Source organism: Petaurus breviceps, unplaced genomic scaffold, assembly GCF_028583685.1.
Source record: "Petaurus breviceps papuanus isolate PSGF00001 unplaced genomic scaffold, PetGlider_PUasm1.0 154, whole genome shotgun sequence".
Classification (NCBI taxonomy): domain Eukaryota; kingdom Metazoa; phylum Chordata; class Mammalia; order Diprotodontia; family Petauridae; genus Petaurus; species Petaurus breviceps.
The window spans coordinates 969,254-1,041,342 of NW_027185715.1; the positions used below are offsets into that span (position 1 = coordinate 969,254).

The 72,089-nt window shown below is 37.7% G+C and overlaps 1 protein-coding gene across 1 annotated transcript; it reads right to left on the bottom strand.

Annotated features, from left to right (window-relative positions):
• Positions 1–10,157: 10,157 nt before the first annotated feature.
• PTGES3 (prostaglandin E synthase 3) lies at positions 10,158–32,227 on the bottom strand. The gene is made up of 8 exons (XM_069079851.1): positions 31,908–32,227; positions 15,426–15,539; positions 15,216–15,285; positions 14,557–14,655; positions 14,263–14,352; positions 12,996–13,058; positions 11,912–11,936; positions 10,158–11,384 (listed from the first exon to the last, which is right to left on the bottom strand). Coding segments are annotated over exons 1-8 (483 nt in total). The 5' UTR covers positions 31,910–32,227; the 3' UTR covers positions 10,158–11,364.
• Positions 32,228–72,089: the final 39,862 nt, after the last annotated feature.

Consider the following 72,089-nt stretch of genomic DNA (forward strand, 5'->3'; position numbering starts at 1 on the left):
ACAACTTTGAGCAACCAAGTCATTCTATTATAAAATATTCAAATTAACCTCAAAGATCCTATGAAGGAAGATGTGTTTTTTTTTAAATCCAGAAAGGCATATTGCTGTGGAGTAGGAAAAGATGAGTTGGTTGATTTAGAAAAACATGGAAAGACTTAGATTAAATAAGGAAGATGCTTTCCACCTTCTGAGAAATGATAGGAGGAAATAAGTACAGTATGGTCTTACATATGTGTATGAGTAAACATGTATGTACAAGTTTATAGATCTCTATGAATATGTATATATATCCATGCTTAATTGTAGCCTTCTTTAGGGTGAAGAAGGAGGAAGGAGGGAAAAAAAAAAGTAAGAAGAGGACAACAGAGAACAAAGGAAAATTAACAATGAAGGAAAAGCTGGACAGTTTTGAAAACAATGTGTAGTATTTATTATATAGGTTTTCTTGAAATGTAAATTCATTGCTTTATATTGAATCCTCCCTTATGGTCACCTACTGTATACATGGCAATGTTTTTTTTTTCTTTTTACATTTTGTATTTAAATGTAAAATAAAAAGATTAACCAAAAACAAACAAAAAAACCCCCACAAACCTGCCTCATACTCTTTCCCCCTAAACTGCTCCTGACTCCCTTCTCCACCCCACCTCCCCCATTAGCATCCTAGTAGAAACCATCATCACATTTGGTTGGTTATTGTAATAGCCTCCTAATTGATGTTGCCTGTCGTGTCTTACAACTTTCTCAAAACTGCCAAAAAATAATGCTACTGAAACATTAAGTCTCAAACGCTTGATTGTTTAAAAATCTTTAGTTGGTTCCCCATTGCATATAGAATAAAACACACTCTTTAGCATAGAATTTAAAGCCTTCCATTTGTTTCTTACCCTTCCTTCTCTTCTCACTTTCTCCAATATCTTTTGGAGTCTGGTTTCTGACCAGTTCATCATTCAACCGATTTACCAGGGATCTATCAATTGCCAGATTCATGTTCTTTCTAAGTGTTCATCTTCCTCTACCTCTCTATGGCAATTTTACACCCTCTCCTTTTGTCAATCAGCCAATGAGCATTTATTAAGCACCTACTACAAGCCAAACACTAGAGATACAAAGAAAGCCAAAAGATAGCCCCTGCACTTGAGGAGCTAACAATCTAATGAGGGAGACAACAAGCAAACACAAACATACATACAAATAGGTTATATATAGGATAAATGAGGAATGAGAGGGAAGGCATTAGAATTAAAAGGAATTGGCAAAGCCTTTCTGTAGAAGGTGAGATTTTGGGGCGGCTAGGTGGTGCAGTGAATAGAGCACTGGCCCTGGAGTCAGGAGGACCTAAGTTCAAATCTGGCCTCATTCACTTGACACACTAGCCGTGTGACCTTGGGCAAGTCACTTAATCCCAATTGCCCTCCAAAAAGCAAAAAAAAAAATTTTATCTGGAACTTAAAGGAAAACAGGGAAGCCAGAAGGTGGAGATGAGCAGAGCATTCCAGGCATGGGAGACAGCCAGAGAAAATTCCCAGAGCTGAGAGATGGAGAGCCTGGTTTTTGGAACATCAAAGTCAGTGTCACTGGATCAGAGTGTGGTGGGAGTGTAAGGTATAAGAAGCCTGGAAAAGTGAGGGGAGACTAGGTTATAAAGGGCTTTGAAATCAAACAGGATTTTGTATTTGATGCTGGATATGATAGGGAGCCACTGGAGTTTATTGAGTATGGGGGTGACATGGTCCAACCTTTGCTTTAGGAAAATCACTTTGGTGACTTAATGGGGAATGGTTTATAGTGGGGAGATATTTGAGGCAGGCTATTACAATGGTCCAAGTGTGAGACTTCACCAAGATGGTGACAGTATTGGAGGAGAGAAGGGGATGTACTGGAGAGATGTTGTAAAGGGGGAGACTGGCAACATATTAGATACGGGGAGAGAAAAATAGTTAGGAATAAATATAATTAGGAAAAAATAGTTTTGATCATTGGGGAATGGGAGGATGGTGGTGTCCTTGACAGTAATAGGGGAAGCTTGGAGAGGGGAAGGGTTTAGGCGGAAAAAATAATGAGTTTACTTTTGAACAAGTTAAGATTAAGATTTCTGTTGGATATTTAGTTTGAGATGACTGAAAGGCAATTTAAGATATGAGACTAGAGGTCAGAAGAAAACTTAGGGATAGGCCAGTTGATTTATTAGCTGTGTGACCCTGGGCTAGTCACTTAGTCCTGTTTGCCTCTGTTCCTCATCTGTAAAATGAGCTGGAGAAGGAATGGCAAACGACACCAATATCTTTGCCAAGAAAACCCCCAATGGAGTCATGGAGAGTCAGACACGACTGAACAAGTAGATTTGAAAATCATAGGCATAGAGATAGTAATTGAATCCTGGGAGATGATAATTAAGTGAAGTAGAATAAAGGGGGCAGAGGTACCTGACTAAGCCTGGTGGCACACCCATGATTGTGTGACCTAGATGAGGACCAGCAAAGGAAACTTGAGGAGTGGTCAGGTAGGCAGGAGGCATCCCAAAAACTTCAAGAGAAAAAAATATCAAGAAGAGGGTAATCAACAGTATCAAAGGCTACCGAGAAGTCTAGAAAAATGAGATTTGAGAAAAGGTTTTGGCAATTAGGAGATCCTTGGTATCTTTGGACAGAAGAGTTTTCAGTTAAATGTTGAAGTTGGATGTTCTCCTTTCTCTGGGGTTTTGTGGAATCGATCTGAGTTTCTTCTACCTGTTTGACCAATCCTTTTAAATCTTTTCATTAGACATGCTCCTAAGGAGCAGACTGTGGTTTGGTTTTGTTTGGCTTTTTTTGCCTTTCTTTGCATGCCCAGCACTTAGCACAGTGCCTGGCACATAGCTAGTAATTAATGTTTATTGATTGACCTTTCCTGAATCATCATTCATGCTGTACCCCCTATCTGGGGGTACCCCAAGGCTCTATTCTGGGCTACCACTTCTATTCTTTTACTTGACGATTTCAATGTACACTTCTCTTCTAAACTGCCCAGTGGACATTTTTACTTAAATGTTCTAGGGCCATCTCAAACTCAGTATGTCCAAAAAAGAACATATTTTCCTCCAAACCCATGCCTATTCTGAACTTCCCTATTGATCTTGTCTGTCCTTTGTTTTTGAAGAGGACCAATGACATCACAGTGTAATGTCTTGACTTCTTTGTGAATTGGATTGCGGCAGAGCTGCACAAAGTCATTAGCCTTGCCTTGCACTCTCTTCCAGAGTCACTGAAACCCAGTATCGAGGCAAAAGTCAGGACAACTGATGCAGTGAATGACCTTGGCATCTTTGATATATGACCAAGTTCTCAGTACTCTCTATTACTTTAAAAAGGGCACCACCATTCTGCCAGTCACCCTGGCTTACAATCTAGGTGTCAGCCTTCACTCTTCATCAGTAGAAACATCATTTCTATGTCTACAACATCTCTCATAGACACCCCATCCTATCATCCTATCCACTCAAATAGTACCAGTTCAGGCATCTTCCTAATTGGTCTCCCCACTTCAAGTCTCCTCCCATTCCAATCTATCGTCTATGCCTCTGCCAAAGTGAGTTTCTTTAAATGCAGGTATGATCATATCACTCCCTTTCTCAATGAACACCAGTAGCTCCCACTGCCTCGAGGATCAAATACAAACTCTTCTCTTTGGCATTTAAAATTCCTTGCAACTTGGCCCTTTCCAGCTTTATTACCCATTACCCCCTCCACACCATCTATGGTCTAGTCATACCATTCCATTTGTTACAATACTCCATCTGTCCCTGGCTTCTGTGATTTTGTAACAGAACCATGCTTGGAAGGTTTGTTCTTCTCTGCCTATAGTAAAATCATTAGTTTCCTTTAAGACTCAGTTTAAGTACCTTTTTCAGCATAAGAGTGTTCCTGTTTACTCTAGGTGCTAGTACTTAAGTCACCTTATCTATGTATATATTGTCTTTCTCAATCTTTTTTCCAGCCTTTCACCTTGTGGCATGAAAGAATTGGAAATTGAGGGGATGTCCGTCAATTGGGGCAGAGCTGAACAAGTTGTGGCATATGAATGTAATGGAATAATATTAGAAATGATGAGCAGGTAGACTTCAGAAAAACCTTGACTTATGTAAACTGATGCTGAGTGAGGGGAGCAGAATCAGGAGAACATTGTGCACATAACAACCACATTGTGCAATGACTAACTTTGATAGACTTAGCTCTTCTCAGCAATGCAAGGATCTAAGATAATTCCAAAGGACGCATGATGGAAAATGCCATCCACAGCCAAAAAATTTTGGAATCCGAATGCAGATGAAAGCGTAACATTCGTTTTTTTCTTTTTTCTTCTTTCTCATGGTTGCTCTCATTGGTCCTAATTCTTCTTTTATATCATGACTAATGTGAAAATGTTTAATATGAATGTGTAAGTAGAGCTTGTATCAAATGGCATTCTGTCTTGAGAGAGAGGAAAAGGAGGGGGTGAAAATTTAAAACTCAAAATCTTATGGAAGTGAATGTTGAAAACTAAAAGCAATTCATTAAAAAAAATGTGGAATCTGATATTTCAAAATTTTTTTTTAAGCAATCAGGGTTAAGTAACTTGCTCAAGGTTACACGGCCAGTTATTTCTGGGTGTGGTGCTGAGTGTCGGAGCCCGGGATTCGATCTCCAGGTCGTCCCAACACTGGAGCCGGTGCTCTTACTCGCTGTGCTACCTGGCCGCCCCTGATATTTCAATTTTTCACAGAATCACTGTCAGTTAAATGATTATTAGTTAGCTATAATTTGAATTAAACAGCAATTTGAAAAAATTTTTAAAAATGATTCCTGATTATTCCCTAAAAAACAAAAGTCTGGGTTAGGGGTGTGGTGGACAGACCTATAATCCTTGGCTAATGGGGGAGTTCTGAGCTACCACAAAGACTAAACTCAATAGGGGTGCCTGCATTAAATCCAGCACCAATATGGGGATTCCTCTGGAGAGGGCAATCAGGATGGGCTCAGTCAGAAAAATGAAACTGGTTAAAGCTTCTGTGCTGACCAATATTAGGATTTTCCCCATGACTAGCCAGTGCTCTTCTAGTCTGGATAAGAAAGACCAGTCTATAGTAAATATTTGTTTTGGTTCATTTTTATTAATAACTAGAAAGACAGTAACTTCTTGGGTTTTTCCTGGGTCTCAGTGTACCTATCCATATATGCAAAAATAATCATACATATAGCAACTCATTTACACACTGTACTTTGCAAAGCACTTTCCTCAAGACCAACACTGAGAAGCAATTAGCACTGATATATACATCAAGGCCATGGCATAGAAGCTGAGAGAGATTCAGTAGAATGACCAACATGACAAGAGTATCAACTCTAAGACTTAGGACAATGTCTTCTAATTCCAAGGCTGGTGTGCTTTGCAGCACACCAGAGGACCTTGGGGTGGGGAGCACCTGCAATTTTCTAAAATATTTTGATATAGTTTCCTTTGTAACTTTAGACATTTCATCTTATGAATTTAAAAATATGACTGAGGTGTCCATAGGCTTCACCAGCCTACGACACAAAAAATCCTAAGGGAACCCATGACACACAGAAAACAACCCCCAAGAACTCCACCAGGCACTAGGTTGGTAACCTAATCTTACAAAGTTTTATGTACTCCATTTCCCCATTATAGGTGGCTAGAACCTACAGTTCCATAAAACCAGGAATGTCAACCGACTATGTAGACACTGGGAACATTAAAAAGTTTGAAAAAGCCATTTTCTCCTAATGCTCTTGGCAGACACTCTTAACAATTAAAGATAATAAATGGCCCTAGGTCAAAGACTCTTAAATATCAGAAAGGGGCTACTTAGTAAGTTAACGTTTATAGAGATGAATATATCCTAGGGATGTGTTAAGTGCTTTTAAGTACTCTCATATGATACTCACAAGCCTGAGAGGTAGGTGTTACTATCCCCATTTTACAGATGAAGAAACTGAGGTCAAATTTGAACTCATGCAGGTCTTCCTGATTCTAGTCCCAGGGCTCTTTTTCCTGCTTAAAAGTAGTGTTCATGGGGGTGGCTAGGTGGTGCAGTGAATAGAGAACCGGCCCTGGAGTCAGGAGGACCTGAGCTCAAATTCAGCCTCAGACATTAGCTGTGTGACCTTAGGCAAGTCACTTAACCCCAAATGCCTTGCCTTCTCCCCTCCCCCCCCAAAATAACCTAAGGAGATCTGAATCCCTACAGATTTCTCAATGTGAGAGGAAAATAGTAAATGGCTACTGAAACTCACTAGAGAATTTTTCTTCCCAACTACAAGAAAAACAAACTGAAGTTAGGAAATGTGACTACCCGGGGCCATAATTCATTGTTGGTGGATCTGTGAGCCAATCCAACCATTTGAGAGCCACCTGTTAAATTGCCTATTCCTTAGACTCATCACTATCAGAGATATTCTCAGGATTAGAGAAAAAAGGAAAATAACTTTTTATGTTCATATTCATAGTAGCTCTCTATATAGTGGTGGCAAAGAAGTGGAAATTGTGGGGATGCCCGTCATTTGAGGAATGGCTAAAATAGTGGTGTATGCTTGTGATCGAATATTACTCTGCTATAAGAAATGATGAAATTTGGTTTTAGGAACATGGAAAGATTTGCATGAAATAATAGAGGGAAACGAGCTGAACCAAGACAACATTATATAGTTAATAGTATTGTTTTAAGAACGACTCTGAGCAACCAAGACATTTTGTTATAAATACCCAAATTAACTGCAAAGGTCCTATGAGAGAAGATGCTGTTTGTATACAGAGAAAGAACTGACCAAAAAAGTTAAATGACAACTTTGTTGTATATTTAAAAGGAATAGCAAGTTGTACATAATAAATCTCCAGTTTCAGGTGCAATCTTTTTTCTCTTCCATTTTGTTTTGGAAATGCTTGTTTAATTTAAGAAAAAAAAATGTGACTACCTTCTTTTCCTGAGTCCCATGATGTGTCCTCAACAAGATGTCATTTTAATTCACTATTAAAAGCCTACCATGGGGCAGAGATAAATGAGACACATCTCTGCTCTCAGTGCTTATGATCTAGCAGGGGTATGGCACATATGTACAAGGCAAAACAGAATGCAATAAAAGTACTACCTCTTGAGAAGTGCAAGGAAAGAAAAACCATTTCCAAATAAGGGAATTGGGTAGCTTCATGAAAAGAAAAGCATTCGGACTAAGCCTTTAAGCATGGTTTCAAAAAGCAGGGGTGGACGAGGACAGGCCAGTTACAGAAACGGTAAGAGCAAAGGCAGAAGTGGTGAAGTACAAAACTTGGCGATCTAGTTAAGGTACGTGGATTGCATGGGGAGGAGGCTAGTAATGATAAGGATGAAAATGTAATCATGACAAGTTGGGGAGGACCCTGAACAGCAGGAAAGTTTGAATTTTATTCAGCAGGCAGTAGAGCCAATACACAATTTTGTACAGAGGAATAACATGATTTGGTCTTTGCTGAAGCATGATTTATCTGGCCTTTAGAGTAAAAAAGGCAGAGATAACAGTGGAGGCAGGGAGAGGTTAAGAAAGTGTCAATTAGAAGAAAATACAAGGCCAGCTGAACAGCAGTGAGGGCAGTACCCTCACTGGTTATGCAACATAAATTGAGAGTGAATGAAATCGGCTCATTTCAAGGCTTTTCCTAGCAGAGCTCAGCAGTCTAGATAAAAGGGCAGGAGGATCCAAAGGTACCCAGCACTGACTACAAGCATGGCAGAAACAATACTGAAAGAATCCAGGTGTTTGCATGGAGAATGTCTGGATTGGTCAGCTGCAATAACGATTCACATTTATAGTCTTAAAGTTAACAAAATGTGTAATATTGTCTTATTTTGATCTGCAGGAAACTGACGCTCAGAGTAATTAGTGCTTCTGACCTGCACAGACTCTTTTGTCCAAAATGAGTACTGCTACACTGCTTCTCAATTTGGAATTTAGCATCAAGTATGGTCATGAAGGTACATGGCAATAGCTGGTAGAGATACTATAGGTGATAAGGAACTGAGGTGAGGATGTCAAGAGGTTCATCAAAATAAATCATAATTCCTTTGTCTCATAAAGAGTACGTGTTAAAGTAAGATGAGCTGAAAGGAGCCATATTCTATTTTGGTTGCTTAAACCTTCGATTACTCCATGATATTCAGTTGTGTTCTGAATAGATGAAGTCAATACATATAAAGCAAGGTGTTCACAGCACTAAGCTCCAATTCTGTAACATTTGGTTACACGTCCTATAATTCTTACCCAAAGCCAATATTCAACCATCTCAGTTAAGAACTCATGACTGCTTGGCTATCATGCTCAGTTTGAAGGAATACCAAGCTATCATACAATTTTCTTATTTATTTTTACAGAAGTGTATAGGGCTTTCTCCCCAACAGAAAGGCTTCTGATACAGCCTCTTTTACTGGGCAACTCTTTAGGGTTGGGAAAAACATTTGATTTTAAGGCAAGCTTCATAGGATCATATAAATTGACCCAGAAGAAACTGTTTAGTGGAATCCCCTCATTTTACAAAACTGAGGTTCAGAGGTTTTATGACTTGCCAAGGGTCACACAGGCAGTGACAGGTAGGATTTGTACTTGGGTCCTAATCCAAAGTATTTTTTTCATTGTACCTGCTGCCTCTAAGGTAAACAAAGGAAAATGAAGGGATTCTTGCTATGATCATGAAAAGTCACCCATGAAATCCTATTAAAAAATCCTACTAGAGTTGTGTAACTGCCTCATTCCCCATCATGCATAAGCTAAGCTTAAAGTTAGAACAGCATTCTTAAGAAGACTTATCTAAAAAGCCTCAAAGGAAGAAGATTCTTTTAGGGAGATGCTGTATCTTGTTTTGCCTAATGACAAAAGTAGGCACAGCTTTCTATTAATTAAATTTAAAATTTCAAGGTAGATTTGGTGAGGGTAATTGCCAAAGGTAACAAAAAAAAATATCTTTGGGGTCCAAGAAAAACCCATTTGGAATAACCTAAAACCACCTCCAACTCAAGAACTGGCTTGGGAATTTACCTTTCAGTCAACAGGCACTTATTAAATCAACAAATGTTTATTAAGCATTTACTATGTGCCAGGCACTTTCAGCTTCCTTTAAATACCATTAAATGAATACTCTAAAAATTTCTCAAAGGGGGTTCATGATACAGGTATCAGACACCACATAACAGTTATCATACTAGACTGAGCAACAAAGAATTGCTGAATTTTTCAATGAATGCTCTAAAACCCTGGGGAGTAAATGATGAAATGAACTCATTCTATAGCTTTGTAAAGTTTGCAAAGAATTTTCCTTACAACAAGCATACGAGGTAGCCATCTAGACTATTATTTGCTCCATTTTTCACATAAGGAAAATAGCCTCAGAGAGGGTAAGTCACTCAGCCAAGGTATACTGCTATCAAGTGTCCAAGGCAGGATTGAAACCTTGGGGTCTGCTGACTTCAAGCCCTTTCCATTATACCTTGCTTTTATGAAGAAAACTGGGGGATGGTGAATACACAGAGATCATCTGACAAGCTGTTACCTCCAAACAGGAATCAAAAATACTTAGAAAATTCCAATCCTTTGTCCATCTCCAACTCCCCAAACTAGATGTTCAAAAATTAGTATGAGTCCAAGAAACACTTTTAAGACAAAAATCTCACTCCAAAAAAAAAAGAAAAAAAAAAAAGGAAAAGGGGGGGGGGGCGCTAAACTGCAAAACATCTTTCAAAAATGTAGAAGTTCATTCAATGTCCAGGAAGGCTAAATAACTAAATTAGAGACCAGTCAGTCTATTTAACTATAGTTCCAGGCTCTGAGAGAGCACATTTATAATCAATAGTGACAAAAAACAAGACAAAACAAAACAAAAACACAAAAAAACAACAAAACCAAAAAACAAAGACAAAAGAAAAACACTATCAAAATGGGTTTATGCAATACTGAGCTAATGAAGATAATAGAAGGAAGGTCACGCATTTCCTCTTAAGTTTTCCTTTCCTAGTTCTAGTGTTTTGCAGAGAGCTCTTTTGAAAACACTGAATACACACCAAAGTGAAGGGTGAAATAGGATGCATTTCAATGGCATGACAGAGGTGCAGAGAAGCTGAGGGGTACAAAAACTGCTCAAATGCAGAAGCCCAAAGATTTAGAGGAGGACAACACATTCAGTTTTATTTCAGTCAGATCACAACACTTTCGTTTTCAGCTGCTGTAAAGTGCATCTACAAGTTCTAGTACAGATCCACTTCTTAAAAGGTTTCCCGGGAACATTATAACAAGCCTCCCTCATTTAAGAGGAAGTAGTTCTACTATATTCTTCCTCAAGTAAAAATAAAAATTCCATTCCAGTAAATAGTAAGAATACATGAAATTACAGTAAACCAGACACTTAAAAGGACAGCCAAGAAGTCTTCAACTGTTTATTAGAAAGAATGCAGACATAAAAAAAAATCCCCACTGTTCTGAACACAAATTGAATTTTTCAGCCTTGTTATAAGCCGAGTCCCCCAAAAAAAAGCAAAAAAAAAAAATCCAATAGTGTATTAAACATTTTGTCACTCGTTTTCCATACTGACAGTGCAAATACAAATTTGGTCTAAATGTACAGATTGACAAGCAACAATGTATAGCTGTTCTTCCTCCTCCATACTAAGAGATGTAAAAGCTTAAGGGTCAAACAATACCAAATGTACAGGCTTCATAACCATTTAAATTAGGGCTTCACTAGTTTTAGCTAAGATACATTTGGAACACTAACTAGTGATCATTTAAATACAACAATGTGAAGTGAATAATTTTTTTTTAAATAAAACATTAGTGGAACAATCTTGAAGACACTCTGGAGGTACAGCAATGTTGTCAGCTTAAGTTGTGAGCCAATTAAACTTGCTTCAGCAGTTTGATTCTGTGTACTAAAATCTGAACATTTCAATATTCTCTTTAGTCTACCCTGGTGAATCAGGGGAAAGTGATTTTAAACAACATAAAATAAGCTGTGTTTTCTTACCATGTCAGTATCTGCATTACAAAGCAGTAAAGAGACTCAGTGAACCTTTTTTTAAAACTGCAATGACTGTGGTCCATTGCTTATACCTCAATTGCTTCTTGGAAGTCTGAAAAAATGTTCATGCATAAGGTTATTGCCTCAGCTGACTTAAAACTGACCCATATAATAGTACACATCAACCCTTAGTGAAGCCTTTTTAAAACAAAACAGATTGAAAATGGATTAAAGGAGGCAAATACAGTATCTGCCTTTAGAGCTACCAATGCAGGAATTATCTCAATTATGAAAATTTTGCAATGAAGTTAATCTTTCTTTCCCAAAACCCTGAAGACAACACTTTCTTCTTTACTCCAGATCTGGCATCTCTGAAAGAAAAGTTAGTGGAAACCATAATGTAAACTTTCTTAACATGCATTTCACTTAAACACAGAAGAGATCCACTCTGGCTCACCTTTTAACCAGCTTGTCTGTGTTGCCCCCAATCACTCCAAGAATCATTCAAACTTATGCTTTAGTTACTTAAATTTGGCATTACACAAGGATTCAAATCATTCTCTCTTCTGAGAATTTAGATTTTCTCCTACACTATTAATAGTTTATTTAATCTGATCTAAAACACTAAACAACTTAATATAGCTTAATGCCTCAAGACATTATCAACATTCAGGAAAGCATGGTAGACACAAGAAAGAACTGGTCAAAACTTCTCCAGCTCAGTTTAACAAAATTAAATGGGCTATTTACTGAATTACCCCTCAGGGGTGATAAGGAATCTGGGCAACTGAAAGAAGTAAATAGCAGAAAGTCTGCTCAAGTGGAAAGAGTCTGAATCTAAAGATCAGTGCCTAAAACACTTATATAAATAACTTATTTCAAATTTTAAAAAGCTTACTTTCATCATCACTGTCTGGTGAATCCTAAAAAAATGAAAGAAAACAAGGTTATAAAATGTATCTGAACATCCTTTTGCTTAATAAAAATTTCCATAAAGTAGAACCAGTGTACTTTTTCCTTAGTTCATGGATATCACAAGAATTAACACTTAGCAAGTTAGACACAAATGCTTTAAGTCTTGTGGTAAAGCTGATCAGATATTTTACATTAATTATTACTGGATCATATGACCTTCTTGCCTACATCCTAGCATAAGCATATGCACTTTCCTATGACTTATGCCTCCTGGGCTTAGCTTTGCTAACTGGTGGTACTACCCAACTTTGAATGTCTTGCCCTTCAAGAAAAGGAAATCTGTTATTGAAAAAAGGGTACTTGAGTAAGAAGTCCAAAAGTCCTAGACTTTATTTTGCCATAAAAAAATTACTCGACTACTGTGGGCAAGGTCACCCTAAGTTTCTTCATTTTTTAAAATTAAGGAATTATATATAGTTCTAATATTCTATGAAAAGGGATTTTTTTTCATCCCATAAATCAGGCCTGCAAAGTATCTAGCCTCTACATTTTTCTTGGGCTGTGCAAAATCCTTTAACAGGCCTTCCATGTTGTGCAGGGCTACCATAAAAGATAATGGTTGATTGACCTTTTTTTTCTAGTTCCACTTCAACAATCCTTCAGTATGTATGAGTTAGCACAATTGCTAAACTGAATTAAAATTAGAAATTATTAAAAAAAAAAAAAACAACAACCACCTGCCAAAGCAACAGCGCACTGCTGGAGTTATTTGCTAATGGACTTGTGATTCTCTTTACAAGGGTGTCATAAAGATCTAGTCTGATCTTGTATTTATTTATATGGTAACTTAGTTTATAAAATGCTTTTCTCTCAATGTAGATGGTTAAAACTTCTCCATGTTATAGATTAGGAAAATGAATCTGAGGGAGAATTAAATGATTTGCTTATGGTCACAAAGTTAGTGAGTGGTAGAGCCAGAATTAATACTCTGACTCCAAGTTCATCACTGTTAACACATGCTGCAAAAATTACCAGGCCAAATTAAAGGCCAATTAAAAACTACTTACATCATCTGCTCCATCTACTTCTGGTAAATCTACATCCTCATCACCTCCCATGTTGTTCATCATCTGTTTGAAGAATATTAACATTTAAGTCTTATTAACTAATAAAAAAAGAAAATCCATTAGTAAAATTCACTATCAATTTTCATAAACTATATCTGTCACATTTTGTCCTTAGTAAAATACCGACAAGTTATCAAACACTGTGTATTTCTATAAATGCTTTGCAAACACAGTGCAATACTAAATATAGCTTCGTCACAATTTTTTCCCTTAAATTTTACAGAATTTAGGACTGAAAGCCATCTTTGAGGTCTAACCTAATCTCTTAAGCACAACAGAGAACCACTCTACAACATCTTTAATAAATAGTCATCCAAGGAACCTTTGCTAGAATTTCTGGTGACAGATAATTTACTACTTCAAGGAGTTCATTCTTTTGTACATCTGATTGACTTCTGGAACAATATAAAAAAAATTATTTCCTTGTCTACATAGCACCTCTTCCTAACATCTGAAGCTAACTGCCCTGTAGCCTCACAATTTTCTGACAGTAAAATACAGTTTCTTCTACTGTTCCACAGTCTTTGAAGAAAGAATGAATTCATAATCTCAAATTTCACTATTTTTATTTATGCTTGATTTCCTTCCTTTATTCCTAACCTAAAACTACATTTAAAAAAGAACCCTAAATCTGATTAGTTTTGCTGAAGTTTAACTTGGGAGTGGGGGCTTATTGAGAAATGTAGGTGATTTTAAAATTTTATTGATATCTATTATTTTTATAAGAAAAGCATAACAAACTTTACTGAGAGAAATTTGCTTGACACAAAGACCATCAATAAAAAAAAATATGTATTGGTTAACATCAATCTAGCTCATATTGTAGATAACCATAAAGAGAAAAACAATCAAAACGCAGTCATCAACTTTCCCTTCAGAATTCTCTTTCTTTTGAGATGAACTGTAAAACAGTCCTGATCCCCAAACTCTAAATTACTAAGCTCCAATAATATGAGAATAACCTTCAGGACATATAACTTCCTCAAACTCAGGGAATGCTTAATAATTGGCATACTCTACAAGATTAAACGATAATTCCTAAGTTTCCACTTTTTACTGTGGGGATTCCAAGTCTGTTTAGTATGTGCTGATTCTGAAAATGTGCAGTTTGAACTATAGATGAATCCAAGGATTTCTATTACATTAGTTGAAGCAAACTAGACACGCACAAAATTTAAGATTAAAAGCTTAAACAAGTAAATTCTACCTCAGAGAAGCGATCAAAATTGGACATGTCTTCATCAGAATCATCTTCCCAATCTTTCCAATTGTTGAAGTCCACACTAAGCCAATTGAGCTGTGGAATAAACACACAATTACCCTTTGATTAAGTTCATTTGTACCATCATTAGAATTCCTAAAGCATGCACATTTTTGGATTTGATAATGAATTTACAGCCATTGCTACACACTCATAAAAAAAATTATACGAGCAGATTTTTAATACTGCTAGCATGTTATGCAGATTTTAATATATATGCCTTAGCAATCAGGACCCTACCTTTGCCCTTTCTTTTGTTAACCTTGGCCATGACTGTCCAGATTCCCCTTTCCGTAAACAACATAAGATCGATCTGTCTGTTCTTTTATGCTTGGAGTCCTAAAAGATAAAGAACCATCTCTATTTTATATCTGTAGGCATGAGTCTAAAAGGAAAAAAGTATTACATAATGCTATTTCAAATGGTCTGACACTCCCCATGTATAAGCTTTGTTGCTTTTCTTTTCCTAGGTTCCCTCCAGAGAGAAAGATGGACATAATGCAGTTATAAACGTTTTACTCAAGTCAAATCACAGAAAGTGCTTTTGAGTTACTAGTTGCATTCAGTTCCATTTTTCCTTCCATAGACAAGGCCGAGTGAGGATACCTGCAAAATGTACCTGTCTCTCCTTTCAGGGGAAGATCTCAAATAAAAAATGAACTATAATGTTCCTGCGGGAGACTGAACTTTGAGTCCTGCGTCAAGGAAAGTTCAGGTGGAGGACACAGTTACAGAAGGAGCGCTTCTACAGTTGCAGAGTCCAGAAGAAAGAAAAACCCAACGTATGGGAAAAAAAGAGTGGAGAGTAACAGGGAATACTAGGCAAAACTACCACCCATTTAATGGCATACATTTTGTTTTGAAAAGGGAGTAAAGGATATGTTTACTAGAATACTTACATTTGGATCAATATACTGAAAAAGGTCAATTTCATTTAAATGTTTAAAATTATCACTTCCTCCAAGACAACTGTAGAGAAAGAATTAAAGACTGTTTATATAGGTGAAATTTTTAAAAAAAGATCTAAGATACAAAAATATAAATGTTAAGACAAAAATAATTTAGCAAATGGAATAATTTTTGTTACATCATATGGCATAGCAATTTACCTGAAAGTAAGTTTGGACTTTTCGAAATTTACATTAACATCTTTACTGTCTTCAACACAAAATTCAATAAAGACATAGTCCCTTCGATCGTACCACTTTGCGGAAGCAGGCTGCCTAGAAAGAGAGAATTTAGAGTAATTAAACTACAATAAACTTTATCTTTGCAACAAAAGCTACATAGTCACCTAAGATTTAAGAAAAATTACCTCCCACTGCATTAAATCTGTTGAATTTTAGATCATTCTTATAACTGACTGTCAATATAGGGATGTAACAAACTTTTACACACAGCTCAACATAAAATTTATAGACTAAATTTATAAAACCAAGGAACTGATTCAATATGAAAATATTTTTATTCTATTTTTAGGTCCACATTCTTTTTATATTATCTTCCCTATTTATCCTCCACCAAAAATGCAAAAAAACCCAAACCTATTAAAAACAGGTAAATAACAAATTCCTGCACTAGCTATGTCAAAAGAAAAAAAAAAAAAGACAATGTGCTCGACGTCAACATTCATAAGGTTCATAGCATGAGTCCTCTCAAATTGTAGTTGGTCAGTGTTGACCTTAGTTTTTAAGTTTTTCAAAGTTTTACAATATTCTTGCTATTGTATAAAACTTTTCTCCTGACTTCACTTTTCATCGCTTCATACAATCTTTCAGGTTTCTCTCTTTCATCATTCTTTATATATTTATCTGTCATAATTTATCTATTAGTCAATTGATGGGCAGTTCCCTGTTTTTGACTCTGTCACTACATAAAGAGCTTCCATAAATATATTAGTACTCCAGGCCCTTTTCCTCTTTGATTTCTTTGGAGAAAAATCCTAGTCGCACTATTACTGTTAAGGAGTATACACAGTTCAATAATTTTTGGGACACGAAAACATTATGAAAGACTGTGGCTAGTATTAGAAGCTAACAGACTATAAAAATACTGAAAGATTCGGTATCTGCCTACAGTGGCAGGAAAATGATTATAATTGAAGATGAATAATCTTGCTCTTTTTCCACTTACCCCACTCCAGCCTTCAGGGCTCTAAATAGATGCTATTTTTATGCAAAGCTATACATAAAGTAATTCTGCATTTTTACTAAAGTGACAAAGCAACTTTAGATCTACCAAAGGTACTAAAACACTGCATATATTTCAATTTTCCATGCTTAGAAATATTATGAAATATTTTAGGAAGTCATCCGGCCTAGAACAAAAGGCCTATATTCCAAACAAATAAGATCAGATATGAAGAGTCAGAATCATTTCATCAAGACAACCTATGGAGGGGTGGCCAGGTGGCTCAGTGAGTAAGAGCACCGGCTCCAGTGTTGGGATGACCTGGATCAAATCCGGGCTCAGATACTCAGCACCACACCCAGAAATAACTGGCCGTGTAACCCTGATCAAGTTACTTAACCCCAATTGCTTTAAAAAAAAAAAAAGACAACCTATGGATAACTAGACATTATCCCTGTCCTTACTCAAGGGCAGAGGAATTAACACCTAACATGACCTGAGAATTATTTGTAAATGGGAAAGTTTACGTCATTACAAACACTGTTCAATTTCCTAAAGGCAACCTAGCTTACTCTATTTAATTCTGGGCTCAGCTCATTGTTCAGTACATCTATCATAGTGGATGATGGAGTTTATGGATATGTTCAGTTGTATATCAGAAACTGGATGTTTTTCATATATTTGATTTTCCTGGTTGTATATTTAGCCTGAAAGTTGAGTATGGATTTCATTTAGGAGGTGAAACACCATCTACAAAAAGAAAAATCTATAAGGTAAAGAGATCCCCCTTCCCATATGGGCTCTGTCCTGGACACTGGACATGACTGGGAGCAACTTTCTCTTTTTAATGTTATCTCTATCTACACCTTTCAAGCAATCATATGATTTTCACATGCACACATAAGAATTACTGGAGGATTCTTTTAAAAATGTGTCATTTTGTTCAACCGAATCAAATGCGATCTTACATTCTCTTTATCCTTCTGATGTCTATTCGTGAAAGTCTATTTTCCTTAAAAGATTTACCAAGGATGCCCTTTGTGTATGTAAATGATTCTGAAAAAATGGAAAGTAGTTATATGGGTCAGACACTTTTTTGACTCATGAGGTTATGCATACTTTCCACCTTTCCCCCTTTTGTCAAGTACTTTGAGAACCAATTTCTCACAATTGTCATCTCAAATCTAGTTAAGCTGCTCATTATATCTGTTTTCTTTAGTACCATTTCTTCATCTAATACATAATGGGACTATGAGAATTCTAATGTGATTCTCTACTTATCACTGAAGACAATACTATAAATCTTCACAGATCTTGTCCCAATTTTCATCCTTTAGTGTTCCAGTTTCATGATGCTCCTAGTTCAGTCAGTTCTCACCAAGTTTGCTTCTCTTTCCACCGTTTCTTATTGATTTGTACCCTGCCCTCCTCCCTCCAAAAGAAAAAAAAAACTTTTAGTCCATTCATGGTAACTAGTAACTATCATCTAAAACAGTTAGACTATAGTTATAGTCTGTGTTCATTTCTGCTCTTTTAGCCTTTTCCTAGTTTTTTTTGGGCATCAAAAGCTAGTTTGGATAGGTTAGAGTTGCATTACATTGTATAGCATATTTTCTCATTTTAATGTTTTAAATTTTGATCTCAAGTTAGCAATTTGACTGTCCAAACACAGTGAAGTTTGATATAGATTATCAAGAATCATCAATGTATTTTTTGTTACACATCCTTCACCTTATCTAGTACCACACTTAAAAAAAATATTCATAATAATACAAGTGTGAAGTTTCTGTACTAGTCTACCTATCTTTAGCAGCACCTCTCATTTCTTATTTCCGAAACACATTGTCAAACTTTTTCCATTTTCTTCTTGGCTCATCTTTGCAATGAAATAATCAAAGTATTAAGATGGTGATTTAATTTGAAGTTTATTATTATTATTATTAATTTAAATAAAAATTATTAAATTTAATTTGAATATAAAATTATTGAGTTATTCATACAACTCCTTATTTTTTGATGTTATATTTGCAAACATCTAACAGAAGTCCTGCAAAGAGATATGTCCCACAAATTGGTTTCTTGTCTTAATGCATGATCAACTATTCAACTTTATTGCTACTCAATTATCTTTACTTATACCAAAAATGTCAAAATTAATATGGTTCAATTCCTCCAAAATGTGTACTTGATCACTGGATACGGACCTTACATTTAACATAGCTATAGTCAACTTAATGTCTTTCCAGGTAGTCTAAATCTAAATACATCCTGCCCCTTTATGCCACAACTATAGAAGCACAACTGGGTCACCCACACAGGTGTATATAGGATATAGTAGTTTATAGCAATTACTGGTGTTTCTTATGACCTCATTTGATAAGCACTCTGAACTAGGAAATGTATCACATACTATCTTTAAAACACCAGTGTCTTGTATGTTGCTCTGCAAAAAACGGATGCTTAGTAAATGTTTAGTTGAATTCAACAGGCCTCAAGGTTATATCCAATAACAATCAACTTTAAGTAGAATATCAATTTTTTTTCTTCATCATTTCTTCCCCTCAGCTTAGGTAAAGTTGTTTTGGACTACTATCAGAGAAAAGGAAGAATGAAGGGGTTAAATGATGAATCGATAGTGACACTGAAGTGATCATAAGGAAGAGCCTGATATTGGTGGCTATTTTGGAAAGGAAAAAGAAAACCTAGTAGAAATAAAACAAATTAACGAGTCCAGATCTGGATTTTAGTTGAGGTGTTGCCATGGACAAATATAATCCTGAGCAAAATGGAAACAGCAATAGATTTAAGACTCAGACAACTTGGGATTGAATATGAACTGAACTCTCTTTGAGGGGTTCATTTTTTTCCTTTTAAAAATCAAACACTTGATCATATGCTGTTTATATATAGATAGGAAGGGGTGGCTAGGTGGCACAGTGAATAGAGAGCAGGCCCTGAAGTCAGGAGGACCTGAGTTCAAATCAGACCTCAGACACTTGACACACTAGCATGTGACTTTGGGCAAGTCACTTAAGCCCAATTGCCCTCCAAAGTAACAACAAAAAAAACCCCTCAAAAATATATACAGATAGGAAACAATCTCTTGGCATTTACTATAAGGGGATTTAAACCTCTAGATCTAAAGGCTCAACTTCCTAAATACTTGGAAAATATGTAATCATGGAAAACCCCATGATATTTGATGGAAAAGCTGTCTGTCCTAATAAGATAGCTAACACATGTAACTTTTGTTTTCATGTAATGTAAAATTCCTCTCTAAAGTTTTGATTAGAAATTTCCCTCCCCCAATTGGTCCTATTAAAAAAAAACATGGAATCAATAGGAACCCCCCTATTCCAAGAGATAGTAATGTTATCAGGCACTTCTCATTTCATGGAGCATGGAAGTTCTAGAACTAGCAAAGCAAATTTAAAATGGAACATATTTCCCTATAGGGAAAAAATTCAAAGAGCCATAATTATACTGTGGGAAAATAATTTAAATAGGAGCCAGGCAAGTAACATAGAAAGGCTTTGTAAACACTTCATTTCCCCAACTCTTTGATTTCACTATCACCACCTTATTTCTTTCTATTCCTAATTTTACCCTCATAATTAGGATTTACTCAAATTCAGTTTTTTTTAGAAACCTGGAAAACATTTAGACAAAAGAAAAATGCATGATACAAATGACTGAGGTGACTTATCAATACTAACAAATCACGACCTTATTTCAGACTAAAAATTCTTTAAGCTTGAGTTGAGGTTTTCAGTATAGCAGTCTTTTATTAACTTTTCCATTCAAAATTCTAGAAAAAAATGTTGATTAGTAATTAGAGGTGTGTTAGAATCAGCTCAAACTGCCGGACCACCAAATTTTTAACGTGAGCATTTAGACCTTGGAAATCAATGAAGATTGTTTTTAAAAACTATTATATCCTGAATTTCAGAGACCATCTATTAGCAAACTCCTAGTTATTAGTTTGTCTAAGACACAAATGCTACTTTATACTTGATAATCTTATCATTTTAAATGATAGTTCTAACTACCCTTTCTAATATATTTCCCTATGTCAAGAATTTTAAGGATGATGTACATTAATAGATTAGAATGTAAGAAGCAGGCTAGTGACAACTGACAAAATGTTTACTTCAGTAGACTTGAAACTGGAGAGGTAGTGTAGGGGAAAATATGGTAGGCAATCAATTTTTCTGGCATTTACCGTATGGAAGGTACAGAACTATGCAATCTGAATTTAAAGATGACACCTCTAAGCTGCTTAAGCTGCTTGGCCCACTATGTGGGTAGTGGATATAGAGTACTGAGTCAGGAGTAAGGAAGGTATCTCTTCCTGATACAAATCTGGCCTCAGATACTATGTCATCCTGGGTGAGTCACTGATCCAATTTGCCTCAGTTTTCTCATTTATAAAATGAGCTGGAGAAAGTAGTTTAGGGCCAACAAAAGATGGACATTTAAGTAGTATTTTAAAATGTTTCATCTAGGTAGGATGCATGAGCATATTATCCCTATTTTCATTGAAGTCAAATACATTTTAAGGTCAAAGACTTGTCCAAGGGCACATTACCTCTCATCTGTTTTTGACCCTTAATGTTATCCTTTAAGTGGGGTGTGTGTGCGCATGCAAACGTACACTTTTACAATGGAAGTTTCTACCCAACAGGAATTTTTACTAATAAAGGCCAAACTATTAAGATTAGGTTGCTTTTAGGAAATAAGGATAAAATTATTATTATACTTATTTATAAGATGGGTTTCTGAAATATCACTTTCCCATTACAGAGGACCATAGTAGCTATTTCATGGTCTTTTGTAGGCATTAATCACACTATTTGGCCCAACATTTCCTATTCTTTTTTCCTTTTTACACAAAGTGCTAAATCATGTAACTTTTTAAAAGGAAAATACTTTTTGCATTAGTTAGCAACTTTTGACCATACCTTTGGCTATTTACACTTTTAAAAATGGACATAAATCCAGAGTAAATTAATGTTACTCTTATCCTCTTTTTTACTTTTGGGGAAGTAAACCTTTTTTTTTACTTCTGTAGAAGATGATATATGAGAATTTTGAGCATTTAAAGAGGTGATGTTTACCCTTATAAAGTCTATTAAAAGATGCTGCAATAATGAGCTAAGAAAAGGTCTTAAATTTATACCTGAAATACATCATAAACATTACTCTTTAAAGCATCTCAAAAGATCAGTATGTAAACATTTTGTAATACAAAAACAAAGTTAACTCAATGAGAAGCTGAGACATAATTTGAACAAGCCACACCAATTTACTATGTATTTCTTCATAAAACCAACTGTTTAAAACGACAATTTCTAGCAGCAGTAGTTACAGAACTGGTTGAAAAAAATCAATTTCTCAAAGAAATTATATACTAATAAAGACTTTCTTCATGGTAAAGTCAATTTTAACTCACTAAGGTTTCATTTTTTATCAATTATTCTAGAAAAATTAGGGAATAAACCTATTTTTTTTCTTTACCATATAGGAAGAAAAACACATTTTGGAAAGCTTTTTAAAAACAAAGTTTCCAACTATATAACTGTCTAAAGAGCAGAAACAGCACAATCCTCAAATACCACAATAACTGATTTCATGGCTTTGATGGGTTATGGAAGGATTACTGTCTTCACGAGGGGAAAAACTCTTTAATACTTCAAGGATTTTTGCAATAGTATTTATACTGCTACCACCTTCCAGAACTTTATTCAAGTTACTCTGAGTTAAAAACAAAACAAAACAACCCATTACCCCATGGCTAATTCTGTAACAATGAGTTTGGGAGTTTTTTAAAGTTTGGCTAAAGTGGTTCTCAGACCTTTGCTTGTTAGTCAAGGCAGCTAAGAATATTTAATGTAGGGGTGGCTAGGTGGCACAGTGGATAAAGCACCTGCCCTGAAGTCAAGAGGACCTGAGTTCAAATTCAGACCTCTGACCAGGCACTTGACACTAGCTGTGTGACCCTGGGCAAGTCACTTGACCCTAACTGCCTCACCAAAAACAAAACAAAACAAAAACCTTTAATGCGTTAATCCACCTTCCTGTTTTCATTAACTCCTTTTTATAACTCAGATCTTGCTCAAGGTCAACATTCTGAAGATCATTCTAAATTATTATTGAATATTATTATTATTGAATTATTATTATTATAATAAATTATTATTATTGAAGTCCAGGAGTCAGAAAGATAAAGGATCCAGAGCAGGGAGAACCTTATTTTCTAACTGGAAGCAGAGAAACCCAGTAATCACTCAACAAGGGCATAAGAGTAACACTAACTTGGTCTAGATTTATGTCCATTTTTAGAAGCGTAAACAGCTAAAGTTAGGGTCAAAAGTCCATATTTGATACAAAAAGTACTTTTATTTACAAAAGTCCATGATTAAAACTTCATTTAAAAAGAAAAAAAAAAAACCAACACTGAGATTTGGGCTCAAAGAGTATGATCAATGTCTGAATCAATGAATCAAAGGGTCATGAGAAATAACTCCTCTGGATGCAATAAATATCTGGATTTTGGATGCAATGGATAAATGAACACTACCATGGTCCCCCTTTAAGGGGTAAGTGATTAATATTTTAAAATCCCATCCTTTCAATACAGGGGAGTAAAAACTCTTTTCACTTTTTGTCAACTTTAACTTGATTGTCATATAGATTCCTAATAATGTTGAAACAAAAATCTTTGTATAAACAGTATTTACAATCTTCACAACCTTTATTTCTAGTAATACTGCATGCTAGAAATGTTTAAATACTGAATTATGTACCTTGTATATAGTAGGCATTCAACTGTGGAAAGAATTTGAGATAATTACAATACTAAAGAATGGGCACTTACCCAAATATATTTTACAGAATGCAATTTCAGTAGGTGATCTGAAAAGCATGGATAATATGACACTCACACAGAATGAATATGGATAAGCTTCAGAAGGGAAATAATTGACTAAGATCAAAGATTCACTGTGACACAAGCATAATAGTGCTTGACCTTCTGTAAATCTTGAGTTAAAATTTACTTTAGGGCTTGTATAGCCAAAATATATCAAATAACATTTTCCATTTATGTTGAATCAATTAGTAAATGTGAACATTTTTCTTTGGAAATATGGAGGTTAGGACTCAAATCTAGATTCATTTGGTTGGAAAAGATTAAAACTTATAAAGAAAAATACCAGTTAATTTTTCTCCAAGGTGACTAATAACATAGCAATCATTCCTAAACCTAGTTTTGAGACACTCCAAAAATTTAAATAACATTAAAAATTACAGGATAGTACTTAGATTTTGAACCCATTAGAGTATAAATACACAAGAGCTGAGAATCAGTAATATGCAGTTAACTAAGGACTTTTGAATTGTTCCTGTTTATCATTACCTCCTCCTTTATGACAATAATCTTTTTTTTTTAAAGGAATTTGTAATTTTATCAGTGTAGCGACCTCCAAAGTGAGGAACTACTATACTAATACTGATCAGTACCTGTTTAGCAACTTAAGTCTTAGAAGAAGTTGCCTGAAGAGGTTATGTGACTTGCCTAAAGTCACCCAGGCAGTCTAAGTCGGGGGCTTTTGGACACAGGTATTTTGACTAGTTCTTTATCTACTACCCTGCATACCCCTCTCACATTACTTTTAACAACTCACTACTTCATTTGATCCTCCAAAACTCTGCAACACAAGCAGGGCAGATATTTTTAACCTATGTAGACCTCAAATTTTTAGGGCAAGTCACTTATCCCTCTTTTTACAGACTAAGCCATACACTTGGTTCTAAAAATGAAAACATCTGGATTCTAGTTAAGACATAGGATCACTCTTAAGTCTTAAGCTTCCCTAAAGTCTTTCTCTTATCTCCACCCCACAGTCACTAAAAGGAACCACCAAATAACTTCAGTTTGTGGTAAATAATACTACTACAGGAATGGTGTGAAGAATAAAGAATAATTCAGAGAGGAAAACGAACCATCTAGCTGAGCTTACGCACAGTTCTCCCTCAACCTGTCAACAACATTCAAAGAAAAACCAAAATAAAACTTTATTAATCTATAAGGACTAGAACACATCGCACACACAAAAAAGATTTCTTGGTGAGGGAATTCCAAGAGATACCTTTAGCATTTGTACAGATACACTATTTTCTGAGCATCAGAAGCATTATAGCTAATTCCCTGAAACTATAGTCCCTCTTTGAGTATCACCACTAAGATATTTAAAAACTAATCAAGACAAAATGTACATTTTCCCTTCCAACCAATTCAAAACATACTAACCACCTGCTTTGTTCAAGATGCTCATGATACAAAAGAAAACATGCGTTGCCCTCGTAAGGAGAGCAGAAGAGAAAACAGGCACACAAATTAGTAATAATTAGTAGAATAGTGAGTGGGACGTATGAGACATTAAGGTGTTCCAGAGAAATTTAAAGAAAGCACCGAGGTAAAAGCCATGGCTTCATGTAAGCTGTCAGGCCTTGGAGAGGATTTCACATGAAATCAAGTCAGAGACTCAGATTTAGAGCCGGAAGGAAGCTTAGGGGCCATTAATGTCAACTCCCTCATTTTATATATGAGGAAAACGAGGTCCAGAGAAGTGATTGCCCAAGGTCATAAACAGCAAGTGGAAGATAATTATTTTACCAAGAATACAGAATTGGGGGAATTCAGAGTAATCTAGGAATAGACAATCAGTATTTACTAAGTACCTATGTAACACGGGAATACAAATACACAGAAGGGAGTGGGAAGAAAAGAGGCAGGGAAGAGACAGGAAAGGGAGAGAATGAATGCAAAGCAGACAGTTGTCGATTTAAATGGACCATTCTGTAGCCCTCTACATTACATAATGCGAATTTGCCCTTTCCCATCCACTTCACTTAGCCTATAAAACAAAGACATACACAAAATACCTTTACACAAATCACAAAATGTGCTAAACTGCGGATACATTACTGTACTATGATAATAAACAATTCTGAAATGCAAGGTAAAGTAAACATTTATATGCAGTAGGTTGAAGTTATCTGGTTCTATCTTTTCAGTACAAGATAAAATTCACTCAAAAGATGAAATGCTTCTGCCAACTCTTTGTGAACTTTTTAAATTTGACCTTGGGGTTTTGAAGCTTCCTTTTCTTCTTCTGCAATCTTTGTAGCTAGCAGCTCAGACCCTGATTCAGAAGCATCATTTGGATTTCTTTCAGAATTTTTTACAGGGCAGCTAGGTGGCGCAGTAATAGATCTCCAGCCCTGGAGTCAGAAACACAGAATTCAAATCTGGCCTCAGACACTCAACATAAAAACTAGCCACGTGACCTTGGGCAAGTCACTTAACCCCAACTGCCCTAACTTCCCCCCTCCACCAAAAAAAAAAAAAGTCCAGGTCTAGATGTAACACCACCCTACCACCCAAGTGGGTGGGGCAGTTCCCTGAAGAAAGATCCCATGATATCACTTAACACCAATTGCCCTCTAAAAAGCCAAAAAAAAAAAAATATATATAAAGTCTAATTTGTGCATTGTGAATTTATGTAAAACAAGAGCTATCTGAGAGGGAGGATACCAACAGTTGAGAGGATCAGGAAATGGCTTTCAAGTAGAATGTTCTGGCTTCAGTTTCATCTTGAAGAGAGGGATTATATGAGGCAGAGGTGGAGTTTAAGAGTTATGCTAGAACCTAGAGTAAATGAAAGGGTACAGTGTGAAATAAGGCTGTAAAAGTTGAAGATAGGCTATGAAGGGCCTTAAATAAGTTTTCATTTAATTTTACAGGCAATAGGTATTTACTGAAGATTTTGAGCAGGGAAACCACATGGTCAAACTTGTATGTAAGATTTCTTTTTGGTAGCTCTGTGCAAGCTACATTAAAAAAGAGAGGGAAAGCAGAAACCAGTTAGGAAGCCAAGACAAAAAATATTCTAGGTCAGAAGGCCTGAACAAGATGGGTGGCAGCAGTATGAAGAGAGACTGGAGTAGAGAATTATATCCTAATGCCTGGTCTGCCATTTATTAGTTATGTGAAGTTAAGCAAATCACCTTACCTCTAGCTGTTAGTTTGACAATTCTAAAATGAAATTCAAATGTTAATGGATTATATTCTTTTCAGTGAGCAGTCTTTAATATTTGTATTAATTAACCTAGTTTCCAAAAAGTTTGTTAGTAATAGTTATCTTTTTCCTCCCTAGGTGATATATATTGACCACACCTGTAATTTTATCAGTGCAGGGAGGTCCTTATTTGGAATTTCCACTACCAATTTGATCACAACCTTCCCTAAAACTTAGTCTTAAGAGAATTCTAATAATCTCCTCTAAGATCACCTTCTATTTACAATGAATTTATATTTTATATGCATTTTCTCTTCTATGAGAATATGAGCTCCCCGAGGGCAAGAGCTATAATTTTGCCTCTACATTCTGGGAAAGTGCCTGGAACATAGTTAAATACTAATTATGTTTGTCAAAAGATTGAGGTGATTTGTACAAGGTCATAAAGTCAGTATGTTAGAGAGCAGGCTTTTAAATTAGGTCTTCCTGATTTCAAGGTCAGCATTCTATCAACTACTCTACACTATCTCTCTTAGATAGGCATATGCATACAGATTTAGTGATTTAGTGACAAGATTTCAAAAAAGCTCCCTTAAACTACTATATGCAGACAGAACATCTAGAAATTTTATATATTTGTACAGGACCATTTTTTCCAAGATGTTTTTAGAAAGCACTGGATAAAGACTTCAGTAAGCTTCAGTTATTAATCCACATGGAGAATTTAGATAAACCAAATATTGTTACTATCATTGCCTCTACCTTTGTCACACAAGACTTAATTATCTTTCTTCAAATACCTATCAACTTTCTTTCTACTCCTGCACAAAGCTGTAATGCTATTTCTAGATTAAGGAAAATGGATGATTCCCCAAACCTACCCCTCCCCTTAAGGAGTAGAATGTGTGTATTGCAAATTTACCTAAATTGAGAAATGGGGGTATTCTAATCACCATCTTACAGACAAGGCAGACCAAGAATGCATTGGTGAATTGTGTGCAAAGGCCAGAAACTATAGAATAAGAAACAAAAATAGGATGTGAACCAAGAAAACAATGGTCAGTTAACTCTTTGGAAATCAAGGGACTAGCAGAGTTCTATTATGATATTGGTCAAGTCATTCTCAGGCACTAAGTTGCTAGTGCCTTCCCCAAAAATTATTTTGTATATATTTTGTGTTTTTATTTATGCATACATGGGTTCTCTCAACGGAATATAAATCCCTTGAGGGGTAGAACTACTTTTTTGGTCTGTGTTCCCAGAACACAGCAAAACATGGTGCCTGCCATGTAAGAGGTGCTTAATAAATGCTTATGGAATGAATGAAAAATGAGAGATTGTGGACTAGTTACTTAGCTGTTCTCTAAGGTCAAATTTCCAGCTGAAATATAGTGATTCCACTGTTACCTTGTTTCAACCACAGCCTTCCAGATTATCGCTGGATATCAGTACAGTTTGATGGACTCAAGAGATGTTTGACTCTAAGATCCCTTTCAATTCTAGGATTATACAATATGTCATGCATCAAGAAATAATTCACTTACAGTTCAAATACTATACTATACAGTATGACTACTATCAAAATCTTCAAAGTCTAACATATTTTCTAAACTCTCTATATGAATAATTGATTCCTAGGACCTTAGAAAAAGGCACTGATTTATCTTTCAAAGTTAGACTATTAGTTTTTCAAGCACTAACTGTTGAAGCAGTAAGTACACGTTTCCAAAATACATTTTTCTTGAGCCAACATTACAGCATTTCCCTTGCACACCAACTGTAGGATCAGAAATGATGGAAACTCTTAGTAGAAAAGTTTTAAAAATTGAAGTCATATGATTACAGATTTAGAGCTGTAAGGTATCTAAAAAAGATCATCTTTTTTCTCATTCAATATACAAGGAGACTAAAGTTGAGAGAGCAAATGCTTTGTCCAAGACGCTTATTAGTAGAATCTAAATCCAGGGCTCTTTTCATAACACCAATATACATATACACAGAGTTGAAAAGACTTCCAAATGATAATCACTAACTCTTAGGGAAACTATATTTAGATGGGATTTGATCAAATTGAGATCATAATTTGGGAAATTTGAATGAAGAAAATATCACCAATGAGAAAATTAATTACAGGCATGTGGTTATTCACATTCATTCACTACTTCCAGAGCATTCTGATTAAAGTACAACTTAGTTTACAGTATGCAAATCAGTTGCTATGTTACAGTGGCTAGGAAATCAACCCTGAATGAAAGGAAAACACTAACAACTTCCCTAATTATATCAAGTATTCCTTTTGAATAGAAAACTTTGCCCAGCCAATTACAGCCACTAGATCTATTTTTTTTTTTTTGGACACAAGGGGATGCATGAAGAGTTGTTACTGGACTTCAAGTTTTCTAAACTTAGTAATTTTTTGCTAAGGTCAATAGGATTTTGCTTAATGTTTGATAATTTGATTCTAATAATTCATAAATTAATGAAATTATTTAAATCTGCTTTTTATGCATAAGTGAAAAGCCACTCCCAGAACCCTACCTCAAGAAAATGATAACAGTATTAAAGGGAACTATTGGTTCTAATTTTAAAAATTCAAACTCACCAAAGACTAGCAAATTTCTAAAAGAGTAAAGAAATAAGCTATAGAATTATAAATTTAGAGCTGGAGGGTAACTTAAAGGCCATCTAGTACAACCCTTTCATTTTTTCAAGGGGGGAAATTGAGATCCAGAGATACTAAACGACTTGCCTAAGGTCACACAAGTATGACTGAGATGGATGAATATGGATAAGGATACGTATCTTCTGATTCCAAATTCAGTGCTCTTCCCCCTGGAATGCTCAAACTGTAAAGAAGCTAATAGATATCTAGTCTGGCTCCAATTTACAGATAAAAAAAAAAAGAGGAAAAAAGGATAAATGATGTGCTTAAGAGCACACAGAGAGGAAGTGGAAGAACTGGGCCTTGAACCAAAGCCTTCCGAATTCAGTGTTCTTTTCACCACACCAATCTTTCTTCCTGCTGGGCTGGGAATCTGGTTAGTCCCCATCAAGAACTCAATGATCTTGATTGGGCAAGCACAAAATTTCTCTAGGTCCTCATTTCCACTGGTGAAAGAAGATGTTAATAACTGCCTTCCCCAGTGTTGTGAGCTCTGAGCACCTTACTTTGATTAAAATGGTAAAGACTGGGGCCAGCTAGGTGGCCCAGTGAATAGAACAGCCCTGTTAGTCAGGAGGACCTGAGTTCAAATCCAGCCTCAGACACTTGATATACTTACTAGGTGTGTGACCTTGGGCAAGTCACTTAACCCCAATTGGCTTGCCTTCACCCCCTCAAAAAAAAAATGTTAAAATATTTGGCTGTGCAATCACTACCATTTATTTTGAGAAGGAAAATCCCCCACAAATTGCCCTTTTCCTCCTTTTTGTTTTTCTTGTTAAGGCAGATGAAGCCTTATCAATGAGATTCCTTCTATGATTAAATGAACCATAAAAGGTCTCTTCCAATTCAACTGAATTATAATACTCATTTTATAAATTCACATTCCTAAAGTCACAAAAACAAACTTTTTTCTTCAAAAACTAGAAAACTCAAAGCCATTAGTCTTGTAAAACACACTCATTTTAAGGTATGCCTTTTGGAATATAGATTACTATCTTGCTTTTTTACCCAAGTTTCATCTATTTACCCATTCTTTCTCCTCTCTCCATTGTGCAGGTCACTAAAAACTAGTTTCAAAAACTTTTTAAACATGCAGTTAGGTTAAAGGATAATTAACTGAGTATTTGTTTCTTGACTATCTGATTACTAAAAACCTTATTTGCAAATTTCCTCAACTCACATTAAACCATTGGCTCTCAAAATGGAGACAAGTCTGTGCCAGATGAACTAGAGATTTTGAGAGCAGCAATGACAATTAGTAAGTTATTTACTAAAAATAACAGTTCTTAACTGTAGCAATAATCAAAACTCCTACCATTCTATGAAGAAAAGCTACAACTGAAGATGGGCTTTTAAAATGTGAGTTACTAAAAGGTGAAAAGTTTCATATATGCAGTTGAATTTTCTAGCCACATTCATTCCACATTCTGAAACTACCCTTTTTTGTGCTAATTCAAGCTTCCCTCACAAAGTTTTCAATCAAGTGGATGCTATATCTTATTCATGTGTTAAGTCTCCTGGACCATTTTTCGGATACACCTTATCAGTATGCCATTTTAATAAGTGCTGGATGCCTTTGAGGCATTAGTTTTTAAATTTAAGCCTGAAATCTAAAAAATTACTAAATTTTGGTCAGAAGTTAGTACTAAACTTAATTATATCACAAAGTGAACAGTCCTCCCACCCGGAGAAGCTGAAAAAAAATGTTAGACGATGCAGTGCCACCCTCATATAAGACTCCAAAGGTTAAACATTTTCTCTTTGTTTTACTGGAACTTCTACTTTCAGCATGAGCATGGGTGACCCACCACCTACACACCTTTGAGAGATTGCCCCCTAAAAAAACTTTCTAATATCTACTAACCTCAGATTTAACCTGAGATTTAAGTAACTGCAAACTAAGGAAGGAATACCTACCTCGCCTACAATTTAAAGGGAGGACATCATCTCCTCAAACTCCACAATAAACCTTTGGGTCAACACGTGCAAAATACCTGTGCGGTAGTAACCCTCTCCCCTGCCTGGAAACTGCCTCGTTGGGGCTGCCCCCTCCCCATCCCTGGCGGTATCAGTCGCACCGAAGCCTGGGGCACCGCAAATAATAACTACGTCCCCCTGAGGCCAGCACGGTGTCAGGGTGACACGGGCAGCCGCACTATGTCAAGATGACCCGGGCCCACGGTGGGAAGGCCTGCACGTGGCCAGTACTGCCTCCTCTGCTCGGCAGGCCACATGGTGCCCCCGACTCGTAGTCCCCGCTGCTCCCAGGGTGCCACCTCCCCCAAGTGCACATGGCGCTGTGCCACGGCGGGTCATCCCGAGAAAGCCGGTGGAGGAACCGCCGACCCCAGCGGGGCGCCTCCTCCGAGGAGCCGCGGGGAAGGGAGGAAAACCCAAGGAACTTCCTGGAGTTGGGCTCGGTCATTCCCTGCAGCCCGAGGGGCGCCCCGGGGCTTGCGGGATGGGGGAAGGGAGCGGCTAATTTCGGGAAGGGGGTCCGCCGGCTGCCCACGAGGACCCAGAGAAGGGGGATGGCACTGGGGGTTCCTTCCAGCCAGTGGGGCTGGCGTACCACCCTCCCCTTGGGGGTCGCGGGCCCCGCAGGCCCGGAGGGCTGTGGGGAGGGCTGGTTTCCCGCCCCGTCCACGAGCCGCGGCCTCCGTCTCCCGTCCTCCTTTCAGGCTGGCCTCCCCTCAGCGGGCTATCACACTCACATTGTGTATGGGGTAGGGGGGGCGGGCGAACGGGTGGGGTGGGTCTCTCAGGCGGCAACGACGGCTCCGACTCCCCTCAGGCGGGCGGCTCCGGCTTCGGTGCCTCCTCCTCCTCCGGTCGCGGCCTCTCCTCTCCCTCGCTCTCTCCCCTCAGGTGGCGGTGGCGGAGGCGACGGCGGCGGGCTTGGCCTGGATCCCACAATGCACCGCGCGACGAGAGAAGCTCTTCTGTTCGGGGAGAGGAGGAGGAAAGAGTAAGAAGAGGGCGCGAGGAGAGGGAATGAACGTGTGCGTACGAGGGGCGGTAAGGCCAGGCGAGGCAAGGTGGTGGTGGTGGTGGTGGTGGTGGTGGTGGTGGTGGTGGTGGTGGCGGTAGCGGCGGCGGCGGCGGCAGCGGCAGCAGCAGCGACAGAGGCGGCAGCGGCGGCGGCGGCGGCGGCGGCGACGGCGGTGGCTAGTGACGCAGCAAAATGCCCGGGCCCCTTCGCGCGTGCGCGCTCCTGGGCTTTCGGGCGCGAGCCCGGCTTTCTAGAGATCTCTATGAGAAGGGCGGAGTCTCCCCGTCCCTCTCGTTGACCCCGCCCCCTCCCCTTTCCTCCCTCTCGCTCTCCCTTCCCGCCTCTCCTCCCGCCCCCACTGCAGCCTCTCGTTGGAAAACCGTTGGCCACCGAACCGCCTGGTCTCGCGCTTTTGCGTGAGCTCCCGGGGAAACCTCCTAGAAACGGGAGGGTGAGGTTGGCTGGGAAAGTCTAGCTGGGAGGTGGCTGGTCCTTTGCAGGACTTCTGGCCTCTCATCCCATATTCTCAAACACCCCCGCCTCCCCCCTCCCCCCCGCCTCTCCCCAGCCCGAGGCAGTGAAAAAACTAGGCCGGAGGAGAGATGTTTGAGTTGTGCCCCTCCCCCCAGGCCTGGGCCTCGCTATCCGTCCTAAGACGGGAGAGCAGGCACCGGCCCAGGGCGGGGGGAGGGGGCGAAACCACTTGGGGCTGCTTCTTTCAGTGGCCTGGCCTGGCCTCGCTGAACCCCTGCGGAAGAATGTAAGCCCCTTCAGGGCAGGTACTACTATTCCTTTGTATCTCTGAGCACTCTTACAAACTCTTATACTTACAAATGTTTACTAAATTGAATTGAGAGGCAAATGGACTACAGCATCCCACCATTCCCTTCACTCCATTCATTCACCCCTTTGGTGAATATTTTTATTAAGAATATGCTAAAAGCCAGGTCAAGGCTTTGTGCATAGTAGTTGAAATTTCATCCCCTATGAAGAGGCAGTTCTCAAATGAAGACACTAGTAATCATTTGGGGAAAAAAAGTTTCAAATCACTAATAAAGGCAAATTAAAGCCATTTTAAGAGATTTCACCTCACACCTGTCAGATGGCAAAGAAGATGGAAGAGGAAAATAGTCGGAAGGGTTATGGGAGAAGAGGTACCTTCCTGCACTTTTAGTAGAGTTTTGAATTTTCTCAATGTTTCTGGAAAACAATTTAGAATTATTATTCCCAAATTACCAAACTGCATATGCCTTTGACCCAGAAATACCAGTAGATTACTTTTTTTTAAAAGCAATTGGGGTTAAGTAACTTGCTCAAGGTTACACGGCCAGGTGTTTCTGGGTGGGCCCTAAGTGTCTGAGCCCCAATACCATTAGATTATTAATGGAAAGTCAAGGAAGTCAAATACAAAAGGAAAGAACTCATGTGCTCAAGAATATCTAGCAGCACTTTTGTGCTGTAAACAACTGTAAACAAAACAGGTGTATATATGACCAAATTGTGGTGTATTAATGTAATTGCATATGATTTTTCCTTGAGAAATGAGGACTATGGCCAATTCAGCGAACCTCAGAAGACAGGCATTGATGCAGAGAGAAATGAGGAGCACCCAGAGAACAAATTAAGATGGCAATAATTTAAAGGAAAACATCCTTGAAAGATGAAATTCTGATAAAAGTCACCAATGATGACGTCAAAAAGTGGTGATGAAACATACATTCCAGTCATGCCTTAGCAGAGAGGTAATGAGCTAGAGATGCAGAAGGATCTATAACATCTCAGACAGGGCCAGTGTAGATTAGCAAGTACTAACATATACAAAAAAAAAAATTTTTGTTGTCAAGTCCAACTCTTCGTGACCCAATTTGGGGTTTTCTTGGCAGAGATACTGCAGTGGTTTTGCATTTCCTTCTCCAGCTCACTTTACAGTTGAAGAAACTGAGGTAAACAGGGTTAAGTGATGTGCCCAGGGTCACACAGCTAGTTTCTGAGGCCAGATCTGAACTCAGGAACATGAGTCTTTCTGACTCCAGACCTGGTACTCTATCCACTATCTAGCACAAGTAACTTTTTTTTTAAATGTGTATTTAGCCCCATTTTCACCCAAGGCTTGGTGAAAATCAGCCAAGGCTGATTTCCCTGAAGACCTCTTGGTGCTGCACAGCATATGTGTAACAAGATGTAATCCCTAATTGAGAGACCTCTGAGCTGGAGACACTGAACATAGTATATGAGGGAGATGTCTTCAAACTTGTTGGAACACTTCAAGAGACTTGTGGATGACCAGCTTATAAATGGCAGACTGGTGATTTCTTCAGAGCCACAAACCTGGGGAAGTTGGCCCCTAGCATGTCCCTGATTTCCAATGCTTGCAATCTTGGAGATTACTAAGAGTAGATTCTTCAGCTGAAGTTTTTATCTTGCCCTCAAGTAGCTTCCATTTACTCTACTGTATTGTCTACTGACTCAAATCTGTATAACTTCTCTGGTTTCTATTTACTGCTTACTTTGATAAAGTACTTGCTAGTCTTGATGGTCTTTTATATAATTAGTATTTGATGGGAGGGAGCAAAATTGGTGTTACTTTCCCTTGAGAGCTATCAGGGAAAGTGTCTTTTATGCCAAAACACCTTCAACTCATACACCTAGAGTACTCAATATTTGATGCATGGTATACATCCAATTCTAGACCTATATCTGGAAACATGAGATGGGTGAAGAGATCATCCAGCCATGAGTATCCTAGAGCCCCCTTTTTGCTAGACTGGTGGTGAAGGCGAAGCCTTCCTCCTACTCTTTAAAAGGAAAAAAGTTGTTGCCTCCCTTAGAGATAGAATGGACCAGATCTCATATCAGAGAACTCTATGTCAAATGGTCCGGCATATCTTTATATTAAACAGTCTGCCCACACATATTTTACACATAGACAAAAACAAAGTAGAGAAGGGGATACAGGGGATACAAACAAAGCAGTTTTGTTAGCTGCCTTATACTTATTATATAGAATAGGGATAAGAATTAGAACTGTTGTTTTATTGGGATAGGGAACTCCCAGATGAGGAAACTCTGCCAATGCAGGTAGACTCCTCTGCAACTTAATAGTCTTGGAGTGTTGCTTACAGCACTGAGAAGTTAAATGACTTGTCCAGGATCACCAACTATGTAAAGGAATTCGCAATTTAACAATCCTCATTGTTCTTTATATATTAAATTGTTGATTAAATTCCTGGGGAAAAAATTGTGTCCTTTCCTCCCTTTCACCCATGGATTATTAACCTTTGGATGCATTGAACCTTTATTGTAGCATTTTTCTTATCACAAATTAAATAACTATTTGTCTTGGAAATCAGAATTTCCTGACATTAAAAGTATGTATACTGATTTTCTTTTTAATGTTAAAAATTATTCCTTGTTTTGTTTCCTGATTGTTGAACTCAAATCAAATGTCATCTGTACTACTCTTGTAGCATCTAGTTTGGAGAAGATGCAAAAATAATAAGCAATTTCCCTGCCTATAAGGAGTTTACTATGTAGGAGAGATATGACTAGTACAACAGATTTTGCTATTTAATAGCTGTGTAATATGAGACAAGTCATTTTACCCACTCAGGGTCTACTTTTCATTATCTGTAAAATGAGGATGTAGACTAGAAAATCTCTTGATAATGGACCCTGCTAGCTCTATATTCCTATGATCCACTAACTATTACACTGTTTTAATGTGGTATTGGTACAGGATAGAAATAGTAAATGATTACTCTCTGTATAAAACATTGTGCCAGCTACTGGATGAAATATATAAATTTATCTAAGGCAGAGTCTCTTCTCTCATGGAGTTCAAAGGTGGGGAACCTGTAGCCTGGAGGCCGCATGTGGTCCTCTAGGTCCTTGGGTGTGGCCTTTTGACTGAGTCCAAGTTTAACAGAACAAATCCTTTTATTAAGAGGATTTGTTCTGTGAAGTTTTGATTCAGTCAAAGGGCCATACTTGCAGCAAGGCTGCAGTTCCTCACCCTGGTTGTTGGATATATAGGACATATTCTCAAATATCTATGGTACAATTTCAACATATATACATGATGAGAAAGGAATTCCTAGTAGTAAAAACAGCATGAGCAGATGCATGGCGGGCAGGATATATTTATGGAACAGTAAATTGTTCAGTTGATTCAAATAGTGGGATTCAAGTAATGATCTGGGAAGGAATTAGCCCATGGGGATTTTGAGTTAGGGATTAACTCTGGAGATCATCTACTTTAACCCCATCATTTTACAGATAAACTGATATTAACACTAGATCATGTAAGACATTGAAACTTAAATATAGAGGTCCTTGTCATAACTTATGGAGAGAATTCCTAACTAAACAAGGAATATATCAGTTAGGAAATGGCTCAATAAATTATGGTATATGAATCTAAATCTAATGGGATATTAAATTGTGTTGTAAGAAATGATGAAAGGAATGGATTCAGAAGGGGAAATGCCTTATAAAAATAACTTGTATGAATGGATGCAGAATAAAATGAGGAGACCCAGAAAAACAATTTCTATAATTATACTTCACCATTTCAGTGCAAAACAACTTTGAAAGACTTGAGAATTCTGATCAATGCAATGATTAATCAAGATTCCAGAAGATTGGTGATAAAGCATTTGACTTGCTTTGGTGATGGCCTGTAGGTGCAAAATAAGACATTCATTTCCAGACATAGTCAACGCATGGATTTATTTTGCTTGACTATATTTATTTATTATAAGGGAAGGTTTTCTCTTGGAGGGAGGGGGGAGTTGAAGACACAGGGGGAAAATATTAAAAATGCAAAAGAAAAGGAAATAAAGGATCAATAAAACACTTTAAAAATACACAAAAGCGAGTAGAAGTAAGTTCAGAAGGGGACACATACAAGCAGAGCAATATAGGCATTAGCACATTAAATTTAATATATGCTTTAAAAAATTCAGTAGATTCATAGTTTCACATAGAATCTTCATTTTCTGGCCTTTATATGGGGAAAGACTCATATCTATTGATGATTTTGTAGTTGATAAACCTTAATATACAAAAGAGAGAAGGTTAGAAGGGGATATAGTCAGGACAATGTTGATATTAAAATATAAAAATTAATTTAAATTTAAAAATCCAAATGATAGACATTTACAGTTTCCATAAGTGATTCTCTTTCTGTTCTTCTTTGTATACAGCAATATTTAGGTTTGTTGGTATGGTAAAGTTCACATTAAAAAAAATTGTGAAAACAAGGATAAAAGCTATTATAAAAGATAGGTAATTCCTGTTATATGAAAATATAAAGCTTTTGCAAGAACAAAATGAATGCAACTAGGAAAAGAAAGTACTAAATTGGAAAAATATATCATATCTTTGAAAAGCATTTGATAATCATGATGAATAAATGAATGAATGAAAAAGCATTTATAAAGTACTTAATACATGCCAATCACTACACTGGGGATACAAATAGAAATACACATTCCTTACTCTCAAGGAGATCACACTCTAACTGGGAGAAATGACACATTAAAGAAAGTCCAGTTTCAGAGTTAATAGAAAGACTTAGCTATCTTTCTAGAGCCAGTTCAGCTCTAGCAAGGCCCAAGGGTCCTTAGGTTGCATCAGTATGTCAGATGACAGTGCTTGGAGAACAGAGGTTATAGAGAGGCCTGGCAGGCAAAAATGGAAGATGTTAAGGAGAGGTGTCAGGCCAGTTGATAAAGTCTATTGGTAATCCTCCATCTCACCAGAAAAGACAGAGTTGATAAACTTGTATCCTATTCAAGCTGAGTGAGGAATTAATACAAATGTAAAAACTATAATATACCATATATATTATAATATGAATTTAGAACTAGGACAGCCTGGGTTCAAATCCTGCCATTGACACATATTCTTTTTGACCCTGGGAAAATCACTTAACCTCTCAGTTCCTTAGGCAACTCTCTAAAACTATGCATTGCAGAGAAGATAATTGGTTGAAGGAATTTTCTCATCTAGGCTTTTCCTGTACCAATGAAATCATAGATTCAATCCTTGGTTTATCATATATAATACCAACTTATTCTGAAATAGACAAGTGGTCAAAGGATATGAAAAGAAAATGGACCTCAAAAGAATTATAAGCTATTAGTAGTCATGTAAAAATTCCTCCAAATAGTTAATAAAATCAGAATATACCTCCCATCTTTCCAACTGTGGGTCCACAGAATACTACCTGCAATATTGGGCTTGTTTGATGTGTTGGCTAGTTTTACTAACCTTTATTTTTTTCCAAAAAAACTTTTGGCAAAAATAAGACAATTATAATTGAAATAATAGAATTAGGATTTAGAGTTAGAATGGAGCATAAAGATCATCTAGTTCAACATTTTAATTTTATAAATGAGGGAACTGAGTCTGGAAATAAAAGTTACTTGCCCAAAGTCATATAATTAATAGTTAATAGCAGAAGCAGAACTCAAGTATAGGTCTTCTGACTCCAAATTCTTTCCTCTTTTCAGTGTACCACAATGGCTCCTAATTTAGTGTGAGTGGACTTGATTTGATAAGAGCTATTATAGATATTTTTGTTTCTGGTTTTTGGGTGTTTTTTCATTTTTGAATAGTATCTGTTTGGAACCAGAGATTTTTTTTAGGAAAGTTAATTTGACAGTATTGTTTAGGATAGATTGGGTTGGGGGCAGACCAATAAGTTAAAAAGGTTATAACCCCAAATCTCTGATGATTTCTTTTATACAAAAGAAGTGGCAGTGGAGACTGTCCTCACCTACAAAAACTTTTATAAGAATCGTCTACACCTTCCCTATCCTTCCTTTTCTCTGTTTTTACATTACTATTTGTTAAGAGCTTCCCCTTAGTGCAGTTTTAGAAAAGGCTTCTATCTCTCTTTATAAAAGTTTCGTAAGTATGTCACTTGGTACCCTGATCTAACTGTGCCATTAGATGTTTAAATCAGCTGTTCGTCTATGTGGAAGTGGATTATATTGTTCCAGACTTCTTTCTTGAACTTGCTAGCAATTTCTGTTGCTTGTAGAGGACAAAGTCTAAGACCAAACACATCATGTGCAGCTATGGTGACAGAGAATTGGCAAAGAAAGCTGCCCAACCTGGACTGGCAGGAGTTGGAAAATACTTGGCAAACATTAAATGTTTCTTCCTACATTTAACTCTGACAGAATCCTCCAAGAGAAAAGAAATTGCCAGGTTATGTATGGGAAAAATTCATAAAAGAAAAACAGAAATATTAAATATTCTGTCAATTGTGCTAGAAGCCTACAAATTTTTCCTGGTTTGCTTTTGAAAGGCAACTGTAATTATTCACTCAGTCATCAGTAAACAAAAGAGGAGTTTGCAGATTAGCATGTCAGGTTCTTTGTATCCCAGTCATAAAGACATGGTAGGAGCTGCTCAATTTCATGAGGCATTTTTATCATTCTAAAACACCAGCTTTAATAGTCTTTCCCATTGATACCATAGATATAGTTTCTATGTATTTAAAAGGCATGTAAGGTTGAAAGACTGAGAGTTTAACTATCATTTTGGAGAGACTATTATCAGTCATGAATGAAAAGAAACAGTGAAATTCAGAAAGATGCTTCTTTCTGGTGAAGGCAGAGAGAAAAGGGGGGCTGTTTTAACTATTATCTTGCAAAGAAACATAGAGAGAATTTTTTTTGTTTTTTAAAAAAATTATTTTTTAGGGGAGGCTAGGTGGCATAGTGAATAGAACACTAGCCCTGGAGTCAGGAGGACCTGAGTTCAAATGTGGCCGCAGACACTTAACACAAAACTAGCTGTGTGACCTTGGGCAAGTCGCTTAACCCCAATTTCCCTCCAAAAGGAAAAAAGTAGACTAACTCAAATGGCAAAACAGGCTCAAAAAACGAATGAGGAGAATGCCCTAACAAGCAGAATTGGCCAGATAGAAAAGGAATTTCAAGAACTCACTGAAGAGAATAATTCCTTCAAAATTAGAGTGAAGCAAATGTAAGAGAAATAAAGATACTATAAAACAGGGGTGGCCAGGTAGCACAGCAAGTAAGGGCACTGGCCCCAGAGTTGGGATGACCTGGAATAGAATCCGGGCTCAGATACTTAGCACAACACCCAGAAATAACTGGCCGTGTAACCTTGAGCAAGTTACTTAACCCCGATTGTTTAAAAAAAAAAAAAGATACTATAAAACAGATCCAAACAAATGAAAAAATACAAGGCAATGTGAAATATCTCATTGGAAAAACCAGTGACCTGGAAAATAGATCCAGGAGAAATAATTTAAAAATTATGGTACTAGGGGCGTCTAGGTGCACAGTGAGTAAGAGCGCCGGCCCTGGAGTCGGAAGGACCCAGGATTGGTTCCGGCCTCAGATACTTAATACCCACACACAAAAAACTGGCCATGTAACCTTGGGCGAGTTAATTAACCCCAATTGCTTTAAAAAAAATTATGGGACTACCTGAAAGCCATGATCAAAAAAGAGCCTAGACATCATCCTTCAAGAAATTCTCAAGGAAAATTTCCCTAATATTCTAGGACCAGAGGGCAAAATAGAAATTGAAAGAATTCACCAATTGCCTCTTGAAAAAAGATCCCAAAAAGAAAACTCCTAGGAATATTATAGCCAAATTCCAGAGTTCCCAGGTCAAGGAGAAAATATTACAACTGTCAGGAAAAAATTTGAGTACTGTGGAAACACAATCAGGATAACATAATTTGTTTCCTTTATAATTCTTTGAATTTTATTGTATGAATTTTTTTAAAAAACAGCATCCTGAGAAGGGGTTCATAGACTTCGCCAGATTGCCAAAAGGATATTTCACAAAAAAGATTAAGAAGCCCTAATAAAGAGAGAGGGAAAAGGAGAGAAGAAGGGAAAGAAAAAGAAGAGAGGAAAAAGGAAAAAAGAGAGAGATGAAGTTTTCTTTTTCCTATGAAGCAGGGACCCTGGAGAGATGTAGAGAGCAAAACCCATGAGTTGCTTGGACAAAGGTCTGAAGTGAATGAAAATGCTTATTTAGAAGCCCCCAAATAGTATTTAGTTTGGAGAGGTATGGTTGTAGGTAGGGAATCTTCTAATGGATTTAGTCACTTCATGCTTCTTTATTTGTTCATGAATTCTTAGGAGTCCTTCATGTTCCTTATGCATTTGCTCCTGGAGGCTGCTCCTACCTGATAACCATGTTATATTTATATTGAGTATCTGTGCAGGAGTTGGGGACCCTGTTACCTATGATATCTCTGCTCAAGTTAAGACAGAGAAGGGTGGGTCACATCCCTACATTTGGAGAAACATAAACTAAATTATAGTTAAATTTTTTTTTTTAATTTTGGAGATCTCTCTTGTAGTAAAACTCTTAAGTGGAAGAAATAGAGGGAAAAAAAATGATCTTTTGGAATCAGGTTCTCAGGATCAGTTTTTGTGAACGCAGAGTCTTTGAAGGTCTCTGGGCAAGAGACATACCCATGCCTCAAGTTTCACAACTTAGGCTTCAATACCACATGAAAGCAACTAAAATAACAAATAAAAAAATTGTATGCACACTTATAGTTGTGAAAATCTGCAAGTCTTGTTAAATTAGTCAATGAAAAATTGAATTGAGTAAGCTTTCTGTTACTTTTAAGTTTGTATACATATACATATGAGTAAGAGAGAGAGAGAGTGATTGAGACAATTAGTTTAACTTAAATTTAATGACCACCAGCAAAATTAAATATAAACATAAAAAATAAGAATACTAATAGGCCACTGCAATATTCCAGTGCATCTGTGATCTCATCAATGTGGGTAGTTTTAGCCAATCATAACCCATTTGTGCTTGCCCATCCTGTACAACTCCTGTCCATAGCAACCCTAACAAATAACAAATATGATGCTTTTGTTCTTTGTCTCTCTCCAGGCCTGACTGAAATTTAGTCATATTTGGCCCTGTGTCTTTTTTCTTTCTCTTTTGAGAAAAAAATTATCATTTAAAAAATGCATCAGTTTCTAGACACATAAAAGAGTTTATATTTCAGCTCAAGAGATCTCAAGTTTTCTAGGCTTTGTCTCCAAATCTGTCAGTTGCTACAATATGGAAATAATTCTCTAAGTTTAATTCTCAGGAAAAATTGGGAGCTTTTTTCCTCAAAATATACATTTGAAGATTTTTGAAATCCTGAATAAGAACATACCAGAAATCAAGTTCATCATGATTTTTTTTAACAAAATGTCACACACTGGATGGTAAGAACCAAAATTCTTTAGATTATAGTCTTATGGATTGTAAATCTACCAGAACTCTCACTCTTGCATAATCTGCCTCACACACTCCAAATTAGTTTCATTTTTAGTTGCAGGCTAGAATCAACCTTTAAACACCAGAATTTGGGAGGCAAAACATTAATCAATAGTGTTCACAGTCCTTTCTGCAGAACAAGAGTGCTAAGCACTAGAAAACCTTATTTTATTCGATGACTCAGAAGCAGATTGGTTTTTGGGGAAGCAAGAAAGAGATATGGGAGGAAGGTGAGCCCATGGCATAGGGTTGTGTGAGCACAGCGTGAAACCCCACCACCAAGTTTTCCTAGAACCTATGAAATTGTGCTTGGGGAATTCACTCTTCTGGAAATATCCATACCATCTACCTACTTATATTTATACCCTTATAGCAGGTATTTATTAGCAAATGAGTTAAAGTCTTCATGTCAAATGATTTTCAGAGTTTACCATAGTTCTAGTAAATTATGGAGTGAGTGGAAAGGAAAGAAAAAGTAGGGATAAAACCAGTTACCCCTATTATAACATCTAACTTTCTTCTGGGGACAAAGAAATCATCTTGAATTATTCTAAAGATTATCAGAGGATCGAGAGCTTGAAGGGATTTCATAGATGTCTAGTCCAACCCTTTTATTTTACAGAGAAGGAAATTGAAGCCTAGAGAAATGAAATGACTTGCCAAAGCTTCTACAGGTAGTAAATAGCTGATCTAAGATTTGAACCCAGTTCTTGTTATATCAAACCTAGTGGTCTGTCCAGTATGCCATATTGCTATTCTCATGTGGAATGATAATATTAACTGATATTTACATATTGATTTACATACAGTATCTCGTTTTTTCTTTACAATAATGCTGTGAGGAAGAGTCTACTATTAACTCCAGATTACAGAGGAAATCATATTACAGAGGAATATCTGTAGTATCTGTACAATCTGAGTATCTATAATATTACTTACTACAGAGGAAAACAAGACTTTTTTTGCTTAGCTCAAAGAATAGAACTAGAATCTAAAGGAAGAAATTACAAGAATATAGATATCTAGGGCGGCCAGGTGGCTCAGTGAGTAACAGCACCGGCCCCAGTGTCGGGATGACCTGGGGATCAAACCTGGGCTCTGATACTTAGCACCACATGCAGAAATAACTGGCCGTGTAACCTTGAGCAAGTTACTTAACCCCTATTGCTTAAAAAAAAAAAAGAATATAGATATCAGCCCAATATAAAGAAAACTTCCTAATAATGAGAGATATCCAAATGAAATGAGTTGCCTCTCTAGACAGTGAGTTATCAGTCACTGGAGACGTTTAGAATCACAAGCTGGATGAGCATTCCTTAGAGATGTTGTAAATGAAATTCGTGGTTTGGTAGGGACTAGACTAGATGACCTCAAAGGTCCCTTTTAAACTGAAAGATTATATATGAAAAAGGCTTTAAAAAAAACTTATTGGAATGATCTATATTTTCATCAGCTTTTATTTCCTAGGCTGCAGTTTCTGCAAGTAGTTTCACTGGAAGCTCTCCATAATCTGTTTGAACAATATAAATGTAAGTTGGCATGACCCTGACTACAGAGGTTTTGCCATGGGAGTTATCCACACCTAACCGGGCCCAGACTCCCAGAATGCTCTCTGGCCTTTTCATGCCATGCCTCCCTCCACCTCTCACTTAATACTCCAGTTCTGGCCCTTGGGCTCTGGGATCTGGATGAGTGAGAATTTTCCACATCTAGCAGAACCCAGATGATTACACATTGCTCTCTGACCATCTGTGTGTGTATCCCTACCCCTATATTTCTCTTTGCATCTCTAGCTCTGGTAACAGTAATTAAATCAAGGTCATGTCAATAAATAGTCCTATGACTCTACTCACCATTCCTGTGAATTCCCAAGCCAGAACATCTCTTCCTGGCCACTCTCTTTGCAGTATTGTCTCCTATTTGAATGTAAGCTCCATGAGGGCAAGGTCTCTCTTGCTTTTAATATTTGTATCTCTAGGTCTTAACACAGTGCCTGCCACATAGTAGATACTTAGTAAAGCTTATTTACTTATTGACTGACTGACCTTGGGGAATCCAAGTATCTGCTTGCTGGTTAAGCAATTTATTCCGAATTCTCCAAGTTCCCTTGACTGATCTCAGTTGGATATCTGGAAAGAAGGAGAAGAAACTATCACAAGTGGAATCAAGAAAGACCATGAACATCTGATGGAGGGTTGTGATGGCATAAATGAAGTGATGGTCAGGAACAGGAGAAAATGAAGGTATTCATCTTATGTGTTATGGATGGGACTGGATCTGTGTTACTGAAAAGTTACAAATCGAGAGAAGTAGAGACAGTGATCTGCAGCCATGGGAATACTAAGGGACCTCATGCTGGTCAACAGTTCCTTTTTTGCCAATAAGGAAAAGCAGATTCTCCTACTGCTAGTCAACGCTAAACTCTTTCTACCTTTTTATTTGCCCTTCTCTGGTTGCTAACCAGCAGAGAATCTCTTTTTCTGTTTTTCATTTTATGCCCATGTTATTTAAAATTCTTACATGGATCTTAGTGGCCGTTAACATTTACCCTGTGTGGTTACTATATGCACGATTTGAAAAAGAAGAAAGAAGAAATTTTCCATCGCCAAGATGGGAGATATCAAAGCCAAAGAGAGACACCATGTTTCTGTGCTTTTTGATAGGTCTTTCAGGATGCACATGAAGCCAGAGGTTCCCAAAATGAATGGAGATACCCATATACATTGAATACAGATAGCTACATGCTTCAAGCAAAGCAGACAACAGATGCTTTTTAGTATGAGGCTTTGGGTGGTTGGTTTGCCGTTGTACTTCAAAGCCTAGTCAAAGAGGGGAAGGACAACTGTATTTTTAATGGAATAAAGGTCTTTCAAACATTTCTGAAGAAAAAACCGGAGAAGAGTAGGAACTTTGAAATTAAAACATAGGAGCCAAGAGAAATTGAGAAAGGTAAATTTATTTGAGCAATTAGAAAGGCAATATAATGATGCAATGCTAACATTCTAATGGGGGAGAAGAAACAAGTATCCTTTCAGAACCTTAATGGTTCAAAGGGTATTGAGAGAATTAAAAAATAAGATAAAGTGGGGCGGCTAGGTGGTGCAGTGAATAGAGCACCGGCCCTGGAGTCAGGAGGACCTGAGTTCAAATCTGGCCTCAGACACAACACAAAAACTAGCTGTGTGACCTTGGGCAAGTCACTTAACCCCAATTGCCCTCCAAAAAGCAAAAAAAAAAAATAAAGAGAAGTTCTGGAATGGGTAATGTTCTGAAAGTTTTAAGAGAGGAAAGGGAAGGAAGGGTAAAAGGAATACACTAGCATAGAAAGGAGGAAGAAGGAAGTAGACCTTGATATTTTTCATAATTAGAATTCATGGGAAAAAAAGTATACAGACATAGACTGATTATCTCCCAACTTATCTTTAATTATAGTTTGTATATAGTTATTTGCATTCTGTCACTCCATTATATCGTGAGTACTGTCTTTTTATAATCCTTCCAGCATTGCTTTGTTCAGTAGTTTTTCAGTTGTGTCTGACCCTCCATGATCCCATTTGGGGTTTTCTTGGTTTGTCATTTCCTTTTCCATCTAACTTTACAGATGAGGAAACTGAGACAAACAAGGTTAAATGATTTGTCCAGGATCACACAGAATCTGAAGCTAGATTTGAACTCAGGAAGATGAATTTTCCTGACTTCAGGCCGGGAATTCAATCTTTTGTACCACTTAGCTGCCCAGTATAATATGTAATATAATATTATTGCAACATAAAAAATTACTCAGGGGGTGATTTCAGAGAATCCCAAGTAGTATGAAATGATGCAGAGTGAGGTGACCAGAACCGAGAGAACAATTTATTCAAGGACAGCAACATTGTAAAAACAAAATAAAACAAAAAAGCCCTGGAACTTTGAAAGATTTCTGATCCAGTCAATGGCCAACTATGTCTCCATAGGATCTGTGATGAAGCACATTCCCAACTCCTGACAGAGAGGTGATAGGCTGAAGGCCACAGAAAGAGACTTTTTTTTTTTCTGACATGGCCCCTATTGTTTTTGTTTAACCATGTGTATTTGTCACAAGGATTTTTTTTGTTTCTCTTGGTTTTTGTTTGGGGGGAGAGATTTGATGGAGATTTGAGTTAGCAATAGTGATGCTAAAAAAAAGGCTATTGAAACATTTTAAAAATATACATAAGAGAAGAGAAGGAAATTCAAAAGGAAGCACAGAAAAGCAGAGCACTTTTGAAAGTAATATGTAGAACATATTCTTTTTTAAAAAAGTAAATAATATGAAATGATATTCATTATTTCATATACAATCCTCTGGGTTCTCCTATGTACACGGAAATGCTCTTTTCTTGGTGTTTAAGTTCAGATTAAAATTAAAATAATATAAAATAAAATTCCAAGAGCCGTTTGGGTACCAGAGGGTAGCTGTTAATTAACCTTAGGGTTCTAAGTGTAACATTTAGGAGTTGGGCGGGGGGCGGTCAGAGAGTGTCCAACACCATTACTGTTCAAGAACTCCCATCCAGTGTGTCCCTCAATATCACTTAGTCAGTTAACATCTTCTCAATATCAATTAATATCAATTAGCTCTTTAAAAAATCAAAGGATAAACACAAAGAGGCATAAGAAACAGAGATGGTATGGATTCATTTATGGCCACACAGTAGCTAGATGAGGATAAAAAGTAGCTATGTAACACTGACACCGATGCCAATGCCTAGGGCATTTCTTCTTTTTCATTTGAAAGCTGCCAGGGAAGAAAGGGAGAATTTGTCTGCTCAAGTCTTTGGTAGGTATACTCAATTCCAGCATAGCAGTCAATAATTAAGAGATTTTTAGTCACCAGGCAATAATACATAATAGCTAGTTTTATAGAGTGTTTTAAGGTCTGCAAAGCCCTTACACATATTTCATTTTATTTTTGCAAAAACCCTAGGAGGTATTTACTATCATTATCTTCATTTTATAGATGAAGAAACGGAAACAGCCTAAGGTTCTGAACTGACTTGCCTGGGTCACACAGCTAGTAAGTGGATTTGAACTCAGTTTTTCTCAACTTCAGGTGTACTACTCTACCCACTATGCTATCTAGCTCCCTCTAAAGTAAGCCAACATAAGTCAGAGGATAACAGTTCATACTCTGAAGTGGGCTACAAGGCCTCTCCATTATTAGGCTCATTAAGCCTTCATATGGGTTGGTATCAGAGAAAGCATATTTTATATATTCTTAGGGATTGGGCTGGCCAGTCATCCCATTACATACAACAGCTCATAAGTGTGCATTGACAAAGACTGAAAACATAAAATAGTTTATTATACTTTTATATTATTTATATTTATACCATTTCTACATAATATTAATACTTTTATATAATAGCCCTTTATACTCTCTGTGGAGGTTAATGCTTACAAACAAAAACATGAAACAGGTGAATATGGGACTGTTAAATAGATACTTCACTTTCTTCTAGGTTCTATATTATTTCAGAAACTCACATACTCTCCTTATTTTTGGGCAAGCTTAGATACGGCTTGGACCAATCTTCCTGTCAGGGATTTTTCTTCTTCAAAAAGGGTATATTTACAGAAAACTCATGCTGGCGTCAGTTAGTACCAACTGAGTAACCTGGAAATTCCTGACCTTCTAAACTCAATATGATTGTTACCAAGCCTAGAAACACCTATCTCAGGATTACTATTTAGTCACCTGTGTTCAGGGAAAGAAAAACAGAGGAGGCATCCAAAGATGTAAAGTACAGTCTTTGGCTCATCTAGAGCATAATGCTCAGTGGTCTGTGTAGGCAGTGGTCAATGCTGTTGGGACGGGTGGTAGGAGATGGTGCCCCTTCCACTCCTTAAGAGAAGTACAAGAGAAAGTCCTAAGGGAGGCTAGGTGGTTCAATGAATAGAGCACTGGCTCTGGAGTCAGGAGGATCTGAATTCAAATCTGGCACAGACACTTAACACTTACTAGCCGTGTGACCTTGGGCAAGTCACTTAACCCCCATTGCCCTGCCTACCCACAAAACGAAGCAAAAAAAAAAGTCCCAAGCTACATAGAAGAAAGCTAGAACAGAAATTATTTCTCCCTTTAAAGTCTATTAAGTTGGCAGCTCCTTATATTCAGTAATCATTGTTTATTGGCATAGCTTCCCATTCCAGGGTTGGAGGAATATACTTGAGAATTAACCAGAAGCCTTTAGTTATATCTTTCCTTTTAGCAAAAGGCAAAAATCCCTGTTCTATCCCCCATAGAGCAAAAGCAAGTGCTTCGGTGGGATCACTCCTGTTATAAAAGGAAATGCTCCAAGCTTCTTCTAGTCACTGTTCAAAGATTTAATAACCAGGAAGTTTGTAGATGATTTCAAGTCCTTGTCTTCTTCTGAGTTTGTGTAGTAGCTTTTTATAGTTAGGTTTTTTTGTTGTTGTTTGCTCATTTTTCCAGCCCATTTCTTGATTTTGGGCTTTAAGTTAGAGTTGGGCTCTGCTCACATCTGTGGGTAGGAGGGGGGAATATCTGGCCTGAGTTCCTGTCTTTTGTGAGCTCTGTTGCTTTTACAACTCAGCGGGTTGTCAGTGCTTCCAAAGTGATCCAGGAGAGAGGTCTCGTCACAACCCCTCTGGTCTGCAATCTCCTTCTTACAAAGATAGGGCATTTGCTCCCTCATGACCGTGACTATTCCTCTCCACCTTAGAATTACTAATTGGAACTGGGTAATGGGGAAACAAAGCTGCTAAATGGCACCTGATTCTGACCAGATGTTCAGTTCCCTTACTGTCCCTGGCCACTTGGATGCTCCTGCTGCTACTGCTGCCCCACAGGTCACATGGCTAGTAAGTATTAAGTGAGGCTGGATTTGATCAGGTCCTCCTGATTCCAGGGCTGGTGCTCTATTCACTGTGCCACCTAGCCGCCCCCATTTGGGGTTTTCTTGGCAAAGATAGTGGACCGGTTTGTCATTTCCTTCTCCAGCTCATTTTACAGGTGAGGACCTGAAGGAAACAGGGTTAAATGACTTGCCAGAGTCACACAAAAGTGTCTGAGGTCAGATTTGAGCTGAGGAAGATGTCTTTCTGATACCACCTAGCCACCCCTCCAGCACTGCTGGTGATTCTATTTTAAAATGCCTTGATCAGCAGGTTGGAAAGTTACAAATCTATTGTGTGTTTAAAAAGAAAAGCAAAGAGTGGCTAAGTGGTGCAGTGAGTAGAGCACGGGCCCTGGAGTCAGGAGGACCTGAGTTCAAATCCAGACTCTGACACTTAACACACACACACACACACACACACACAAACCTAGCTGTGTGACCTTGGGCAAGTCACTTAACCCCAATTGCCCTACCTTCCCTCCTCCAAAAAGGAAAAAAAAAGCAAGCTGACCATAATAGACATTTGCAGTTTCATCTTCAACTCCTTTTTCCTGTTCTATTCTTTTCAGGAAAATGCTTATTTTATCTGGTGTTCATTCAGTTCAAAAATTCTTTTAAAAATTAAAACTAAAAAATAATGGGGGTTTGTTACATGTGCAGAGGCCTCAGATACTATTAAAGTGATACCTTGGAGAAACTGTAACTGGTTCTAACTGGATAACCATATGTTGAAGGGGAGGCTTTTCAATAGGCTGTTGGAGGCATTCAAAAGGGCCTGTCAACTTCAGCTACTTCTTTTTTTTGTTTGTTTTTTTGGAGGAGGAAAGGCAAGGCAATTGGGGTAGGTGACTTGCCCAAGGTCACACAGCTAGTAAGTGTTAAGTGTCTGAGGCTGGATTTGAACTCAGGTCTTCCTGACTCCAGAGTCAGTGCTCTATTAACTGCACCACCTAGACACCCTTCACTTCCTTTTTTACCTTCAATTGATCTTGAGGGGATCTTGGTGACTCTTGCTGATCATTTCTGGTGAGAGACCATGTTATAGGAGGAAAGACATCCTGACATTGCAAAGTGTGCAGATTTACAGCCAGTGAAACATTCGTTGATGAATCCCTGAGGAACAGGGAGTGAAATTTGGGAGTGACATTTGAGATCCAGGACAGCAGTATCTGATATGTGGGCTGTCCTGCAGTCATACCACATCTAGACATAAACTTGGAGGGACCCAATGCTGTGTAGGAACTAAGCCAAGTTTAAAGCCTGCTGTCCCAGAAATTGAGGTGACATGGGGGAGAGTAAGGCTTCTCAGCTTTTGGGAGGGGAGATGGAGGAAATATTCCTACATCTGTTCTTGCTCTCTTTGGACTAAATATTCCTTTGTAAAAGCCAATTCATATTAGCTAGAATTGGGTTGCTAGTCACTGGCACCTAACAATGAAAAGAACAAAACTGGTATTCAAGACAATAATAGTAAATAATAAGCCGCCTTAGACTCTGAGTCAGCTGGGTGACTTAGTAGATTGAGTGATGGACCTGGAGTCAGGAATACTTGAGTTTGAATGAGCCCTCATATATTTCCTAGCTGTGTGACCCTGGGCAAGTCACTTAATCTCTTTTTGCCTCAGTTTCTTCAGCTATAAGATGAGGATAATAATAGCATCTACCTAGGATGGTAATAGATACTGTATAAATGCTTATTTCCTTTCCCCTCAGTGTAGCATAGACTACTGAGGGGCAGATATAGTCAGCCTTGCTCTGAGAGAGTAAGCCAGAGTGTACTCATGGCAAAAAAAAAAAAATTAATTTTATTTATTTATTTATTTGTTTGTTTGTTTGTTTGTTAGTTGATATTATTTATTTAAAAAAATCCTCTCCCCAGAGTGGGAAGTTGGGTTTTTGGGGGGTGGGGGTGGGGATGGAGGAGAATCAGAGAACGCGGAGGAAAGATCAATATCAGTTACATTCTGTTCTGTAATTTCAAGTCAAACACAGAAAGGTCAGTTTTCCATGGTATGTTTCTTTTTTCCCCCCCTCTTTTGTCTTTATTTTAAAGTTTAATTGGTGTCTTTTAAAAAATAACAGCAATTTCTCAATTTAATAATAATAACTAACATTTAAATGGTGTTTTAAGGTTTAAGGAATGCTTTCCCTCCATTATCTCATTTGACCTTCAAAATAGTCCTGTCAGCTGAGTGTTATATTGTTATTCTGATTTTACAGATGATTTACTCAGAGAGGTTATGGGATGTTTCCAAGTGTCTGAGCCAGGATTCAAATTTATATATTTACATATATGTGTGTATATATGTATATATATATACACACACACACATATATTATATATATGTGTATATATACACTTACATACATATATTATGTGTGTATATGTGTATACACACACACAAATACAAATGTCAGACTTTCCCTAACAAATAAAAGCAATTAAGCAAAACTGACCAACAATATGACTGTGTCTGTTTTGTAAAGTCCAAGCTAAAAAACCACTTTGGATTATTTACTTTTTTCCTGAGCATTGAACATTTTAAATGTAACATGTACCATGCTGGTTTTTCTGGCTCACTCTGTACTCCAACCACTCTAGGTTTTCTGGTTCTTTCAGAAGCTGGAAGCTTCTCTGACAAAAATCAAAGCCAAATTCTTCAAGTGACTGGGTGTATATACCTGAGAACCTGTTTTCCCTGTTGGTTCAGCTCCAACAGGTGTGGGAAGACAGACTCAGGACAAGATGAGACACATTTGTGTGTTGGGGGCTGTCAACTCATGGACAAGTAACCTACAGTGAGTGGAAAAGAAGGACCTTTGTGTTTGAGTTTTCCATTTCACCAGCTCTGGTGGAACAACCTATGGACTGAATTATGTAAAATGAATTTAAATCAGCGTGATCTGCATTCATAGCTTCTTTCAAGTGAATCCCTTCATCAGCAAAAAAATACCTCCATGTTTTTGTCTTCCCCTGCAGCCTATGGCTTCTGTTTCAGAGTCCTAGACAATAATTTCCATGTGGAACCATGTCTTATCTGAATTTTGTATTATACCTAGCACTTCTTGCAATGATCTGTGTGAATTAAGCATTTAATAAATATTTAATTGAGGTGAATGGAATAAAGAGAAATGGAGTTAGGAATGGCAGAATCAAAGTTATCTAAATAAAAATAATAATTATATACTATTTTAAAATTTAAAATATACATATATTATCTTTTTAAAAAAGTTTCTATTAATGCTTATTTCTTGAATCATTGGCATTTCCCAAAGGCTCTCTTTCTAGTAGAACCTTATCTTGCAGCAGTTAAAAATTGTATTACCAGAGCAAAAATTCCTAATGCTTTGGTCACATCTGCCAACATTTGTACCTCATTCCTCACCTCTAGCCTACTGCCTCTGTTACGAAGAGAAAGGTATGCTTCAAAATCAGTCCTCTGGAATAAAGATTGGTCACTGCATTGATGAGAGTTGTGATATCTTTAATATTTTCTTCACATTATTGTGGTCATCTTGTGTTTTCCTGGTTATGCTTACTTTATTCTGAATCAAATACAAATCTTCATAAGTATAAGGTGATGTGGTTCCACAAGTAATCATAGAAGGATCAGGATGTAATCAGAAGTTTTAAGTATAAGAGTAGCCCCACAGGATGAAATTTCATTGTGTAAAAAAAATGAGTCTACCTCCTGTGATCTCTTTGTGAGGTACAAATCTCTTTGGTCAAGAAGCAAGAAGCAGTTAGTTTATGAAGATAAATAGATAACTATACCTTTGAGGTCTTTAAATAGGTATAGGAATTTCATCAGGTTAGCTAATGCAGTGGCGAGTTATTCCAGATTTGGAAGAGTTCCATTCAGAATTCAGAGTCATCAGTTTGGGAATTGGATCTGGAAATATAAGAAAAACCAATGCCACTAATGGATATTGATGCAAACATTTTGAATAAAATCCTCACAAGAAAATAATAATGTGTTCAGAAAATTCACATCAGGAATGCAACAATGGTTCACCATTAGGGAAACAATTAGCAAAATTAATTATAGATATAACAAAGATAAAAGCCAAATAATTATTAATAGATGTAGAAAAAATCTTTGACAAAACACAGCACTCATTTATGTTAAAAACCCTAAAAACAAATATATATATTCTTTAATATAATAAAAAAAATATTCAAATCCAAGACCCAGCATTTTTTTTTTTAAGGCAATCGGGGTTAAGTAACTTGCTCAAGGTTACACAGCCAGGTGTTTCTGGGTGGGTGCTAAGTGTCTGAGCCCGGGATTCAATCTCCAGGTCTTCTCAACACTGGAGCTGGTGCTCTTACTCGCTGTGCTACCTGGCCACCCCAGACCCAGCATTTTTTGCAAAAGAGAAACACTAGAAGTTTTCCTAGTACATGTAGAGACAAAACAAGAGGGTCCTTTTTCTCTACACTATTTGACATTTCTAGAAATTCTAGATCCAACTATAGCATAAGAGAATAAAACCAAAAGTATAAATATAAGCAAAGAGGAGATACAATTATCAATATTTATAGACAATTAGATGCATATTTTTATTTTTACTAGTGATGCAAATGTTTTTCCATTCTACTTTTCCTAATTTTTGTCTTTGATTTTGTTCATGTAAAATTCTTTTCATTTTATATAGCTGAAATTATCTGTTTTAGCTTTAACATTTCCTCTATGCCTTGTTTCTTTTTAATTCTACTTGTCAATTTTACCTTACTGCGTTCTTTTAATTTTTCTTACAATATGACTTTATCCAACTGTCAGCAGCGAATATTTTCCCAACTATTTACCTCCCTTAATTGTTTTAGTATTTTATAGTTTCATACACATATGTGTATGTGTGTTTCTATACAAATTTTGTATGATTTTGTTTGGTTAAGTTACAGATGTTTTGTTAACTTACTAGTTATTTTTAATAGAATTTCTCTTGTTTCACTTGTTTTAAAAATGATATTGGTGGATTTATTTATTTTTATTCTCTTTAGCATGCAAAGCCTGGGTGTACAGGGAAATATTTAACCTACTTTGGTGGTGAGAAGAAAGTGCCCTTGGACATAATTTTAAATTTAAGCTGCATTAACACTTTCTCCATTACTTTCTTAAGTCTAGACCAGTGGTGTCAAACTAGAAAAGATTGGGCCACAAATTAACATTATCCACGGTGTATTGACTTTTTATTATTTTAAACATTTCCCAACTACATTTTAATCTGGTTCTGGCAGTACTCAGGGAGTTTTGCTTATGCTTGAAGCCTGTAACCTGAGAGTTTAACATGCCTGGTCAAACAATCAACAAAATAAATCAAAACCCGATTTGTAGATTTGCTGATTTCCAAGGTGTAAATACTCTGGAAATTTAACAATTGGTTCTTAGGACCTGGTCTGAGTTAACTCTAGTACCCTCCTGGTATAAGTCAGATAATGATATTGCTGGGTCTGAGGATATGTAGAGTTTTGTGACATTTAGGGTAAGAACTAGAGGTGGGGAATGAATATGATATTTCATTGGTTAGGTCAAGGGAGACAATAGGAGTCCTACCAGGTACATGTGGCCCACAACATTCCTGAGTTGCGACCAATCAGATTTTAAGGCATTGATGTTTTAATTTAAATATATACATACTTACATATATACACACATAAAAGTATGTGTGTTATATATTTTAATATACATATATACACACATATGCACATTACATATACACATGTGTGCTTTTGTAAGTAAATATGTAGCCTGCAGGGATTCTTATGTAATGTTTAGTTGCCTCCAGTTTCCATCTGAGTTTGATAACACTGGCATAAAGAACTCCCAGATGAGAAAACTCCCTCTACCAATGCAAGTCAACAACTTTTCTATACTTTATCATTCTAGAGAGTTGCCTGGAGATATGGAGAGATTAAGTAATTTGCCAGGACCCTCGAAACTAGTATGTATTACACTTAGAGGTAGGGTTTGAATTCAGCTTCCAAAGCCACATCTCTATCCACCACATCTTTGGGGTCATGGCAAGAGGAATGGTGTCTTGTGAAACCAGCTAAAATAGAACTTCTACTGAGATGAAAAGACGGAGACAAAGATAAAGTGGAAAGCTTTCAGATTTTCCACCCTAGAAAGGGTCATAATTTTGTACCCCAAAGGGCTACAAAACTGTGCATACCCTTTGATCCAGCAATACCACTGCTAGGTATGTACTCCAAAGAGATAATAAAAAAGGGGAAAAGATCTACATGTACAAAAATACTTATAGTAGGTCATTTTGTGGTGGCAAAGAATTAGAAACTGAGGGAATGTCCATCAAATGTGGAATGGCTGAACAAGTTGTGGTATATGATTATGATGGAATATTACTGTGTACTAAGAAATGATAAGCAGGCAGATTTCGGAAAACCTGGAAATACTTACAGGAACTGATGCTGAGTGAAGTGAGCAGAACCAGAAGCACATTGTACACAGTAATAACCATATTGTACAATGATCACCTATGATAGACTTAACTCTTCTCAGCAATACAATGATCCAAGACAGTTCCATAAGACTCATGATGGAAAATGCTATCCACATCCAGAGGAAAAATCTATGGAGTCTGAATGCAGGTTAAAGCATACTATTTTCACTTTTTTGTTTTTTCTTTTCTCATGGCTGTTCCCTTTTGTTGTGATTCTTCTTTCACAACATGACTAATGCGGAAATTATTAACATGATTGCACATATATAACCTATATCAGATTGCTTGCTGTCTTGGGGAGGGTGAAAAATTTGGAACTCAAAATCTTGTAAAAAACGAATGTTGAGAACGATCTTTACATGTGATTAGGGGGAAAATTAAATACTATTTATCAGAAAAAAAGGGTCATAATAGCAGAACACCTGGATTGAAAATGAAGAGACCTGTAAGATAATGAATGCCTCCAAGGCATGGACTTGCTTCTATACCTTGGTACCTAGCCACATTCATCTACATAAGATTCCCAAAGAAATTTAGGAATTGAAAAATGACTACATTGAAACATTTTTCAATTTCTCTTCTTTACTATGAGAGTTGGAGAAGAAACTGTAGATCCCAAGCTAAGGTTAGTGGCCTTAACTGAAAGAATGTAAGACACTTTCTGGGAGGGCCATAGAGTGACTGTGCTGTTGGGGACCTGACTCCTCTCTGAATGGTAGCATGCCATATCATTTGACCAAGAGATCCTGATGCTCATTATATTCTTCAAGGAGGTAAAAGATAGAAAGATTCCATGTATGCCAAGAGTCATAGTAGCATTTCTTGTAGTAGAGTGGAAACAAACTAGATGCCTATTCAGAAATATTCTTGGTTCTCTATTGCTTTTATGTCATGGTTCTTTCAATGTTCTGGTTCCCCTCCTCTGAGCTTTCTTTCCCTAGAGTTGATGTTCTTCCGAAAAGGTAGTACCCAGGTCATTCATTCATGATTTCTTTGAACAAACATTTATTAAGTGCCTGTTGTATGGTAGGCAAGGTGCTAGGTATTGGGTTACAAGAAAAAAAAAAAAGCAAAAACAGTCCCTAATCTTGAGGAGCTTACAATCTATTTTAAATATAGGACAAAATGAAATACTTTATTAATTTTTTGTGGGGTGGTTTTATTAAAACATAATAGTAGAGTTCCAGTTGCTATCATTGTTTTTCAGTCAGTGTTAAATTGATTTGAGATTAAAACACCACTAAAACTTTTTTAAAAATCTGACTTGTTTCCCTTTCCTCCCCAAACAAAACAAAACAAAACTAGGTTCCCATTTGTTAGGCAATGTAAAGGAATTTATCTTTCTATTCAATTTATCAGTATGTCTGTCTGGGGGTTTGAATGAACCAAAGACTTTTCTTCTTTTTTAGCAGTATTTCATTTTTTCCGCAATTGTATGTCAAAACAATTTTTATTTAATTTTTGCAAGATTTTAAGTTCCAGATTTTTTTCCTTCCCTTTTCCTAAAATTGTAGGCAATTTGATTTAGGTTATATATGTGCAATTATGTAAAAAATATTTTCATATTAGTCAAGTTGTGAAAGAAGAAACAGATCAAAAGGAGAAAAAAAACAAAACATGGAAGTAAATGAAAAAAGTATGTTTTGATCTGCATTCAGGGTCCATCAGTTCTTTATCTGGATGTGGATAGCATTTTCTGTCATGGGTCCTTTGTACTTGTTTTGGATTGTTGTGTTTCTGGGAAGAGCTATTAAGTCATTCACAGCTGATCATCCTACAATGTTACTGATGCTGTGTACAATATTTTCTTGGTTCTGCTCATTTCACTTTGCATCAAATTCATACAAGTCTTTCCAGGTTTTTCTGAAATCTGTCAGTTCATTACCATTACATTCACATACCACAATTTGTTCAGCCATGCCCCAATTTATTTCCAAAATTTTGTCACCACAAAAGGGACTGCTATACATATTTTTGTACTTGCAGTTGATTTTCCCTTTTTTATGATCTCTTCAGGATACAGACCTAGTCCTAGTAGTGGTATTGCTGGATCAAAGAGTATGCACAGTTTGGCTGCCCTTTGGGCATATGAACCAAAGATTTTTAAAACTAAAAACATTATTTAACTCCTTAAAAGCAGAGATTAAAAATGAATCCAAGACCATTCATTAATTCCCCCGGGAAAAGAAATAACACTAATGATAGTGTTAGGGTAAAGTAAGTAGTCACAGGGGCAGCTAGGTGGTGCAGTGGATAGAGCAATAGAACACCAGGCCTTGAGTCAGGAAGACCTGAGTTCAAATCTGTCCTCAGACATTTACTAGCTATGTGAACCTGGGCAAGTCCTTAACCCTTTTTGCCTCAGTTTCCTCATCTGTTAAATGATCTGAAGAAGGAAATGGCAAGCCATTTTAATGTCTTTGCCAAGAAAACCCTAAATGGGGTCCTCAGGAGTAGAACACTACTAAAAAACAAGTGAATAACAAACTAGTCACTAGTTTAGTGGCCACAAGCATATCTCTTCCTCTTGTCCCATATTTCTTAGTGGGTTCAAGGAGATGCCTTTACCCAGTGGGTAGTGATATGGGATGAAGAATTATCAAAGAGAAGAGATGGAAAAGACTGAGACTGTGAAGGTTGAAGTCAGAAAGAAAGAGAAGACCAGTCTCTTGCAAGTCAAACATTTCTAACTCTGGCCATATTTACACACACACCACACACACACACACACACACACACACACACACACATCTATGTCTTACTTGTAATTAATAACTGCTTGTTTGTTTAAAGGAATTGGACTGTGGTTAAAGCCAAGATGATAGATTAGAGACAACAACCCAGCTGAACTCTCTCAACATTCCCCTTCAAACAACTTCAAATAAAATTTTGGAGTGGCAAAGCCAACAAAGGTCAGTGAGACATTTTTCTGGCTTAGGAAAATTTAAGAGGTCCTCAGGTAAGGAGGTCTGTGATACTAGGGGTAGAGTCATGCCTAGAATGTACACACTTAGTGATAGCAACAATAGCAGCTTTGGTAGCTCTCAGGCCAGAGACATAAGGGGGTCAGACAACTGGACAGAAAGAGATTGCAGGACACCCATTGCTGGTATTTGGTATAGCTGGTGCTGATTGACAGCTATTGACACATGTAGTTCTGCATCACAGTTCCAAGGCCAAGAGGACTGCTAGTTCTTGTGGCTGCAGGGGATCAAGGGCCCTTCCTGGGTAAAGACCAGAGACCATACCAGGTGAGCAGTGACCACATCTCTCCCTGGATCACACCACTTTGGAAGCATCAAAAACTTGCAGACCTCCAGCAGTAGCCAGAATTGGGACAGTGCCTCTCCACCCCACAGTGAGCAGAACCCAATTTTAGCATAAAGTTCAGAGTTAAGATATAGGCTGGAAAAATGAGCAAACAATAAAAAAAATAACTGGTCCAAAGAAAGCTACTACAATGGCAGGGAAGAGCAAGACAAAAACTCAGAAGACACTAACATGAAAAAAACTATAACCAAAGCCTCAAAGAGAATGCCAATGAGACACAAGCCCCAAAAGAATTCCTAGAAGAGTTGAAGAAAGAGATAAGAGTGATAGAAGAAAAGTTGGAAAAATAAATGAGAGCGATGCAAGAATATTATGAAAAGAGAGTCAACAAGCTTGGTAAAAAAAAAAAAAGACACACACAGAAAAATACTAAAGAAAATAACACCCTAAAAAACAATTATCTTACTGGTTAAAGAGGCACAAAAATTCACTGAAAAAAGAACTCCTTAAAAGCAGAATTGGCCAATTGTAAAAAGAGGTACAAAAGCTCGCTGAAGAAAATAATTGCTTAAAAATTAGAATTGGGCAAGTGGAAGCTAATGTCTCCAGGAGACATAAAAAAAAACAATAAAACAAAGTGAAAAGAATTCTTTAAAATGGAAAAAAAAATATGAAATATCTTATCAGAAAAGCAATTGACCTGGAAAATAGATCAAAGAGAGATAATTTAAGAATTTTATTAGACTATCAGAAATTCCTGATAAAAAATAGTCTAGACATTCATATTTCAAGAAATTGTAAAGGAAAGTTGCCCTTATATTTTAGATACAGAAGGTAAAATAGAAATTGAAAGAAAGATCATCTCCTGAAAGATCCCCAAATGAAGGAATGTTATAGACAAATTCCAGAGTTCTCAGGTCAAGGAGAAAATATTTTAATATTTTAATATAAGGAGATAATATTATAAAGAAACAATTCACAGCCACAATCAGGATCACACAAGATTTAGTGGCTTCCACTTTAAAGGATCAGAGGGCTTGGAATATGATGTTCTGGAAGATAAAGGAGGTAAGGATTATAACCAAGAATCATTTATCCAGCAAAACTGAGTATAATCTTTTTTTTGGGGGGGGAGGGGGAAAATGATACTTAATGAAATAGAGGACTTTCAAGCATTCCTGATGAAAAGACCACAGCTGAATAAAAATTCAACATTAAAACATGACTCAAGAATGCATAAGAACATGAAACAAGTAAGCACAGTAAATATGAAAGAGAAATCATAAGGGACTCAGTAAAGTTAAACTGTTTACATTCCTTTATGAGAAGATGATACAATTAACTCCTAAGAACTTTGTCATTATTTCAGCAGATGAAAGGAGTTTACATAGACAGAGGGCATGGGTGTGAGTTGATTATGTTGGAATGATTTCCAGAAACAATGAAGGAGTGACAAAGAGGGATGCACTGCAATGAGGGTGAAGGAGGAGGTAGAATGTGGAAAATTTTCTTACATAAAAGAGGTGCTCAAGGAGGAGTTTTGAACCTCACTCTCATCAGCATTGGTTCAAAGAGGGAAGAATACACACACACACACACACACACACACACACACACTCAGTTGTAAGTGAGTAATTTTTCTTACCCAGTAGGGAAATAGGAAGGGAAAGGGATTAAAGAAAAGGAGAGGAATAATAAAAGGGAGGCAGTGATTGAAAGCAAAATCGTCTTTTGAAGAAGAACAGGATAAAAAGAGAAAGAGAAGAATAAATAGAAGAAAATGGAATGGAGGGAAATACACAGTTAGTAATCTTAACTGTGAATGTGAATGGGATGGAGTGACTCATAAATGGAAGCAGATAACAGAATGGATTAGAAACCAGAATCCAACAAGTTGTTATTTACAAAAGACACACTTGAAACAGAAAGACACAGACAGAGTTAAAATAAAGGATTGGAGCAGAATCTAATATGCTTCAGCTGAAGTAAAAAAGCTGGGAGTAACAATCATAATCTCAAAACTTAATTAAAAGAGATAATAAGGAAAACTACATTTTGATGAAAGGTACCACAGACAATGAAGTGATATAAAAATTTTTGGCAAGGGTCTCTGATAAAGGTCTTATTTCTCAAATATATGGAGAATTGAGTCAAATTTATACAAACAGGCAGTTTTCAGAAGAAGAAATCAAAGTTCTCTATAGTCATATGAAAGAATTCTAAATCACTATTGATTAGAGAAATCAGTAATGACAAATGCTGGAAGGGTTAAGGGAAAAATAGGCACACTAATGAACTGTTGGTGGAATAGTGAATTATTCCAACATTTTGTTGAATAACTTGGAACTACGCCCAAAAGGTGATAAAACTGGCTTTGACCCTTTGCTAGATCTGTATACCAAAGAGATCAAAGGAAAAGGAAAAGGACCAAAGTACAAAAAAAATATTTATAACAGCTCTTTTTTGGTAGCAAAGAATTGGAAATTGAGAGGATGCTCACCAGTTGGGGAATGGCTGAACAAAGTTGTGGCATATGATTGTGGAGTAGTATGGTGTTATAAGAAATGACGTGGGGGTGGTTTCAGAAAAACATGGCAAAACCTATATGAACTGATGCAAAGTGAAGTGAGAAGAACAGGTAGAGGTTGTGCATAGTAACATCAATATTGATGTAAAAAAAATTCTTTGCACTTACTCTGATCCAAGACAATTCCAAAGGACACATGATTAAAAAAAAGAAATTATATCCACCTCCAGAGAGAGACTGATGAACTCTGAGTGCAAATTGAAGTGCTATCTTCTTACTTAAAAAATTTTTTTGGATTAAAAAAAAATGTAGTTAATATGGAAATATGTTTTGCATGATTTCACGTGTATAATTGATTTCATATTGCTTGCCTTTTCAGTGGATGGGGAAGGGGGTGGAATTTGGAACTCAAAGTTTAAAAAGAAAAAATGTTTTAGAAAATAAGTAAATTTTATTTGGAAAGAAAGGAAATGAATTGAACAAGGTAGTTAGAGACACTTAAGTCTGGGATGTTTGTGAACCTGACCTTTCTCATGTCTCATCTAGGTGGTGCTATGAATAGAGCACTGGACCTGCCGTCAGGAGGACCTGAGTTCAGATTTGGTGTCAGACAACTTACTAGCTGTATGACCCTGGGCAAGTCACGGCTGGCCCCAGTTTCCTCATCTGTAAAATGGGGGGTGATAATAAATAGCACCCCCCACTGCCCAGGTTTGTTGTGAGGATCAAATGGGATCATAATGGTAAAGCACAGTGCCTGGCACATAGTAAGCACTATATAAATGTTAGTTATGATTATTAGCTATTATTACTCTCTCCCTAGGTGACCTCTTGTTCTTTAGATTCAGTGATCACTTCTATACAGATTGCTCCCAAATCTTAACATCTAATCCCAATCTTTCCAGCTTCCTGCTAGACAGATTCATCTCAGATTCAACATATACAAAAGTGAACTCATCATGTCTTCAAAAAACTACCCTTTCCTTTATTTATATTGATGGCACCATAAGTAGCCATGGGTTAGGGGTCAGCTCTGATACTTTCTTCTCTGGCTTGTAAGCAATGCATGTTTGCTTAAGGCAGAGTTGTGCCCAATATGCTGTGCCTTCCCCATTTGCTGGCTTGCTGCGTGTAAGTTCAAATTCCATGTGTATGGTCTGAGGACACTCCTGCCCTGCTGAATGGGTCCACATTGGTAAGGGCTGATCCTGTCCCTTATACTAAGTCCATGAGGCCCAGCCCCATATACCCACTGGACTTTGGGGATGTATTTATACATTTGCCCTATGTACTGAGTTGGGTGCAGGAGGTTGAATGCATTCTAACCTTCCTAAGGGTAATAAACCTTTGCTTCCAAAGCTTCTATGTCCAGTACATCTTTCCCTTTCCATTCCTATGCAACATTCTACCATCATAAGATCATAGGATCCTAAATCTAGAACTGGAAGAGGCTTCAGGACATCTAGGATGCCATCACCCTCATTTGACCAATAAGAAAATGGAGGTACATGAGTGATAAATTACTTATCCAAAGTTAAACAAATAGTTACCATCAGAGATGGGATTTTAATCATGGTCCTCTGACTCTGGAGTCATGTTTTTCAATTCTTTTTATTTTTTAAAAAATTCTCAGGGAAGCTAGGTAGCACAGTGAATAGAGCACCAGCCCTGGAGTCAGAAAGACCCGAGTTCAAATCCGGCCTCAGACACTTAACACTTAGTAGCTGTGTGACTTTGGTCAAGTCACTTAACCCCAATTGCCTTGCCTTCCCCCCCTCCAAAAAGCAAAAAAGTAAAAAAATAAAATTCTCTACTTAAACACTAAAAAAGAGTATTACCATATACACAGCATAACACACAAAAAATGATTATATATAAAACTGTGAATCTGTATTTCTTATTACTGACTCTTTTTGAAATGTTCAAAATTTTTTCATGGTACTTGGTCTTTTAAAAAGTGCATAGTAAATTCTGTATGTCCCTCTCCAAACCATCCTGATTTTCTGTGCTTTTTTCTGTACTGCGTTAAGAATTCTTTGCATTATGTATAACCTATATCAAATTGCTTGCCTTCGCAATGAGGAGGCAGGTGGAAGAGAATTTGGAACTCCAAATTTAAAAAAAAAATTGTTTTTACATGTAACTGGAAAGAATATTTTTTAAAATATAATTCTGTAGGGTGGCTAGGTGGTACAGTGAATAGAGCACTGACCCTGGAGTCAGGAGGACCTGAGTTCAAATGTGGCCTCAGACACTTAACACTTACGAGCCATGTGGAGGAGGAGGAACTTGTTTATGGGGAGGCTTGCTTGTAGGAAGTCTTTCAGACATTTTGGTACAAAGTTAATTAGGCACTGAGTACTATGGTACCTTCTGGCTCTGAGCCTTAGTTGAAAACTGTCTTTCTTTTAGAAAAACATATTAAAGAACCTATGCTAGCAAGCCATCCTGGGTGTGCTAGGGTGCTTGCTAATACAATGGACTATTTGTGTCCCATCTTTTGTAGAATGTTCTGAGCTTGTATTGAAATGATCAACCATAGCTGGTTACACTGTACATTCACCCTGATATCATAATGTCATTTTGGTCCTTTCTGTGCACAAAGGACAAACAACAAAAATACCAGAGTCAATCTCATGAAGAATGAGGTCAAGTGGACCTTAGGAAGCATTGCTAACAATAAAGCTAGTGGAGGTGATGGGATTCCAGCTGAACTACTTAGAATCCTAAAAGATACTGCTATTAAAATATTGCACTCAATGTGCCAGCAAATTTGGGAAAACATAACAGGGGCCACAGGATTGCAAATGATTAGTTTATATCCCAATCTTAAAGAAGGACAATACCAAGGAATGTTCAGAGTACTGAACAATTGTGCTCAGCTCACATACCAGCAAGGTTATGCTTAAGATTCTGCAAACTAAAAAAAAAAAACAAAAACAAACAAAAAAAAATAAAGAAAAAGGGGTAGCTATGTTGCGCAGTAAATAGAGCACCAGTCCTGGAGTCAGAAGGACCTGAGTTCAAATCTGGCCTCAGACACTTAACACTTACTAGCCTTGTGGCCTTGGGCAAGTCACTTAATCCCAATTACCCTGCCTTCCGCCCTCCAAAAAGCAAAAAAAAAAAAAAAAAAAAGATTCTGCAAACTAGGCTTCAGCAATATAGGAACTGAGAATTACTGGAAGGGCAAGGTGGTTTTCAGAGTGAATTGCCACCATTCACTGAAGTATGTATATGTAGAAAGCAAGGGATTCCAGGAAAACATCTACTTCTGCTTCATTGAATCACTAAAGCCTTTACCTGTGTGGCTCACAACAAAATATGGCAAGTCCTCAAAGAGATGGGAGGACCAGATCGTCTTGTCTCCTGAGGAACCTGTATGCTGGTCAAGAAGCAACAGTTAGAGCTGATCATGGAACGACTGCCCAGTGTAAGATTGGAAAAAGAGTATAAGAAGGCTGTAAATTGTCTCCTTATTTATTTAATTTATATGAAGAGCACATTTGTGTACTTATACATTTAATTTGGGATGTGAAATGCTAGACTGGATAAATAAAAAATTGCCAGAATATCAACAGTCTCAGATATGCCAATGTTATGGGATTGGGAATTTAAGATCTTCTCTGCCCCTAGGCCCCTTGACAGGCTTAAATGACTCTGAGAAGCTTCCCTGATTTGAAAATATACTGTGCCCCCTAATAGGCTGAATGTGGTCACATGGAGCCTGTGGTGGGAGCCTTATTTTTCAGGAATGCCCACACCTTGGTGCTTTGTGATTGGGCAGTGGGTCAAGAGGGCTGTGACATTCTCTGAGCCAGGAGAAGGCTATATATACCCTGATGTGAGGTTTTGCTTTGGGGCTCACTTTGAGAAGAGTTGTGTGATTTGACCAGACGAGACTCTGGGCGGCCATTGAGCCCCCTGGCTTTGAAAACCCAGATACTGGTGCTTCCCTCTCTGATAACTGACTAGGTATGGATGTAATGGTCAGACAGCTGGAAGCCTGTCTGCTGATCTGTTTCTCTGTCTGCTTGTAACTTCTGCTTGTAATTTGCTTGTATTCTCTGAAGTTTAGGGTGCTGACCTTTTTCTTCTGAACTGGGTAAATGACATGTTTGATTAAAACAAGATTGTTAACTCATTTTGAGTTGTTTTCCTTTAGAAAAGCAGATCTAAGAACCTGTGTTGGCAGCCATCCTGGGGATGCTAGGGGTGCTTGCTGCTACAAATGGCGTCTTCGGAAGGATCTGCAAACTAAAAAGAAAGTAAGGGGGCTGGGATAATTGTTTGTTTCCCAGTTGTGGTAGCTGTGACTCTGTGGAGTCATGGAACAGGAAATAAGAACAGCTTGCATGCTGACTTCACTGAGCTGGGAGCAGGAATGGTGAGCTACCTGCGTCAGGACTGGGGCAGAAGCCAGGAGCGGCTGCCACCTACAGAGGGAGGAGGAACCCAGGAGTTCAGAATTTAGCCACTGGACAAGATAAGGACTGTGCAGCAAGGCAGGAGCACTGAATGTGTTTTCTTGCTGCATCCCACAGTTTGGGACCCAGGGAGAGGATAGAGTTGTATCTATGGTGGGTGGGGTGAAGTGCCATGGACCCCCAAGGACCCCACCTTGTTGGTTTTGTTGCCCAGTCACCCCCCAGGACTTGGAAGCAGGGGCTGGAGCTGTGTTAAGACTGGGACTTGGCTCTTTAGAACCTGTACCTGAATGTACTTTGTGTTTCTTTAAGGCCCTGTGGCCACTTTGTGAGTTTACCTTATGTATCTTACAAACTTGATGTTTCTATTTTGTGGGGATTAAGTTATAATTAAGAGATGTTAATGCTCATTCAGATATAAACTGCCTATGCAATGGGCATGAAAGATCTTGGGGTCGAATGTTATGGGAATGGGAATCTAAGATCTTCCCTGCCCCTAGGCCCCTTGATAGGCTTAAATGACTCTGAGAACCTTCCCTGATTTGAAAATATACTGTGCCCCCTAATAGGCTGAATGTGGTCACATGGAGCCTGTGGTGGGAGCCTTATTTTTCAGGAATGCCCACACCTTGGTGCTTTGTGATTGGGCAGTGGGTTAAGAGGGTTGTGATATTCTCTGAGCCATAAGGTTACATATACCCTGATGTGAGGTTTTGCTCTGGGGCTCACTTTGAGAAGAGTTGTGTGATTTCACCTGGGCAGCTGTTGAGTCCCCAGGCTTTGAAAACCCAGATGCTGGTGCTTCCTTCTCTCTCTGGTAACTGACTAGGTATGGATGTAATGGTCAGACAGCTGGAAGCCTGTCTGCTGATCTGTTTCTCTGTCTGCTTGTAACTTCTGCTTGTAACTTGTTTGTATTCTCTGAAATTCAGGGTGCTGACTTTTTCCCCTGAACTAGGTAAATGATAAATGTTTGATTGATTAAATTAAGATTGTTAACCCACTTTGAGTTGCTTTTCTTTAGAAAAGCAGATCTAAGAACCTGTGTTGGCAGCCATCCTGGATAGGCTAGGGTGGTTGCTTCTATAGCAGACAATACCACTCTGATGGCAGACAGTGAAGAGGAATTAAGAAACCTCTTGATGAAGGTGAAAGGAAAGAGTAAAAGCTGGCTTGAAGTTTAACATCCAAAATACTAAGATCTTGGCAACTGGTCCCATAAATTCCTGACAAATAGAGGGAGAAGAAAGAGAAGCAGTGTCAGATTTTATATTCTTGGCCTCAAAGATCAAAGCAGACGGTGACCACAGCCAAGAAATTAAAAGATGCTCCTTCGAAGGAAAGCCATGACAAATCTGGAGAACATACTAAAAAGCAGAGACGTCACCTTGCTGACAAAGTCCATAGAGGCAAAGCTATGTTTTTTCTAGTAGCAATGTATGGCTACAAGAGTTGGATTATAACAGAATGCAGAATGCTGTGGAATAGATGCTTTTGAATTATGATGCTAGAGAAGACTTTTGGGAGTCCCTTGGACAGCAAGGAAACCAAATCAGTCAATCCTTCATGAAATTAATTCATGCTATTCACTGGAAGGTCAAATACTGAAGCTGAAGCTTAAATACTTTGGCCACATAATAAGAATATAGGACTCATTGGAAAAGATCCTAATGTTGGGAAAGGTTGAAGGCAAAAGGAAAAGGGGACGGCAGAGGATGAGATGGATAGTGTGGGAACAGCAAACGTGAACTTGGACAGACTTTGAGAAATAGTGGAGGACTGAAGGGCCTGGAGTGCTATGGTTCATGTTGTTGCTAAGAGTCAGGCACGAGTAAATGACTGAACATCAAACTAAGCCTGCATCTTCTATCCCATGAAATCTCTGCCTTAATAGATGAAAATGATCTCTCCCTCTTCAGATTTCTCTGAGGACTTTTCTAGACCTTTCCTTTTTTTTTTTTCTAGTGAGTAGTATTTTATTTTTTCCAATTACATGCAAAGATAGTTTTCAACATTCACTTTTACAAGATTTTCCCCCTCTTCCTCCTTCATCCTCCCCAAGACAGAATGCAATCTGATATAGGCTATACATTTTATTAAACATATTTCCACATTCCTCCTATTGTGGTTTCCTCTTTTTTTTTTTTTTGGTCTTTTTGGAGGGAGAAGGCAGAGCAATTGGGGTTAAGTGACTTGCTCAAGGTAACATAGCTAGTAAGTGTTATGTGTGTTGGGGTTGGATTTGAACTCAGGTCCTCCTGACTCCAGGTTAAGTGCCACCTAGCTGCCCCAGTCATGTTGTGAAAGAATCAGAACAAAAAGGAAAATCCATGAGAAAGGAAAAAAAAAAACCCAGAGAAAATAGTATGCTTCTGTCTGCATTCAGACTTCATAGTTCTTTTTCTGGATGTCTTAGATCTTTCTCTGCAATTGTCTTAGATCATTGCATTGCTGAGAAGAGCTAAATCTACTAAAGTTTCAACCTTTCCTTTATACTTATGCTCCTTTCAACTTATTTGGGGGCATGTCTTTACCTCCATTGGTCCGCTAGGTGGCGCAGTGGATAGAGTGTCCAGTCTAGAGTCAGGAAGACTCGTCTTTGTGAGTATAAATCTGACCTCAGATATTTACTACCTGTGTGACCCTGAGTAAGTCATTGCCTCAGTTTCCTCATCTATACAATGAAGGAAATGGAAAACCATCCTAGTATCTTTGCCAAGAAAGCCCCAAATGGGGTCGAGTCAAACATTACTGAAATAGACTCAACAACCAAAAAGTCCCTTTACTCTCATTAGATTCCACTTGAGAGCAGCTTTTCAAAAATATTTTTGTACCCTTAGCCTAGCACAACATCTTTGACCATAGTTTAAATTCAACTCAAGACATTTATTGAGTAGCAATATATAAAATTAATATTATTATATATAATAAATAACTTGTAAGATTCATATTTTTCATATTTTATAATCTTAGATTTCTTTTTTTTTTTTTTGCTTTTTTTGGAGGGTACTTGGGGTTGTGACTTGCCTAAGGTCACACGGCTAGTTTTTGTGTCAGGTGTCTGGAATGGGAATGTAAATTTTGAAGATCTTCCCTGCCCCTAGGCTAGAATGCACCAGGAGCCTGGGGTGGGAGGCTTGTTTTTCAGTAAATACTTCTTGATTGGCCAGTGAGTCAATAAGGTTGTTACATTCTCTGAGCCAGGAGAAGGCTATATAAGCCCTGATGTGTAGCTTTGTTTTGGGGCTCACTTTGAGAAGTGTTCTGTGATTTGATCTGGATTCTGGGAAGCCGTTGTCCAGAGTGCCCCGGCTTTGAAAAACCCAGATCTTGATTTGGTATGGATGTAATGGCTGGACAGTTTGGAAAGCTGTCTACTTGATCTGTTTCTGTCTTGATAATTCTGCCTGTATACTTTGAAGTTTGGGGTGCTGACCTTTTTCCCCTGAACGAGGTAAACGATATATGTTTGACTGCTTAAAGTAAGCTTGTTAACTAACCCATTTTGAGTTGCTTTCCTTTATCAAAGCAGATCCAAGAACCTGTGTTGGCAGCCACCCTGAGGATGCTTGGGGTGCTTGCCGCTACTGAAGCCGGATTTGAACTCAGGTACTCCTGACTCCAGGGCCGGTGCTCTATTCCCTGTGCCACCTAGCCATCCCAAGATTTCTTATAAGGAACCTAAAAAAAGGAGATAAATTTCAGTTCTGTTCATGAAGCATTCACACACCTGCTACAGCTTAGCTATAAATAAAAATGAGGTTACAGAACTATGAATTTAAAGTCCCCATCCTTAAGGACCCTACATTCTACAGGGACTAGGAATGTCAACAGATACAAAGAATAGTATTATACAGATATAATACAAAATAATAAAGGAAGAAGAGAGCTCTCATCTCCATGAGGATCAGGGTCAGTGTTTCCTCTCTGTTGTGAGCCCTGAACCAGGAAGCAAAAGATCTGAAAAGGTTGTTGCATGGGAGGAATGTATTCCAGGTCAGGGAGACAGCATTCTCAAGGGCACAGAAGTAGTAGGTACCTTGAAGAGGAAAAGATAGATTTCCTCAGACTATGGTGCTGATTACAGGAAGCTAGACCATCCTTAATATTTATTCAACTTCTGTTCAATTCAACTGAATAAAGTTTATAATAGACCAGTCCGTGTGAGGCACTGTGCAAGGCCAAAGATTGAAAAAACACCCCAACACACACACACACACCTCTATCATCTTTCTATCTCTCTTTTTACCCTTAAAGATCTTATAATTTAGTATGGGAGATAAGAGACATAGGTCATTCTAATACTTCATAGATAATTGCATAACTCTAAGACCATGGTTTAATGGCTATCTTTAAAGGACTGTGCTGTGGAAGTCAGGACCCAAAGATTAAAATGGTAAGAGAGTTCAGATAATTCAAAAGGAGGAAGCAAGCAGAACAAAATAGAAATCAGGCTGGGTTTTAGCTGCGGAAAAATTGCCCTGGGGCATCAACAGAGTTTGACTCCCTCAGCCTGTAGGAAGGAGAGGGAGGGGAGGTACTCACAAGTGCTATGTTCTAATGTCTACAGCTTTGGGCCCCTCTATTGTTTACTCTGATTAGGACATTCTGTTCTATTACCGGTGACGAGGATGATGCAATTCCTTGGTGTTAACCACACACCCTTCTCCTCCTCCCCCAAATCTGGTTGGAGTTTTGTGGTCTCCATTTGCCATAGCTTCTCCAAGTAAGAGGGCAGCTTCTCTGCATTTGGCTGTCACCTTCAAGGGCAGCTTGAGCTAAAAACAGACTTAGAGGTGGGAGAGGTGCTAGTTGAACCCTACTTATCCCAATTCTCAGATAGACAGTAACAAAGAACAAAGTTAGTTAAGTGGGGTGCAGTACCATTAGGGTCAAGAAAGACCCAACTTCAAATCTAATCTTAGATACTGGAGAAGAAAATGGCAAACCACTTCAGTATCTTTGCCAAGAAAAGCCTAGGGACAGCACTGGTCTGCTATGGTCCACGGGGTAACGAAGAGTCAGACATGACTGAACAACAACAAAGCCGTGTGATTTTGAGCAAATCACCTAACTTCTGCCTGCCTCAGTTTCCTCAACTGTAAAATGGGGATAATAGGGTTGTTGTGAGGATCAAATGAGATAATATTTGTAAAGCCCTTAGCTGTACCTGGCACACAGCAGGAGCCATGCACTTACCTGCAGTACAAGAGGCATAGCTTCCTGGAATGACAATAGTCAATATACAGGGCCTCAGAATATTGTGTTCAGTTCTGGGCATCACAGCTGATGGAGACTGAGAAGTGGGCAGGGAGGGGCAGTCAGGGTGATGAAAGACTCTGAGCTGGGGGTCATGAGGATGGATTGAGTGGGCATGTTCAACCTGGAGAAAGATTCTAGGAGAAACGTGAGACATGTCCAAGTATTTAAAGTACAGAAGGACTGGGCATTTTGTTTGCCCGAAGAGGTACAGAACCAGGAGTAAAGTATGGAAAGCACATATGTGACTGATGTCAGGAAAACTTTTGTAACAATGAGAGCCATTTGAGTGAGGGTGGGTTCCCTGTAATTGGAAGCCTTCAAGCAGAGGCTGATGATTGCTTTTATAAGTAGATGGCTGCTAAGATGCTTTTCAAACTTTTTGAAGTTCACCTTTCCTATTTGGTGGTGAAATGGAGCTAATTAGACCTTCAGCTGTAGGATCATAGGATTGAAAATCTAGAGCAGGGATGGACTCAGAGATCATTTAGTCATACACTGCCATTCTACAAGTTAGGTCAGAGACCAGGAAGGTAAGTGATTGCCAAAGGTCACCCGTAATGAACATCACAGGTGGGGTGCTTAGCCTCAGAAGTCAATAGTTTAGAGGGGGAGATCAAACAGACACAACTTAAGAGTATATCACTAAGTGGATAGAACTTGAGAAGGAAGTTTTCAGTGACAGCCTAAGATCTTTTTATTTCACCCAGGATGCTCAGAAAGGCCTCATTCAAATGTTGTTTTTGCTTTTTGGAGGGGGGAAGACAGGGCAGTTGGGGTTAAGT

Coding starts and splice junctions, on each gene's coding strand:
- PTGES3 (XM_069079851.1), bottom strand. Junction 15,286..15,425: donor AAGTCCAAACTTACTTTCAG/GTAAATTGCTAT, acceptor CTTTCTCTACAG/TTGTCTTGGAGGAAGTGATA. Junction 11,937..12,995: donor AAGTAGATGGAGCAGATGAT/GTAAGTAGTTTT, acceptor TCATTTTTTTAG/GATTCACCAGACAGTGATGA.